The sequence below is a fragment of the Adiantum capillus-veneris genome, chromosome 23, assembly GCF_014529385.1.
Source record: "Adiantum capillus-veneris isolate H3 chromosome 23, ASM1452938v2, whole genome shotgun sequence".
In the NCBI taxonomy this organism is placed as follows: Eukaryota; Viridiplantae; Streptophyta; class Polypodiopsida; order Polypodiales; family Pteridaceae; genus Adiantum; species Adiantum capillus-veneris.
Window position 1 is genome coordinate 89,398,535 of NC_140953.1, and position 72,089 is coordinate 89,470,623.

General features: G+C 41.4%; 3 pseudogenes; 2 read left to right on the forward strand and 1 right to left on the reverse strand.

Moving 5' to 3' along the window:
- The first annotated feature begins 26,496 nt into the window (after positions 1–26,496).
- On the forward strand, positions 26,497–27,392 carry LOC147428137 (ethylene-responsive transcription factor 5-like; annotated as a pseudogene).
- Positions 27,393–28,049: 657 nt separating this feature from the next.
- On the forward strand, positions 28,050–46,805 carry LOC147428138 (uncharacterized; annotated as a pseudogene).
- Positions 42,546–43,254, reverse strand: LOC147428139 (uncharacterized; annotated as a pseudogene).
- Positions 46,806–72,089: the final 25,284 nt, after the last annotated feature.

Below are 72,089 nucleotides of genomic sequence, written 5' to 3' on the forward strand. Positions count from 1 at the left end.
TTCTAGATTCATTGGAACTAGAATGTCAATGCATTCCACCTCTGGATGACTATCAACTACAGAGACAGATGCTTCCACAACTTGTCCAACATCTTCAAACAAGCTGTCATTCTCCTTTTTGGCAATAAATAGATGCACCTTATGAAATTGTGCACCCTCTATACCATGTATGTCCAAATACCATTTCCTAAGATCATTGCAAGTATAGTCAACTGAGACAGCAACCCTTGCAACCTGTTTTTTTGGAGCCATCTTTCCTGAAACAAAAAAAACCAAATGTTATTTTAACATATACTTTTTTGTAATGGATTAAGTTTGTGTGAATACAAGTTCCACCACTTGTTCAAGCTAGATCTAAGCAAGTATACATAGTGATCATTTAAGCTAGTAAACTAAGGGAAGGGAGAAGTAAGGTCCACCACTTGTCCAAGCTCAGCTCTAGACAACATGGAGAGATTGGAGGTCTACTAATTGTCTAATATAGGCTAACTATATTGAAACATAGAGAGAAGCAAAGGTCCACCACTTGTCCAATCTAGGGTCCATTGAAACATGGAGAGAAGGATGCTCCACCATTTGTCCAAAATAGGCTCCATTGAAACATGAAGAGAAGCAAGATGCACCATGTCTTTGAGATGCTAGGCTCCATTGAAATACCTTAAACCCATGATATTTTGTATATGTGGGGTTTAAATTCAAGGTCCACCACTTGTCCAACCTATTATCCCTAGTAGCATGAGTGGTTTGGTCTCAAGATTCACCACTTTTCCACTCTATGTCATTATATTAAGAAGATCTGGGTGTTAAGGTCCACCACTTGTCCAACCTATAAGGCTATATCTTAAATGGTATTATTTACCACCACTTGGAATGCACATGATGGGTTTTACATAGGGGTACGGTTCCAAGGTCCACCACTTGTCCAAGCTAACTCTATTGAAACATAGAGAGAATCAAAGGTCCACCACTTGTCCAAGCTAGGCTCCATTGAAACATGGAGAGAAGGATGCTCCACCATTTGTCCAAGCCAGGTTTGATTGAAACATGAAGAGAAGCAAGCTGCACCATGTCTCCAAAATGCTAGGCTCCATTGAAATATCTTAAACCCATGATATTTCGTACATGGGGGGTTTACATTCAAGGTCCACCACTTGTCCAACCTATTATCACTAGTAGCATGAGTGGTTTGATGTCAAGATTCACCACTTTTCTACTCTATGTCATTATATTAAGAAGATCTGGGTGTTAAGGTCCACCACTTGTCCAACCTATAAGGCTATATCTTAAAGGGTATTCTTTCTCACCACTTGGAATGACCATGATAGGTTTTACATGGGGGTTTGGTTCCAAGTTCCACCACTTGTCCAAGCTAACTCTATTGAAACATAGAGAGAAGCAAAGGTCCACCACTTGTCTAAGCTAGGGTCCATTGAAACATGGAGAGAAGGATGCTCCACCATTTGTCCAAGATAGGCTCCATTGAAACATGAAGAGAAGCAAGCTGCACCATGTCTCCAAGATGCTAAGATCCATTGAAATACCTTAAACCCATGATATTTTGTACATGGGGAGTTTACATTCAAGGTCCACCACTTGTCCAACCTATTATCTCTAGTAGCATGAGTGGTTTGGTCTGAAGATTCACCACTTTTCCACTCTATGTCATTACGTTAAGAAGATCTGGGTGTTAAGGTCGACCACTTGTCCAACCTATAAGGGTATATCTTAAAGGGTATTCTTTCTCACCACTTGAAATGTCCATGATATGTTTTACATGGGGGTTTGGCTCCAAGGTCCACCACCTTCCAAGCTAACTCTATTGAAACATAGAGAGAAACAAAGGTCCACCACTTGTCCAAGCTAGGCTCCATTGAAACATGGAGAGAAGGATCCTCTACCATTTGTCGAAGCTAACTCTATTGAAACATGGGGGGTTTACATTCAAGGTCCACCACTTGTCCAACCTATTAACGCTAGTAGCATGAGTGGTTTGGTCTCAAGATTCACCACTTTTTCACTCTGTCATTATATTAAGAATATTTGGGTGTTAAGGTCCACCACTTGTCCAACCTATAAGGCTATATCTTAAGGGTTATTCTTTCTCACCACTTGGAGTGACCAGCATAGGTTTTACATGGGGGTTTTGTTTCAAGGTCCACCACTTGTCCAAGCTAACTCTATTGAAACATAGAGAGAATCAAAGGTCCACCACTTGTCCAAGCTAGGGTCCATTGAAACATGGAGAGAAGGATGCTCCACCATTTGTCCAAGATACGCTCCATTGAAACATGAAGAGAAGCAAGCTACACCATGTCTCCAAGATGCTAGGCTCCATTGAAATACCTCAAACCCATGATATTTTGTACATGGGGGGTTTACATTCAAGGTCCACCACTTGTCCAACCTATTATCTCTAGTAGCATGAGTGGTTTGGTCTCAAGATTCACCATTTTTCCACTCTATGTCATTCTATTAAGAATATATGGGTGCTAAGGTCCACCACTTGTCCAACCTATAAGGCCATATCTTAAACTTTATTCTTTCTCACCACTTGGAGTTACCAAGATAGGTTTTACATGGGAGTTTGGTTCCAAGGCCCACCACTTGTCCAAGCTAACTCTATTGAAACATAGAGAGAAGCAAAGGTCCACCACTTGTCCAAGCTAGGCTCCATTGAAGCATGGAGAGAAGGATGCTCCACCATTTGTCCAAGATAGGCTCCATTGAAACATGAAGGGAAGCAATCTGCACCATGTCTCCAAGATTCTAGGATCCATTGAAATACCTTAAACCCACGATATTGTTTACATGTGGGGTTTAACGTCAAGGTCAGTCACTTTTCCAAGCTATTATCCCTAGTAGCACTAGTGGTTGGGTCTCAAGATTTACCACTTTTCCACTCTATGTCGTTATATTATGAAGATCTAGGTTCTAAGGTCGACCACTTGTCCAACCTATAAGGCTAGATCTTAAAGGGTATTATTTCTCACCACTTGGAATGACCATGATATGTTTTACATGGGGGTTTGGTTTCAAGGTCCACCACTTGTCCAAGCTAGGCTCCACTGAGACATTTAGAGAAGGATGATCCCCCATTGGTGGAAGATAGGCTTCATTGAAACATGAAAAGAAGCAAGTTGCACCATGTCTCCAAGATTCTAGCATCCATTGAAATACCTTAAACCCACGATATTGTTTACATGTGGGGTTTAACGTCAAGGTCAGTCACTTTTCCAAGCTATTATCCCTAGTAGCATGAGTGGTTTGGTCTCAAGATTCACCACTTTTCCACTCTATGTCATTATATAAAGAAGATCTAGGTGTTAAGGTCGACCACTTGTCCAACCTATAAGCGTATATCTTAAAGGGTATTCTTTCTCACCACTTGAAATGTCCATGATATGTTTTACATAGGGGTTTAGTTCCAAGGTCCACCACTTATCCAAGCTAACTTTATTCTTCTCATAGAGAGAAGCAAAAGGTCCACCACTTGTCCAAGCTAGGCTCCATTGAAACATGGAGAGAAGGATGCTCCACCATTTGTCGAAGCTAACTCTATTGAAACATGGAAGGTTTACATTCAAGGTCCACCAGTTGTCCAACCTATTAACGCTAGTAGCATGAGGGGTTTGGTCTCAAGATTCACCACTTTTTCACTCTGTGTTATTATATTAAGAATATTTGGGTATTAAGGTCCACCACTTGTCCAACCTATAAGACTATATCTTAATGGTTATTCTTTCTGACCACTTGGAGTGACCATGAAAGGTTTTACATGGGGGGTTGGTTCCAAGGTCCACCACTTGTCCAAGCTAACTCTATTCAAACATAGAGAGAAGCAAAGGTCCACCACTTGTCTAAGCTAGGGTCTATTGAAACATGGAGAGAAGGATGCTCCACCATTTGTCCAAGATAGACTCCATTGAAACATGAAGAGAAGCAAGCTGCACCATATCTCCAAGATTCTAAACTCCATCGAAATACCTTAAACCCACGTTATTTTGTACATGGGGAGTTTACATTCAAGATCAACAATTTGTCCAACCTATTATCGCTAGTAGCATGAGTGGTTTGCTCTCAAGATTCACCACTTTTCCACTCTCTATCATTATATTAAGAATATTTGGGTGTTAAGGTCCACCACTTGTCCAACCTATAAGACTATATCTTAATGGTTATTCTTTCTCACCCCTTGAAAGACTATATCTTAATGGTTATCCCCAGCTATTATTGCTAGTAGCGTGAGTGGTTTGGTCTCAAGATTCACCACTTTTATTAAGAATATGTGGGTGTTAAGGTCCACCACTTGTCCAACCTATAAGGCTACATCTTAAAGGTTATTCTTTCTTACTACTTGGAGTGACCATGATAGGTTTTACATGGGGGTTTGGTTCCAAGGTCCACCACTTGTCCAAGCTAACTCTATTGAAACATAGAGAGAAGCAAAGGTCCACCCCTTGTCTAAGCTAGGGTCCATTGAAACATGGAGAGAAGGATGCTCCACCATTTGTCCAAGGTAGGCTCCATTGAAACATGAGGAGAATCAAGGTGCACCATGACTCCAAGATGCTAGGCTCCATCGAAAAACATTAAACCCATGATATGTCGTAGATGAGGGGTTTACATTCAAGGTCCAACACTTGTCCAAGCTATTATTGGTAGTAGCCTGAGTGGTTTGGTCTCAAGATTCACCATTTTTCCACTCTATGTCATTATATTAAGAATATGCGCATGTTAAGGTCCACCACTTGTCCAACCTATAAGGCTACATCTTAAAGGTTATTCTTTATTACCACTTGGAGTGACCATGATAGGTTTTACATGGGGGTTTGGTTCCAAGGTCCACCACTTGTCCAAGCTAACTCTATTGAAACATAGAGAGAAACAAAGGTCCACCACTTGTCCAAGCTAGGGTCCATTGAAACATGGAGAGAAGGATGCTCCACCATTTGTCCAAGATAGGCTCCATTGAAACATGACGAGAAGCAAGCTGCACCATGTCTCCAAGATGCTAGGCTCCATCGAAATACATTAAACCCACGATATTTCGTAGATGAGGGGTTTACATTCAAGGTCCACCACTTGTCCAAGCTATTATTGCTAGTAGCCTGAGTGGTTTGGTCTCAAGATTCACCACTTTTATTAAGAATATGTGGGTGTTAAGGTCCACCACTTGTCCAACCTATAAGGCTACATCTTAAAGGTTATTCTTTCTTACTACTTGGAGTGACCATGATAGGTTTTACATGGGGGTTTGGTTCCAAGGTCCACCACTTGTCCAAGCTAACTCTATTGAAACATAGAGAGAAGCAAAGGTCCACCCCTTGTCTAAGCTAGGGTCCATTGAAACATGGAGAGAAGGATGCTCCACCATTTGTCCAAGTTGGCTCCATTGAAACATGAGGAGAAGCAAGGTGCACCATGTCTCCAAGATGCTAGGCTCCATCGAAAAACATTAAACCCACGATATGTCGTAGATGAGGGGTTTACATTCAAGGTCCACACTTGTCCAAGCTATTATTGCTAGTAGCCTGAGTGGTTTGGTCTCAAGATTCACCACTTTTCCACTCTATGTCATTATATTAAGAATATGCGCGTGTTAAGGTCCACCACTTGTCCAACCTATAAGGCTACATCTTAAAGGTTATTCTTTATTACCACTTGGAGTGACCATGATAGGTTTTACATGGGGGTTTGGTTCCAAGGTCCACCACTTGTCCAAGCTAACTCTATTGAAACATAGAGAGAAACAAAGGTCCACCACTTGTCCAAGCTAGGGTCCATTGAAACATGGAGAGAAGGATGCTCCACCATTTGTCCAAGATAGGATCCATTGAAACATGACGAGAAGCAAGCTGCACCATGTCTCCAAGATGCTAGGCTCCATTGAAATACATTAAACCCACGATATTTCGTAGATGAGGGGTTTACATTCAAGGTCCACCACTTGTCCAAGCTATTATTGCTAGTAGCCTGAGTGGTTTGGTCTCAAGATTCACCACTTTTATTAAGAATATGTGGGTGTTAAGGTCCACCACTTGTCCAACCTATAAGGCTACATCTTAAAGGTTATTCTTTCTTACTACTTGGAGTGACCATGATAGGTTTTACATGGGGGTTTGGTTCCAAGGTCCACCACTTGTCCAAGCTAACTCTATTGAAACATAGAGAGAAGCAAAGGTCCACCCCTTGTCTAAGCTAGGGTCCATTGAAACATGGAGAGAAGGATGCTCCACCATTTGTCCAAGGTAGGCTCCATTCAAACATGAGGAGGAGCAAGGTGCACCATGTCTCCAAGATGCTAAGCTCCATTGAAAAACATTAAACCCACGATATGTCGTAGATGAGGGGTGTACATTCAAGGTCCACCACTTGTCCAAGCTATTATTGCTAGTAGCCTGAGTGGTTTGGTCTCAAGATTCACCACTTTTCCACTCTATGTCATTATATTAAGAATATGCGCGTGTTAAGGTCCACCACTTGTCCAACCTATAAGGCTACATCTTTAAGGTTATTCTTTATTACCACTTGGAGTGACCATGATAGGTTTTACATGGGGGTTTGGTTCCAAGGTCCACCACTTGTCCAAGCTAACTCTATTGAAACATAGAGAGAAACAAAGGTCCACCACTTGTCCAAGCTAGGGTCCATTGAAACATGGAGAGAAGGATGCTCCACCATTTGTCCAAGATAGGCTCCATTGAAACATGACGAGAAGCAAGCTGCACCATGTCTCCAAGATGCTAGGCTCCATCGAAATACATTAAACCCACGATATTTCGTAGATGAGGGGTTTACATTCAAGGTCCACCACTTGTCCAAGCTATTACTGCTAGTAGCCTGAGTGGTTTGGTCTCAAGATTCACCACTTTTATTAAGAATATGTGGGTGTTAAGGTCCACCACTTGTCCAACCTATAAGGCTACATCTTAAAGGTTATTCTTTCTTACTACTTGGAGTGACCATGATAGGTTTTACATGGGGGTTTGGTTCCAAGGTCCACCACTTGTCCAAGCTAACTCTATTGAAACATAGAGAGAAGCAAAGGTCCACCCCTTGTCTAAGCTAGGGTCCATTGAAACATGGAGAGAAGGATGCTCCACCATTTGTCCAAGGTAGGCTCCATTCAAACATGAGGAGAAGCAAGGTGCACCATGTCTCCAAGATGCTAAGCTCCATTGAAAAACATTAAACCCACGATATGTCGTAGATGAGGGGTGTACATTCAAGGTCCACCACTTGTCCAAGCTATTATTGCTAGTAGCCTGAGTGGTTTGGTCTCAAGAGTCACCACTTTTCCACTCTATGTCATTATATTAAGAATATGCGCGTGTTAAGGTCCACCACTTGTCCAACCTATAAGGCTACATCTTAAGGTTATTCTTTATTACCACTTGGAGTGACCATGATAGGTTTTACATGGGGGTTTGGTTCCAAGGTCCACCACTTGTCCAAGCTAACTCTATTGAAACATAGAGAGAAACAAAGGTCCACCACTTGTCCAAGCTAGGGTCCATTGAAACATGGAGAGAAGGATGCTCCACCATTTGTCCAAGATAGGCTCCATTGAAACATGACGAGAAGCAAGCTGCACCATGTCTCCAAGATGCTAGGCTCCATCGAAATACATTAAACCCACGATATTTCGTAGATGAGGGGTTTACATTCAAGGTCCACCACTTGTCCAAGCTATTATTGCTAGTAGCCTGAGTGGTTTGGTCTCAAGATTCACCACTTTTATTAAGAATATGTGGGTGTTAAGGTCCACCACTTGTCCAACCTATAAGGCTACATCTTAAAGGTTATTCTTTCTTACTACTTGGAGTGACCATGATAGGTTTTACATGGGGGTTTGGTTCCAAGGTCCACCACTTGTCCAAGCTAACTCTATTGAAACATAGAGAGAAGCAAAGGTCCACCCCTTGTCTAAGCTAGGGTCCATTGAAACATGGAGAGAAGGACGCTCCACCATTTGTGCAAGGTAGGCTCCATTGAAACATGAGGAGAATCAAGGTGCACCATGTCTCCAAGATGCTAGGCTCCATCGAAAAACATTAAACCCACGATATGTCGTAGATGAGGGGTTTACAGTCAAGGTCCACCACTTGTCCAAGCTATTATTGCTAGTAGCCTGAGTGGTTTGGTCTCAAGATTCACCACTTTTCCACTCTATGTCATTAAATTAAGAATATGCGCGTGTTAAGGTCCACCACTTGTCCAACCTATAAGGCTATATCTTAAAGGTTATTCTTTCTCACCACTTGGAGTGACCATGATAGGTTTTAAATGGGGGTTTGGTTCCAAGGTCCACCACTTGTCCAAGCTAACTCTATTGAAACATAGAGAGAAGCAAAGGTCCACCCCTTGTCTAAGCTAGGGTCCATTGAAACATGGAGAGAAGGACGCTCCACCATTTGTGCAAGGTAGGCTCCATTGAAACATGAGGAGAATCAAGGTGCACCATGTCTCCAAGATGCTAGGCTCCATCGAAAAACATTAAACCCACGATATGTCGTAGATGAGGGGTTTACAGTCAAGGTCCACCACTTGTCCAAGCTATTATTGCTAGTAGCCTGAGTGGTTTGGTCTCAAGATTCACCACTTTTCCACTCTATGTCATTAAATTAAGAATATGCGCGTGTTAAGGTCCACCACTTGTCCAACCTATAAGGCTATATCTTAAAGGTTATTCTTTCTCACCACTTGGAGTGACCATGATAGGTTTTAAATGGGGGTTTGGTTCCAAGGTCCACCACTTGTCCAAGCTAACTCTATTGAAAATAGAGAGAAGTAAAGGTCCACCACTTGTCCAAGCTAGGGTCCATTGAAACATGGAGAGAAGGATGCTCCACCATTTGTCCAAGATAGGCTCCATTGAAACATGACGAGAAGCAAGCTGCACCATGTCTCCAAGATGCTAGGCTCCATCAAAATACATTAAACCCACGATATTTCGTAGATGAGGGGTTTACATTCAAGGTCCACCACTTGTCCAAGCTATTGTTGCTAGTAGCCTGAGTGGTTTGGTCTCAAGATTCACCACTTTTATTAAGAATATGTGGGTGTTAAGGTCCACCACTTGTCCAACCTATAAGGCTACATCTTAAAGGTTATTCTTTCTTACTACTTGGAGTGACCATGATAGGTTTTACATGGGGGTTTGGTTCCAAGGTCCACCACTTGTCCAAGCTAACTCTATTGAAACATAGAGAGAAGCAAAGGTCCACCCCTTGTCTAAGCTAGGGTCCATTGAAACATGGAGAGAAGGACGCTCCACCATTTGTGCAAGGTAGGCTCCATTGAAACATGAGGAGAATCAAGGTGCACCATGTCTCCAAGATGCTAGGCTCCATCGAAAAACATTAAACCCACGATATGTCATAGATGAGGGGTTTACAATCAAGGTCCACCACTTGTCCAAGCTATTATTGCTAGTAGCCTGAGTGGTTTGGTCTCAAGATTCACCACTTTTCCACTCTATGTCATTAAATTAAGAATATGCGCGTGTTAAGGTCCACCACTTGTCCAACCTATAAGGCTATATCTTAAAGGTTATTCTTTCTCACCACTTGGAGTGACCATGATAGGTTTTAAATGGGGGTTTGGTTCCAAGGTCCACCACTTGTCCAAGCTAACTCTATTGAATAATAGAGAGAAGTAAAGGTCCACCACTTGTCCAAGCTAGGGTCCATTGAAACATGGAGAGAAGGATGCTCCACCATTTGTCCAAGATAGGCTCCATTGAAACATGAAGAGAAGCAAGATGCACGATGTCTCCAAGATGCTAGGCTCCATCGAAATACCTTAAACCCACGATATTTCGTAGATGGGGGGTTTACTTTCAAGGTCCACCACTTGTCCAAGCTATTATCGCTAGTAGCATGGTTTGGTCTCAAGATTCACCAGTTTTCCACGCTATGTCATTATATGAAGAATATCTGGGTGTTAAGGTCCACCACTTGTCCAACCTATAAGGCTATATTCTAAATGATATTTTTTTTGACCACTTGGAATGTGCATGATATGTTTTACATGGGGTTTTATTCCAAGGTCCACCACTTGTCCAAGCTAGATCTATTACATATATATTATACATACAATATTCAACTAGATTCCCTACCTATCATGTCCAGTAGCATGGATGCTCTAGCTTGAAGGTCCACCACTTGTCCAACCTATACTCTCTTATGTAAGGGAGATCTCGCTATAAATTCAAAACCTTCCCGCCTAAATTTAAAATATCCCTCCCAAATCTTAAATATCCCGCCTAAATTTTAAACTATCCCGCCCAAATTTTAAAATTCAAACTTTTTTATAAAAATTTAAATTTTACTACTTAAATTTAAAATATTCTACGCAAAATTGATTTTAAATTCAAGTTTACCACAAAAAGATATCATTATACCACCTAAATTCAAATATGCAAACCTCAAATCATTATATTGTACATAAATTCAAACAAATTCAAATTAACAAGCCTAAACTGATATTAGTTTGCATAGATATGAATTTATCACACCTAAATTATGTCACCATGTTAGAGAGAGTGGTTAGAGAATTTGAACAAGGTCCACCACTTGTCCAACCTAGATACCAAGAAGGATTGAGTGTACAAGGTATTGTTTGGAGGTCCTTATAGTCCATTGGTCTTAAGGTCCACCACTTGTGGTAAGGGTCACCAAAAAGTGTATATATTCATCCAAAGAAATACACGTATTTTTGGTCTACATGTCCTAGTTTAAACCATTTATGTCCATTAGGTGTATCACTAAACAACACTACTATTTTTGAGAAACAGAAGTTACAATCATATCTACAAATGGATTAGAGGAAAATCAGCTCAGCATACATCCAGAACTCGCTACAAGAATCGACTTTAACAGATCACGCAAGTAAGTCTTCCATTCAATTTTACTAGTATTACAATGTGTTAGTTATTTGTGATATTTATGTATGTATATATACTATGTGTGCATATCGTAATTAAGTGTAATTGTGTATCTGCATTATGTATGAGTATTACAATGAAATAACACAAATATACATACATACACATAGATAACACAGACGCACACATACATGAGCATGTATTTTCAAGAGAGAGATAGCAAATACAGAGATAGATAGATAGAGAGAGAGAGAGAGATAAATAACTGTTTTTTAGAGAGAGGAGAGAGAAAGATAACAGATTTCACTGTGTTTATGTATGTGGAAGAGAGGAAGACGATGTATGGGAATATGTGCACGTATTTTCAAGAGAGAGACAACAAGATAACAGATTTCATTGTGGTTATGTATGTGGAAGTGAGGAAGACGATGTGTGGGAATATGTGCATGTATTTTCAAGAGAGAGACAGCAAGATAACAGATTTCACTGTGGTTATGTATGTGGAAGAGAGGAAGACGATGTGTGGGAATATGTGTATGTGTGCGGGGATACGTTTAAACTATGTATCTCTGTCTTTTGACGAGAGAGTGTGTGTGCAAGAAGAGTTACAGAGAACCATCTTCTCTATATGGAGAAAGACAGAGAGTGAGAGAGAGAGAAATACCTGTTTTTTCTCTATTCGTGAGGTGTGCAATGTCTCCTGAGAAGACTGCCCGATCCTGCCCTTCTGGAAAGCGTTGTGTACGCTGCTGTTTCTTTGTCTTGTGCGCGAACTTTCAATCCTGTGCACTCCACCTGTGTGTTGTGTACGATGCCGAGCTTGCTCCTCTACGCGCGCGTATACTCCAACTGTGTGCGATCCGTGTGCGCTTTCTGTGTTTTTGCTGCTCGCCTGCTTTCTCTGTGTGCGTTTCTCGTGCGCTCTCTGTGTGCCTAATCTTGATAGGGTTTATTAGAATGCCACGTATGCTACAAGTCCATGTTTTATCATAGGATTAAAAAAAACAAAAGCAATATAAAAAATTAACCAATTCACATGGCCAAAATTAAAGAAATCATGGTTGAAAATATGAAAAACATGCATAACTCTATACTTGACCCCGCCCGGGGCGCTGCCCCAGGACCCCGCTCAGAACAATATCCCAAAATCAACCTCCCAAGCCCCGCCATCGAGAGCGCTATATTCCACATCCCCATCAAGAGCGCTACCCCCAAACCTCACGTGGAAGCGCTGCCTTGTCACCCCATTGTGGCATTGCCCTAAGACCCCGCATCTGGAGTGCTAAATGGGAACATTCTTCATTAGTGAAATTTTGAACATAAATTATATTAGCATATACTTAAATATAATACAAATATTAACATATTAGCTATACTACTAATTTACTATAGCAGTTCTAGATTATGTCCCATACTATATTTAAGGTGCCAAAGGTTTGGCCTTATGGTCCTAGATTTAGCCAAGTGGTCAACACATATAGGACCAAGTGCACACTGTGCCACAAAACTTGGCCACCACTTCACTTGCCAAAGTTTAGGCCACATGGTCAATCCTAACTTTCCAATGTTCTTATTATGTCACCTTTTGCCTCGTGGAAAACCTAGGCTTGTTTTCACATACTCAGGCACTTCAAGCCACAATAAATTGTCATTACTCTTCAACAACCCTTTTGTTCAAGTCTTTGAAAAAACATTGTTTAAGGCCACCCTAAACCATTTTCATTTAGGGGTGTCTAAAACTAGCTTTTTGGCAATTCGAGAAGAAAATGGTCAAAGTTTTATACTTAGTTTTAACCACTTGACCAATTCAAATATTGGAAAGCAAGGTCTTGTAATACTTTTCTTTGGACATCACACATTAAAACTAGGTCCCTCACTTGTCCAAGCTATGCTCTAATACAATAAAGGGCTTTTGGTTTCAAGATGCACCACTTTCCCAACCTTGATTCCATTAAAGCTATGGCAGCTAGGTCCAAGGCAGCTAGGTCCACCACTTATCTAAGCTATGCTCTAATAGAGTAAGGGGATTTTGGTTTCAAGATCCACCACTTGTCCAAACTTGATTTGGGAAGCAAGGTCCTATAATAGTTTGCTTTGGACATTCACCATTACAACTAAGTCCACCACTTCTCCAAGCTATGTTCTAATACACTAAGGAGGTTTTGGTTTCAAGGAGAACCACTTGTACGACTCTGTTTTTGGAAGTAAGGTCTTTACATAGTTCACCTTGGACCTTGGACATTGGATACTACAACTAAGCCCACCACTTGTCCAAGATATCCTCTATATATAGCCAAAGGGTTTGGGTTTCAAGATTCACCACTTTTCCAACCTTTCTTCCATTAAAGAAAGGAGGGGCTTTATAACTAGGTCCACCACTTGTCCAAGCTATGCTCTGATATGGAAAGGGATTTTGGTTTCAAGGTCCACCACGTGTTCAACCTTGCAAGACTCAAGGGATACTTGGACATTGGAAAGCATAGTCCTATAGTAGTTGATAGGTGGCAGTGGGTATTACAACTAGGTCCAACCTATGCTCTCATATCGCAAAGAGGCTTTGCTTTCAAGGTCCACCACTTGTCCAACCTTGCTTCCATTAAAGAAATGAGGGGCTACGTAAACATTGGCAAGCAAGGTAGCAAGGTTCTAAGGTGTTTCACCTTGGATATTGGGCATTATAACTAGGTCCACCACTTGTCCAAGCTATGCTCTGATAAAGAAAGGGGATTTTCATTTAAAGGTCCACCATGTGTTCAACCTTTCTAATATAGAAAGGGGATTTTGGTTTCAAGGTCCACCACGTGTTCAACCTTGCAAGACTCAAGGGATACTTGGACATTGGAAAGCATAGTCCTATAGTAGTTGATAGGTGGCAGTGGGTATTACAACTAGGTCCAACCTATGCTCTCATATCGCAAAGAGGCTTTGCTTTCAAGGTCCACCACTTGTCCAACCTTGCTTCCATTAAAGAAATGAGGGGCTACGTAAACATTGGCAAGCAAGGTAGCAAGGTTCTAAGGTGTTTCACCTTGGATATTGGGCATTATAACTAGGTCCACCACTTGTCCAAGCTATGCTCTGATAAAGAAAGGGGATTTTCGTTTAAAGGTCCACCATGTGTTCAACCTTTCTAATATAGAAAGGGGATTTTTGTTTCAAGGTCCACCACGTGTTCAACCTTGAAAGACTCAAGGGATACTTGGACATTGGAAAGCATAGTCTTATAGTAGTTGATAGGTGGCAGTGGGTATTAAAACTAGGTCCAACCTATGCTCTTATATAGCAAAGAGGCTTTGGTTTCAAGGTCCACCACTTGTCCAACCTTACTTCCATTAAAGAAATGAGGGGCTACGTAAACATTGGCAAGCAAGGTAGCAAAGTCCTAAGGTATTTCACCTTGGATATTGGGCATTATAACTAGGTCCACCACTTGTCCAAGCTATGCTCTGATATAGAAAGGGGATTTTTGTTTCAAGGTCCACCACGTGTTCAACCTTGAAAGACTCAAGGGATACTTGGACATTGGAAAGCATAGTCCTATAGTAGTTGATAGGTGGCAGTGGGTATTACAACTAGGTCCACCACTTGTCCAACCTATGCTCTCATATAGCAAAGAGGCTTTGGTTTCAAGGTCCACCACTTGTCCAACCTTGCTTCCATTAATATAGCAAGGAGGATTTGGTCTCAAGGTTCACCACTTGTCCAACCTATGCAAACCTTTTTCATGTTGTAGCATGATTTTTGGTTTGAAGAGTATTTTTCTATAACTATGGATTTAACAATGTAATCTTTTTACTTACAGGATGGACTTTGAATCTGGGGAGAAAGTACATATGATACTTGACAATGAAATCGTTGGTATTGGTTGTGTGTGTAGAACAGATCCAGATTCCACTTGTGGTGGTACAAAGATAGGGCTGGGAAATGTCTCCATACTAGTGGAGGAATGCTTGAAGGATGTGGTCCTACCTTTTCCTACAATGGATACTTCATCTCTCCAAGGCTCATTATGGAGTGCTGTTCGATGGTCAAAGCTTCTTTTGCAATCTTTTGTATTAAATGGGAACTTAATTGATCCACACGAAAGCTACAATGGTGATGAAGAACATGATCATTCTGATCCTCTAGTTACAGATGCAATACCTATGACAAGCCCAGAATTTGAAGCAATGATTCGAGAGTCTTGGAGAAATCAGAGGGTCCTTTTAAAAGATGACACAATGATGCAAACCATGAATGAAGGGACCATCTTATATGTATTTCCACATGATTATGTCAACTTTCAGGAACTTGGTCCTGATTGTGTGGGTGTGGGTATTGAAAGAGAAAATGCAAGCATTCATGATGTGGTTGAAGTGGGTAGCATCACTTTGCTAAAGTGGCCCATCAAGCAGACAACAATGTTGAATGGGAGCCCATTACAACGCTTTGTTCCTGTTGATGGCATGCATGCTACATATGAGGATGTATCCAACGATGGCAATGTTGGAAAAAAACTTGATGGGAGTAATGTTGTCCAGTTGTCAAGGAAGAGACGATACACTTTCATGAACAGGACTCAAAAATCAAAAGCAGCACCAGCTTCGACTTTTTACCTTTCAAACAAATCAATTCAAAGGGTATCATGCATTGATTGTTGTGCACAAAAATGCTGCCAATTTGCAGATCGTGATATGGTGACAAGGTTACGACAACAATTTTGGGGAGAGTCTCAAAAATCACGCACTAATTATGTTTATGATGTTCTTTCTATATGTTATCAGAAAGATGAGAAGTCACGATACCAATTCAGGCTAAATGGCTCTATTGTTTGTTGTAGAGCATGGTATGAGCTACATGGAATACCAAAGACATCATTTTATCGATACAAGGAGAACTTTGAAAATGGTGTGCGCCAATATGTACATGGGAACACATGTACATTGAGAAGGGGACTTCAACATACTAGTTTAGCAAGAGCACTACTAAACGAGTTTGTGGAAAATAACTCTGAGAAAATGCCACATAGAAGTAGAACACTGCTAGATGGCTCAAGAGAGACTCAATTGGTGATTCCATCAACATACAAACAAGTGGATATTTTATGTGAAATCAACACGACACTTGACCAAATGGGCTATGAGAAGAAGCTATCCCAATCTTCTTTTGGTAGAATTTGGAACAAAGAGTACCCACATGTCACTTTAACAAAGACGAGTGAGTTCTCTAAGTGCAATATTTGTAGCTCAATCAAGGCAAGGTTAGAAGCTAAACCTTCTCTTGAAGAGAGAGCTCTTCTCTTGAGGGAGAGAGAAGTTCACATGGCACAACAAAAGAGTTGCAGAAGCCTATATTATGCATGGCGCACGTATTCAGAAACTCAACCACAAAAATATGTATGCATAATCCATGATAAGATGGATCAAAAGAAGACTGCCATTCCTAGATTACGCATTGTTCCCAAGGGTGTGGATTCAGGATATAATCTGCAGGTGGCATTGATTGGCATGATCACTCATGGACATGGAGAAGGTCATTACGGACACTTTGTCTTGAATGGTTTGTGGCCAGCTGATCCAAATCTTACAATTGGCTCAATTGCTAATTGTTTACATAATCTCGAGAGGATAGATAAGCATCCTCTTGGTGATCTAGTAACAAATGGACTTCCAAGGAGCAATATTTCACTACTACATGCTTTGAACTCAAGGGATGCTTTGGACTACCATAACTTGAGTGATGGAAAAGAGCCCATTGTGCAGTCGTCAGAAATTGCAGAAGAGGAATTGGGGTCAACATTTCGCAGATTGCCAGAGAACTTGTTGCTACAATTGGATAATTGTGCAGGGGAAAACAAAAATCGATACTTATTTGCCTATTTGTCAATGCTTGTTGCAAGGGGTGTTTTCAAAACCATCCAGCTGGGATTTTTAATGGTTGGGCATACACATGAGGACATAGACGCCATGTTTAGTAGGTTTTCAGAGAAGTTGAGAGTTACACAAACCTATACTTTGCCACATTTGATGGATACATTACGAAACAGCTCATCTTCATCTCCAGCTCCATTTTTTCTCACAAAGATCCCTGATTTCAAGCAATATTGTGATGGCTATCTTTGTGATGGACAAGACATACTTGTTGGACATTCCAAACCGCTTCAGTTCAGGTTCTTTATGCAAGATGAGACACCAATGATGCAATATAAGGCACATGTAGGTGTATCAAGTTGGAGTGGAAGTATTCGCCTTTGGAAAACAGACACAGAAGGCAAGCCAATGTTACCACATGGAGATCCACCTCTAGTACAAATGGCGGAGTATGTCAAGGCCCACGAAGAAGTCATTTTGGGGCTAAAGAACTATATAAAATTTTGGAAAAATTTAGGGAATGGTTCAAGTATTCCGCGATATTATAGACCCGTGATAGATTATTGGAGTAAGGTAATTGAAGAGATTGGAAAAGCAATCATATCAGAGGGAGTCTTGTATGAAATGTTTTGGCCAAAAACTCAAGAATATTCTCATCTACAAAGCACTACAATGAATTTGCAACAAGGAGCAGAAAGATTCCTAGGCCTTGAAGAGTTGAATGATCATTTTTGTGGGCCTCAACGAGATAGGCCAAGGGAAGAGTTTGACCCTATGTCTGATGTGCACCAAGGTGACTTTCTTATGCTTGTTCCGAGTGACACAGAAATCTATCCAGTGTGGCTTGCAATGGCTTTATCTGACATTGATAATGAGCCTACATCACCAAACTACAGAAAACTCTTGATTCAATATTGGGCACCTTGCGCGAGAAAAAGTGGGATGACAGATACTCAAGCTTACAGTAATTGTTGGAAGGGTTATTGGGCTGTCAACTATAAGGACCCACAAGTGTGGGAAACTATAGATGCAATTGTTTGGTCGTGGAGACCCAACAAAGAAGGACCATTTTCTAGAATAAAGATTCCAGAAAGACATGCTCTAAAAGCCAAAGAAGGCCTCACTCGTGCACATCAGCCACACTTGGATCAAAGTTCAGATATGGTATCAAATGTGGAGTAGAATTATGTGGAGCTTCTATTGTGACTATACTAGTCAATTTGTAAACAAAATCTTTTTTGTATCTTCCTTTGTTTTATGTAATTTATAGTTATTATTCAAATCCATGTGTTGTACATCCTCTTGACTTTTGGTGTTTATCAACACCACAATCCTATGAGATTTTCACTTTATTTACTAGCCACACACCTCAATTTTTCCCACTTTAAGTGGAAAATTCCCAAATTACATGAATTCGGTCGATTTGGAGATTCCCATAATGTGAGATTTTTACCAAAATACCTAATATGGTCTTATAGAGTGTGTCCACCACCCTCTTCTCATTGGCTGACCTCTAATTAACCTTAATCCCAAAGGGCCCCTAGAGGGTTCATATTTTTCCTAATGGATTTACTTTTCCAAATCTAGCCCAGAGGGTTCATATTTTTCCTAATGGATTTACTTTTCCCTTGATGACACCACGTCTACCATGCCTACACTACTAGCCATAGGGGGGGTTTGCAAGGGACTAATAATTGATGGACATCATTTAATAGATGACGAATCCGTCGCATAGACGAGGTCTATGTCGTATAAGCAAGGATATATTTTTAAAAAAAAATTGGCCATCGCATAAACAACGATTTCCGTTGCATAATCGACGCCTTGAATTTTATGCAGTCGCATAATCGACGCCTAAAATTTTCCTTGCTTAAACGACGCGGAGCAGCGAGGCTCGTAGTGACGGCCTGCACACTGCCCCTATGTCTCTCATGCGAGGCACTTTTATAATAGTGCTGCTCGCGCCTTTGAAACGTGACTCGCAGGAAACATAGCAGCACCAAGATCTCTCCATGGTAGCTAACAGGCCAAACGAGGGGCAGGTATTTATGTTCTCAGTTTTAGGGGGCTGCACCTTATCTTCATCACTTGCCTCTTTGGGTGTATTATCATCTTGAGATTAAGGCGACTGGTTTTCCTCTATTTTGGTAGGGGAGACCTCCTTCTTATCTTTAACAAGCTCCTTTGAAACGTCCGTTTTTGGCTCATGGTAGAGGCTCGTCTTGCTATCAAAGTAAAGAACGTTTGCCTGATTACATCCCTCATAAAGCCTCTACCCCAGTGTGTCAAATAATGTAGTAATATTCTTTGCATACCTTCAATAGGAAAAAATGATCATTCCAGCTCGCAATGTAGAGCTGAAATCCCCCATTGGGATGCAAGCCTACACTCTACTGATCTATTGCTGCCCAAATCTCTTCAAAAGACTTCATGCGTTGCAAGAAATTGTTGTAGGTGTCATCTAGCCCCTCAGGTTGTAAAAAGCCAATGAAGGAACCCTCATGATCCACTACTAGTGGTCGTATTCTTGCATTTATAACAGTCTCAAGGTCAAAGTGGCCATCCACAAACTTGCTTTTGTAGGCCTCAACATCAAATAGCTTCTGCCACTCTGCAAATCCTTCTCGGATGAGGGTCTCATATTCGACCTTGATGGGCATACAATTTGGGTTCTTGTGTAGCCAATCAGCGATCACTGCAACAAGGGTCGTGCATGCACTCTCGCCGGATGCTCTTTTGCTCCTCTAATCAACAGAGGCAAAAAATACAGATGTAGAGAGCTTCATGTTACCATCCCTACTCACCAAATCTTTATGTTCCCAACTTCCTATAGTGAAAAGATCCTCTCCAAAGTCCAAGCATTCAGATATCGCTAAAGAAAGCATTGCTTTCTCCTCATTCTGACAAACACAAAAAAACTTATTTCCATTTACAAGAGCTTTTGGACAAATTCCTAAGAATTCTCACATTGTGACCTACCATAACATCATGGGCTTCTATTAGCAAGGGTGACGCATACCTAGTTAGGTGCGGTTGGGGGCAAGGGATCGCCGGCCTAGTGGGTAGGCTAGTGGTCCCCAAGCGCACTAGCTAGGTATGTGGTCCCTCCCGAGTGGAAGCTCGTGATGTTAAACGGTACATGCAAAAAATGACAAAGAGCCCATTTTCCTACATAAGAAAATGTCAAAACCTTCTTTTGATAAATTAGGTTAAGTTAACAAAAATTTTGTGCATTTTTTACTTCCTTAGCATAAAATCCAAAATCGCATCCCTGGCCTCTCAATAACCCACGTGGCACACTTTCTATCGGGCTTCATCATTTTATCGATGCAACTGGGACAGCGATACGCACAGCGAGCAGGCCGGAGCATGGACTCTTGGAATGCATTGATTGTAGAGCAGGGTAGAAAGATGTACTCCAACTGCAATCACCTATGCAACATGATGAAGGCATGTGGCTCTACACATGCATCTTTAAGGCATGTGGTTCTACGCAAGGTGCTGATATGGGCACATAAATTCACAATTATATTGTTATTCAGAGACTCTTGCAAAAAGAAGCTATGCTTGGCTTTGTCTTGGTCGATATGTGTGCCACTCAGCACTTGCAAAGTGAGGGTCTTTCTCTAGATGCAATCAATAGCATGATGAAGGCATGTTTTCCTAACAGGAGTAAAACATATGTTCTTAGAAGTCAGTAGTTGGATAGATGTCTCTCTCTCTCTCTCTATGGCCTTACACAAGACCTTCACTTGGACAAGAGTATTAACAATGAGATTGCTCATCAATGGATCTTGGAGAAAGATAATTTTATGCCAACATGGATGAGAATTCATGAATGCCTTAAAGGGCCTATGGATTTACGGAAGATGTGGACTTGGGTAAGAGAATTCGCAATGAGATTGCTAGTCAGAGGCTGATGCAGGATATGCCAAACATGATAGTGGAAAGAAATCTCTGGGTTGTTTTAACCAGACACGAAGGAAGGCCTTTCTCCAAATGCAAGACCTATGGCCTTACGTTTCACATGGATGAGAGAATTCACGTCAGGATTGCTAGTCAGGGACTGTCGGTGAAACATATTGTCGTTGGCAATGCTTTATCGAAATATGTGCCAAAAGTCGTGGGGAAAAGGAAATATTCAATATTGAGCAGCACTAGTGGCAGGTCTGCCCGCGTGTTTTTAGCTAATACCAAGTCAGACAGATGGTGCGGTCCGCCACTCTCTAAGGACTCAGCATAGATAACTGATGCCTGAGAATTTTATCACTGTCTTGGAACGTGTTGAGTGCACGATATGCCCAACATGGCTGTGGCAATGAAGCACTGTGCAATTTTCACAAATGAAGGGAGGGTCTCTTTCCAGATGAAATCACCGATGCTTGCACCTTGAAGGCGTGTGGCCTTATGCAAGAAGTTGACATGGGTGAGACAATTCATGATAATATTGCTAGTTTGGGGCTGTTTGAGAAAGATGTTGTGCTTAGGGGTGCTTTGGTCAATATGTATGATGAAAGAACTAGAAGTTCTTGATGGGCGGAATGCCATCACTTTGAATGTGTTGATTGCAGGATATGCCGTGGTCGATATGTATGCCAAATGTGATGCGCTTGAGAAAGCACAAAAAACGCTTGAGGAGCTTTTTTTCCGGAATCTCGTCTCTTGGAATGCATTGATTGCGGGATGTGTCAAACATCAGAGGAACAAGCAAGCTCTAGGATATTTTGAGGTAATACAAAGCGCGCGCAACTCTCTACATGAAATGAGCGCATCTCTCTAGATGCAATCACCTAGGCTTTCATCTTGAAGGCATGTCGCAGTTCAGAGGATGAAAAGATGGATAAAAGTCATGGGCTGTTTTCAACAGATGCAAAGCAAGGCCATCCCTCCACTCGGTGAGCACTGCCTTGGTCAATATATATGCCAGATGCAGTACACTTGAGAAAGCACAAGAAGTGCTTACAGAGCTTCCTGTCCAGAATGTTGTCCCTTGGAATGCTCCGATTGTGGGATGTGCACAATAAGAGCAAGGCCACAAAGCTGTAGGCTTTTTTAGCAAATGCAAATCAAGCTCTCTCCAGATCCTCATGTAAGGATCACTTGAAACGACATCTCTTGGAATGCACTGCGCGTAGGATACACACAACGGGATTAGGGCCAGAAAGCTCTAGAACTTTTTCAATTTCCTATCTCAGAGTGTGGTCTCTTGAAATGCATTGATTGTAGGGTTTGTCCCACAGCAGATGCAAATCAAGGTCCTCTCTCCAGATGCGATCACCTACTCATGCATCTTAAAGGCATGTGTCTCTAAGAAAGATGTTGATATGGGCACAAAAATTCACAATTATATTGTCAGTCAAAGTTTATTGAAAAAAGATGTGTTTGGCACATGGGTATCAAAATTCATGATGTGATTGCAATGTAGGGGATGGTGATTGCAAGATATGCACAAGATGGATATGGCAAAAAAATAATGGTCTTCTTTTACGAGAGGCGAAGTGAGGTATGCTCGCCAGAAAAAGTCTCTGAAAATGCTCTTATGGTCCTAGGTTTCTTTAAACAAATGCAAAGAGGGGGTTTCTCACATTGAGATTGTTGATAGTGGACTAGTGGTGAAAAAATATTGTACTTGGTTGTGCTTTGGTCTACTTGTATGTCAAATGTGGTTCTCTCATGAAAGAAAAAAAATCTCTTGATGGGCTTTCCCTGCAGAATGTCATCTTCACCTCAAACACATTGATTTTTGGATATACCCAACTTCATTGTGCTAGGGTAGCTCAGGAAGCAGATGCAAACGGAAGGCTTTTGTCCAAATGCATTATCTATGCTTGCATCTTGAAGGCCAATGTCCTTATGCAAGCCATTGACATGGGTGACAAAATCAATGATAAGATACCTAGTACGGCGCCGTTGGTGAAGGATGTCATGCTTGGCCATGCTTGGTTGATATGTGTGGAACTGTCATGAAAGCATAAAAAGATGAAAAGTTCTTGATTGGAATTCTCTCTGGAATGTCATCACCTGCAACATATTGGGTGCTAATATGCCTATCGCAAGAAATCTCTTGATTGTTTTTACGGAACCTCTTTCTCCAAATACATTCACCTATGCTTGCACCTTGAAGGCTTGTGGCCTTATGGAATACTTTCACATGGGTATTAGAATTCACTATGTGATTGCTAGTTAGGGGTTTTTGGGAGTACTATGTCATGCCTGGAAGTGGTTTGATCAATATGTATACCAAATGTGGTGTCCTCACAATAGCACAAAAACTTTTTAAATGGCATCCTCCCTGGGATGTCATCTCTTGTAGTGGGCTAAGTGCAAAATATGACCAACATTTTTGATGTAAGAAAGTGCATCAATGATAGACATTAAATCGTGCGGTGAGTAAGAAGTATCAGTTTTTTATTCTTGACACTGAGAACGTAATGAGTGCACTGAAAATTGCACGCTGCCGTGGGAATGGCACGTTTCCTCATATTATAAAAATTGGGGAGGACTGTGCGAACTCCACCATGCAAGGAGATTTGCCTGTTTTCTTTTCTTTGAAACCTAAAAATGGAACAACAAACACTTAATAACATTGACATATTGTATGATCACAAACATTGAGCTTGACAAGACTCTAACCCTCCTTGTGGTTTTGTGCGAGGTATCCCTCTAAAGCATTGCGATCGGTATCCCATTTTTACGAGGTGCACCTCTGAACCACGACGATCGGTATCCCAAACATGCTTTCAAGTTAAAAAAATCTAACATGCTTTGACGAAATCTCTCTCTCTCTCTCTCTCTCTCTCTCTATTTTCTTTAAAAAATTGTAACACCCTTTGATGAAACTTTTATCTCTTTAATTGCACTCATCTACCACTTCCACCTCGAAGGCCTATGGCCTTATATGAGATCTTCAAACATAATTCATTTTCTCAGTTTTTGACTAACAAAATCTAAGCAACAAGCAATATTTGGAACACAAGTGAATCATAGACAAGTAGACCATGATGAGGAGTTAAAAGGAATGGGTTTTTCTTTTCTAATCGGATTGATTCCAAGATATATCCAACCTGGTTGTGGCAAGAAAGCTTTGGGTTGGTTTTACTAGATCCAAAGGAAAGGATTGTTTCTAATTTCAATCACGTACGCTTCCAAGTTGAAAGCTTGTGGCCCTTATACGAGATCTTCAAAAACAATTTGTTTTCTTGATTTTTAGTTAGTAAAATCTAGAGAACAAGCAATATTCAAAACACAAGTCAGTTATAAACAAGCGGAGTGTGATGAGGGCATAAAAGTGTCCTCTCAGGGTAACCTAACAGGACATAAAAGTGTCCTCTCAGGGTAACCTAACAGGACATAAAAGTGTCCTTTCAGGGTTTTGAAAAAAACCTCCAAAACCATAGTAGATCCACTCATTTTGTAAAATCCTTTCATGAGGTTATAGTTCAAGGCCTACTACACATGGAAAAAATAAGAGACTTGTAAAATTTCTCATCTTTTGGTCACACCAAGCCTCCAAAGTTGATGGACCAGTACATTTTCATCAAAACAGTCATTTCTTATGTTTTGTTGCATAAAAATAAGATTAGGGAATTTTGTAGGACTTGAGATAAATTCCCTAGTTAACTTCAATGGGTTGGTGATCAGAACATATGATTGCTTCTCACTCACTATTTTTTGTTTTGCCAAAAGAAATAGGTACAAAAAAGTTGAATTTTTACCATTCTGCAAACCTATCATCAAAGTTTCTATAGCCACGCTCAATACAAATAATATATGCATGTTCTCTTAGTTCCCTATTGTCCTTTAGGTTCATAAGGAGCCTCGGAGCCTGTCAAAAGAATAATACATCTCTTACCAAGGGGAATCGTGGGACAAAGATGAAGTGCTAAATACAGCAAACATGAAAAAACCGGGTTCAACATTATGAGTTGTAGAATCCCATAGAAACTATTCAATATCTAGCCAAATTTGATCCTTATGACTAGATATGGTTACTACCTAAAAAATGCATGTAGTTGTCACAAGAAACTAACAATATTGAAAAATCTATACTTGATATACTAGAATGTTTCATTTTCTTCTATAATTGAAAAAATCAACCATCATTGTCTACCATGCAAAACAGGGTATTAGGTGCCCCAAAACTCAAGGAATATTAGCTTTATGTTACAATATGCGACATAGAAAATCAAAACTGCATTTGGATATCATGAAAGCCACCAAAAAAATCATAGAAGAGCTAAAATTGGCTAAAAAACAGGATTTGTCAATTTTTGTAATTTGGTCATAACTTACAGCTTTAACATTTATTTCTCCCTAGAAGCATCAGGACATGTTGAGGACTACTAAAGATAGTTCTCTAGCATTATAGACCTCACAAACATGAATTCTAGAGTGGTATAGTTGCAAAAAGTTGAAAAAAAGCCAAAAATAGGACCCGTTTTTACACACAGTTTAGGTTGTGAAATGTTGTGCAAGGACAAGGTTAAAGATGGAATTGATATTCCAAAAAAATGTTGAGTTTTTTTCAGCTCATGAGACAACTTTCTAGACAGATAGCACCTCAAAATCCATTTTGAAACTCATGACATAATTCAAGGAAAATGGTCACTTAACAAGACATAAAAGTGTCCCGGGCCATAAAAGTGTCCCATTACCAACCTAGTGTTAAAGGCAATGGGTTATGCTTTCTAGACCAGACTGATTACAATATATACTCAGCATGGCTATGGCAAGCCTAGCTCTGAACTGATTTTACTAGATGTGAAGGGAACGCCTCTCTCTAATTGCAATCACCTATGATTCCACCTCGAAGGCTTGTGGCCTTACGCAAGACCTTTACATGTATGATTTTTTTAATTCACGATAAGATTGCTAGCCAGGGGCTATCTGAGCAAGATACCATGCTTGATGGTGCTTTGATCTATATGTCTGTCAAATATGGTGCTATCACGATAGCATGAGAAGTTTTGATGGGGATTCTCTCTAGGCTGTCATCTCTTCGAGTGATTGTAGGACTCTCATGCTAGGACTCTCATGGAATTGGAGGAGTTAACTTTGAAGGCGAGATAGTTGAGGAATGGCAAGAACACACTGCCCTCGAGAATGTGTGTGTACATCCCAAGCTTCACCTGGCCGTTGCTAAGGTTGAATCCAACAGGGAGGTGCATGAAGGAGCTGCTCGACAAGCTTTCATTATGCTGTGAGTGTCGGTGCGTTGCTGTTGCTGCTGCTTCAGTGCTTATGAGCTCGCCCAGTAGTATAGCACGAGTCAGCAGTAATAATAATATTCTTAAAGCACAAGCTCAGCAGATCAGCCATTCCCTCAATATGTCAAGCTTCCCAAGAACTAAGCGGCAGGCTTGGAAGGCGATTAGTAACACTACAATTTACCCTAGCGTTTAATAATTATTGATGGGGAACCTTGCTAGAGCCGATTTTTACACATGAAAATGACCTATACAACATTACTCATTACAAGCGCAGTTCAATTCGGAGGATGCTCACGCTCTTCCGTTTTGGTAAAGTTAATTTACATCAGCAACAATACGAGGGAGGGACCACATAGAACTAAGTGAAACGAGTCCGCACGTGGGGTGGAGTAAGGTGATCAATGGTGGAGAGGGGCTAGCCTGAATCTCGAGGTAAACATGATACCCCAAAAATTTAGGGCTCTCTTAACTAGCCATAAGGGGGGGGGAGGTTTGCGAGGGAGTAATAATTGATGAATGTCATTTAACTGATGAAGAATGCGTCGCATAGATGAGGTTTATGTCATACATTGTGCAAGATTATGATTCAAATGAAGGGCAATAGTGCGTAAGAAACATCCTTCAAACGGGTGTCGCCGAGTCCGGCCCCTCGACCCACTCTCGTTTTCTCGTACAGATTGTTCAAGTCACCCCTACTTGTTTGAGATCATGCTTGGGCACAAGCTCTAGTTTTCCATTGAATGAAAATGACTCAGATGACATGATGGTGTATGGCATTCTTAAAGAAGCTGTGAACAAGACAGAGTGGGTTCTGCGGACCCCAAAACGCGAAGATGCATCGACGGAGAGTCACCTTGCACCCAGATTATCAACACCGCAAAATACAACTCCTCCAAAGAAGGGCATAAAAAATGGTGCTACCTCTACATTGTGCTCTGCCCCTTCAAGCTCATCATTAACACCCGCAGAGCTTGCCAAGAGTTCCAACAAGAAGAATTACCGAGGAGTACGGCGTCGGTCGTGGGGCAAATATGCAGTCGAGATCCGAGACTCTGCAAGGCAAGGGGCCCGTGTTTGGCTAGGGACCTTTGACACGGATGAGGAGTCCGCTTTGGCATATGATCGAGTGGCATTGAAGATGTGCGGGGCACACGCATTGCTGAACTTTTCCGTTAATGTCGTGGCTCCAATGCTAGAGAAAGAGGTGGAGACAAAGAAGAAGAAGAGAGTGAAATGAGAAGCACTAGTCGAATATGGAGTTGCAGGCATCGAGCAACAACGTCAACAACTCAAGCGCATGCAAGATCCATCATCATCTTCACCACCATCAAGTCTGGTAGTGAGCTTTGAAGGAGAGGGGTGAAGATAGAAGAGCTAGATGATGTGTTTTGTTTGCATGAGTTGCGCGAGTGTTTCTTGCCTTTCATCGGCCTCCTCATTTGCTAGCGCCATGGCTACCCTGGCCAACTGCAATGCAGCCTCTCATGTGATAGAAGAGTGCTTGTGCCTCTATGTGTGTGTGTGTGTGTGTGTGTGTGTGTGTGTGTGTGTGTGAGAGAGAGAGAGAGAGAGAGAGAGAGAGAGAGAGAGAGAGAGAGAGAGAGAGAGAGAGAGAGATCTCAGTACGTGTTGTTGAGCGATCATCAAGGACATGGTGGGAGTCCATGAGAATTAGGCATTGGTTCCTGGTGGGGGAGTTAGTGAGAGCCTGCAGCCTCCCATTTGGCTGACAAAGAGTCGAAACTCATCGGTGAGCTCATCTACAGAGTCGACCTTGAAGACATATGGTATTGCACAAGATGCTAATATGGACAAAAGAATTCACTTGATATTGTTATTCAATGGTTGTGCTTGGAACTACCTTGATCGATATGTATGCCTGATGTGGTGCAGTTCATCGATCACAAAAAGTAATTTACGAGCTCTCGTCATTTTTTAGTGGATGAAGTGAGGGTGTCAATCTAGACACAATCACATACGCTCTAGCCTATTTTCAGCTAATGCAAAGTGAGGTTCTCTCTCTAGATGTAATGTTATTTCAAGCAGTGCATTGATTGCTACAAGGTTAGGTCAAGAAGAGAGAGAGAGAGCTTTTTTAAGCAGATGCAGAGAGACTGCATCTCTCCAAATGCAATCATGTACAGTGGCACCTTGAGGGCATGTGGTAGTACACAAGATGCTGGTATGGGCAAAAGAAGTTATGATGATATTGTTAGTGAGTGTTTGTTAAAAGAAAACGTTGTGCTTGGCACTGCCTTGGTCGACATGTATGCCAAATGTGGTGCACTTCATAAAGCGGAAAAAGTGCTTGATGAGCTTCTTGTCGAGGATGTCATCTTTTGAAATGCACGGCTGACACGCACAAACCCTCTCGATCTGAGCCTCCAGAAGAACCTCTTGGATGCTAAGGAGGCAATCCCATCTTCAAACCACAACATGGATTTGAGAGTGCCACACAAATGGGGCTCCCCTGACACACTAGAGCCACACCCCCTCTCAAACCCAATAGAATGCCAGGAACCGAGGCTTACATGTCAATCTCCGAAGGAAAAAGGGCAGTCGAAGAGGATTCTACAGCCAGGTGCCCCCACCCAGGGCGGTCCTATGCATTGGCCTCAGCCCACAATCCACCTTGCCTCCACTGCAAGCCCATGTGCCGTCCGTCAACCCACCCTAGCGAGCCTTCCCTGCTCTTAGTGGGCGAAACGAGTAGAAGGAGCCTGTAGGCGAAGGCTCTTGAACCCTTGTCTCGACCTCAGCCCACAATCCACCTTGCCTCCATTGCAAGCCCACGTGTCGTCCGTCAACACACCCCAGCAAGCCTTCCCTACTCTTAGTGGGCAAAACGAGTAGAACGAGCCTGTTTGAACCCTTATCTTGACCTTTTACTTTAAGTAGTGCAGGAGCGTAGGCTATCATAAGCTGGCAGTTGTAGGTGAGACATTGAGGGAGATGGCCTAGCCACTTGTCCTAAAAGCTCAAGTCGATCTGCTCGATTGCCTCTGATTGATGTTGCTCATATGTGACTGCATCTAGAGAGACATCCTCGCTTTGTCCACTGAAAAACGACCAGAGCTCCTTGGCCCTACCCACGTTGGGCATATTCTGCAGTCACTGCATTTCAAGAGACATCTCAAACATAAAGCTCCTCAAGCACTTCTTATGCTTCATGAAGTGCACTATAGGTGGCATACATGTCGACCAAGTCAATGTCAAGCACGATGTCACATTGCGGTGTAAACAGCGTGGAGCTCCTTGGCCGTGCCAAGTTAGGCATATCCCGCATTCAGACGACATCCGCGATAGGAAGCTCCTAAAGGACTTTTTGTGATCTATGAAGTGCACCACATTAGGCATACATGTCGACCAAGGTAGTACCAAGCACAACCACTGACTAACAATATCAAAATGAATTCTTTTCGCCCATATCAGTATCTTGTGCAATGCCATATGCCTTCAAGGTGCAAGCGTACTTGATTGTATTTGGAGATCTCTCTGCATCTGTTGAAAATAGATCTCTCTTCTCCTGACCTGATACTGGTAGACATACTCTAGAGCATCTGTGATTTCATCTTGAAGAGAGCAGGAGCATAGGCTACCATAAGCTGGCACTCGTATCTGAGACATTGAGGGAGACGGCCTAGCCACCTACATGTCCTAAAATCTCGAGTCGCACTGCTCGATGGCCTCTCACTACTGCTGTTTGATGGCCTCTGAGCTCTCGACGACAAATTCCAAGTTTGCCTTTATTTTCTTTGGTTATGGAAAGTGTATTTTTCTAGCCCTGCTGGACAGCTACCTCTCTCTCTCTCTCTCTCATCTCTCTAACAGTGTGTCAGCACGTCTCTTTGTCTATCTGCGCTGTCCCCCATGGGGCTGCAAAGAACACCATCGGAATAAGAAAAATGTGACACGTGGCCGGGGAGGGAGCCAGAATCCCCCCCCCCCCCCCCCCCCCCCCCCCCTTTTTGTGATCTATAAAGTGCACCACATTAGGCATACATGTCGACCAAGGTAGTGCCCACTGCCAAGAACAATTACCACTGACTAACAAGATCAAAATGATTTCTTTTGCCTATATCAGCATCTTGTGCAATGCCATATGCCTTCAAGATGCAAGTGTACTTGATTGCATTTGGAGAGATGCCCTCTCTCTGCATCTGTTGAAAACAGATCTCATCATGCAATCAACACACTCCTTGAGATAACATTGCATTTGGAGAGATTCCCTCTCTCTGCATTAGCTGAAAACATTCTAGAGCATATGTGATTGCATTTGGAAGAGAGCAGGAGAGTAGGAGCTGAAAACATTCTAGAGCATATGTGATTGCATCTCAAAGAGAGGAGGAGCATAGGCTACCATAAGATGGCAGTCGTAGTCGAGACATTGAGGGAGACGGCATAGCTACCTGTCCGAAAAGCTTCAAAACAAGCATCCTTTCATGAATCGGTGCCCGTAAGCGATTAACGCAAGGGCTGGGAGTTAACGCAAAGGTGCAAATTAGGCAAGGCTTGTGTGTTGGCCGCCAAGAACAAGATCTTAGGGCTGATCTGGGGTAATCCCTTCAGGGATGAGAGAGAAGGGAGTAGCGATGGCTGAGCTGGCTCCATAGCACAGAAAACGCAGCCTGAGAGGTGAAAACACTGCTGTTTGTAGAAAACACAGCCACCAAGGGGGATCGATCTCAGTTTTGAGGGAGTTTTTCATGACGGAAGCAATCAGCAGGGGATCCTCGGCTTAGGAGAAGAACCTCAGCGTCTGATACCATGTGAGAGTAGTCAGCAAAAGTGAAAGCGGAAGCACTACCAACAACATCATATAGCTCAGGTTGAGTCCTTTCCAGGAATACATCCATGTCTGCTTCATTTTGTCCACATTTTCCATATGGTTATAAGCTCGTGCTGCATTCGACCACAAACCATCAAATTTCTCATGTAGCTTACTCTTGCATTAAATTTGTTATTGAGCGTATTTCTCTTTTAGTTTTTCTACCTGATCTTGCATTTGATTCATAACCTTTTGAAGCATCTGTAGCATTTTTGTTTGATTTATTTTGTTGTAGTCCACTCCATTCATGGCTACTTCGACCTCATTTGTAGATTCTTGATCTATTAATATTTTTACTTGCATTGATGTTACATGCAGATACGATGTTTGTGTTAGTCTGACATATGGTTTGTTTTAAATATACAGATACGGTGAGTGACCAGGGTCATAGATTGAAGTTGACGTTCATCAAGACTTTGCTACGTACCACTAGACTATCAGGAGAGGCTTTGACAAAGGCTTTGTCAGATTATATGGAGATGGATGATGCCAGTTTAGACAGCTCCATCGAGTTTCAGGATCACAATTCCATTAAGAAAAATATGAACCCTCTAGGGGCCCTTTGAGATTAAGGTTAATTAGAGGCAAACCAATAGGAAGAGGGTGGTGGACACAGTCTATACCCTCAAAAAAGTAGGGGGACAAGGTAGCCTTACACCTCTTAATGGACTCTTACCTAGTGAGAAGGTAAGGGAGGTGGCTAGGGGAAAGGGAGGGAAAGGGGGGGGGGGGGGGGGGGGGGGGGGGGGGGACCACTTTGACCTTTTTCCTCCCACTTTTGGCCCGGATTTAAAAATACACTAAAAATTTCAAATTTACAAAAAAAATCAAATTTCAAGTTTTCCCTCCTTAAAAGGTCCCCTAACCTATTTCATGGTCAGAAAAGTATTTTTGACCTCCAAAAGTCAAAAACGTGCACTAAAAATTTTCAAAAAAATAAAATTTTTCAAAAAAATTCAAAACATCATTTTCCACCCTCCAAAGTTCTTCCAAACCTATTCTATAGCTAAAAAGTGATTTTCTCTCTCTACAAACCCTTTTCCAAGCTCTCCATGGCTGCAACAACTACATGCACCCCTATAGTCGAGCATTATATCTCTACTATCTTTCTCCCATCTCCATTGTAGCACCAAGCAATCTTCTCCCCCATCTCTTCCCCTTGCCCACCACATAGTTCCACACCAAGCTAGCTCCTATCCCTTCTCTCATCTCCATTACAGCATGAAAACAAGATTCTCCTCCTTCTGCTTTCATTCACTCGCACTACATGGAAACCTCTACTCCCGAAGGTGGAAAAAACATCAACTCACATGACTTGCATACCACAAGAACAGGAGGTGTGAATAGTGCATGGGCATTGCAAGGATTCATCTCCAACATAAAGATAGAATGGTGAGAAAACTACCCTTATAGCTTACATTCAGAGCTTAAGATCATCTCCATATTTAAGTTTATCATGCTGAAGGGAATTAACCTCTTTATGGTTTCAATGTTTAGGCTTTACACCTCATAACATTGGGTGGTGCTATTTTGTTGATGGCTTTGGTGCGCCGCCATCTATAGTTTTGTAGCATTTGATTGAGTCTCACAATGTAAGTTGTGTTATCTATGGAGAGTCATCAAAGATTTTTCTTATAATTTATTCTTTGTATAGTTGTCATTAGATTATTAGAATGATATCATTTTGTACTTTATAACTTTGTGCTCACATAATCTGTTGTTTACTTACAAAGTCAACTTGTTTTGAGAGGACATGAGCAAGCAACCATGTGCAGAGATGGAAATCACCCTATTTTTGTTCCGTGAGGAACCTTTCACTACCGTGTTAAAAGATTTTGATAAGAATAGTAGGATTTTTGTAGAATCTTGAACCATTAGGTACTCTCTAGGAGCTCTTAGAAAAGCCATCCCTATAGTACTACTATCTTCCCTAGTGTCATGGACACACAAATACTCGTGTATATGAATCTCTAGATGAGAAAGACAAATACTTGTAAGAGAAGCCTAACAGCAACAACATTGTCTCCATTTGTAATTATTTTTATGAGGCTGGATTCCTCTATAAATGCAATATAAATATTTCTTTTTGTTAAATGGTGTCGCACTGAGTGAGAGTATCATACAGATTTGAGAAATATTGTTGATTTTTATGGATATTCTGATTTGCCTGTAAGATGTTTAAAGTTTCAAGTTTTACTCATTCCACCATGAAGAAATTCATGCAATATTTTGATTTCAGTTTAATCACTAATGGTTATTCTTATTAAGCGGATCATAACCTTTGTCAAGATGTCCTCATTTGGGGATGTTGAATATATATCAATGGCAACATTTCAAAAGTTGATAAAGCTAAATTTTGCTTTCCAAAATGTTATTGTTTCCATACTATGCCTATGCCAAGCTTTACTTAGAGAAATGACAACTTGAGATGGAGGTGTAGATATACAGGGGTGACTTATTATTGACTCTTGTTTCATCATATATATTAATATATATATATATATATATATATATATATATTATAAAGCCTTTGAGTTTCCACCTTTTTGAGTAGTGTTGACAAGTTTTTGGTATCAAACCTTCTTAAATATCCCTATTCATTCGCTATTGGTAGCTATTTATTTGGTATTGCTAAAGATCATACCAATAGCTATCACCTTGTGAACTGAATTGTTGAATTGCGAATTTGATTTTTACTATGTAGCTCATTTGGATAGAGAAAGTGTAAACATAAATTATAGATACATGCATTGTTAACATAGAAGATATGTATCACTCGAACTTATATAACTGCTAATCAAGAAACCTTTGGTTGGATACTTTAACAATAGGGGTCACATGTGGTTTCAAATACCAAAGAAATGGCTTGACCAAAACATTCCCAAGAACACGAGGTGAACACAAGGAAGTAAAAATTGGCTCCTTGGTTGGTTGATTTCTAGTGCTAAATGTTCTGAGTGCACAAAATTTGTGAGGCCTTTGACTTTGGGAGTTCACTAAAGTATATGTAACATAGCACATGTGCTCAACAGAAGGGAGTTTATATTCTTGTAAAGTTACAGAAACATGTGTAGGTAAGGCCTATAAGGGCTACTTTGAATCCATTGTGGTGAACGCACATGATATAGGAAAATTTTACATAGTGAATACTCCGGACATCAAACACTACACCTCTATCTCATGGCCATACATTAAAACAAAGCCCCTATTTGTCATTTGAAGCCCTAGGGACCCTCAACAAGAGGGACCACAACGGCGCACAGAATGGCCATCCAAGGACAAATAGGGGCCAAGATATTTCCAAGAACAGGGGATGGACACAAGGAAGTAAAAAATGGTTGATAAGCATGATACAAGGTTTAGGTATCTGCCATTTTGGGGGGGGGGCTTGCTATGAACACATTAAACTGCCCAGTTCTATCTCATGGCCATGCATTAAAATTTTTGGATGGCCAGTTTGCGCGCCCTTGTGGCCCCTCTTGTTGAGGGTCCCTGGGGCCCTAAAATGACAAGTACAAGCTTTTTGTTAATGCATGGCATGATACAATGTTTAGCTATTTGCCATTGGGGGGGGAGGGGGAGTTTGCTATGAATACATTAAATTGCCCAATTCTATCTCATGGCTATGCATTCAAAAAAGCCTGTGATTTCCATTTTAGGGCCCCAGGGACCCTCAACATGAGGGTCCCTGGGGCCCTAAAATGACAATCATAAGATTTTTTCTTATGCATGGCCATTTTTTTTTTATATATAAGTGTTGTACTCTTAGGCTGTTTTCAAGAGCTTCTAGTGTTCAATTGGCTCGGAATCTGTCTGGGCTTGTCTCACATAAATTTGTTCATCTCGTCGCGCTCTTCGACCATCCTCTAATGCAAAAAAATCATATCCTACTCGGATTCTCCAAAAATCAACGTGCAAGTTGGCAATTTCTTAAAAAATGATGTAAAACAAACATTTCTTACTTTTTCCTTAATCTACGGGCTCGAACAAGCATTAAAACCATGGAATCTGAAAATACTCAGAAAACCAATATTTTTTATTGTGTTAAGGACTGCATTTCCTACATACAAAACTTTCTCAAAATCTCACCCTAACACCTTCAAAAGTGGCTTCCAAGGAGTGCCGTCGATAAAAAATTGAAATTGAAGGAAAACAATCAGAATGAACTCCTAGACTGTGTACAAACTTTAAAATAACCAAAATTTATTTTTAAAAAAATTTATTGCTAAAAATTTGAAAATAGACCACCCTTGGACTTCCCACAATGATAGAAATCAAAGGGTTCAAGGAGAGGTCTGGTGTCACAAGTGCAAGGTAGGAATCTAATCGAGGTTTATTCCGTCAAGATCTTACCAAACAAAAACAAACTTACACTTTAAATGACTACAAATTTTATTTAACTTATCAAAAAATCTAAAATATGGTAGACCTAGAGTGCTCTTACACATCAACAAACAAAAAAGTCCAAATTTCTTCTTATTAACTTTGATAAACCTACATCTGTGAACAACTTCCAAGGAGTAGTGCGGTCATAGTTCTTACATCCATTCCATGACATGGTATACTCCTGGGGTGGCCTATCACATAAAAATATCTTTGGTAGGAGTGCCCTCATGTTAGGAAAGGGTGTGTTGCTACTGATGAAAAGTTTTTGCATTGTCCTACTAGGGATCTCTCCATATTAGCATAATGATTTTTGGTGTAGTGGGAGCCACATTGCCGCTGAGGAGAGCTTTGTGCCACTGTAGAAAAGAGAGAGGGGGGAGGGAGAGAGAGGAACATAGGAGTAGACAAGGGGGTAGTGTGGGAGAGAGAGAGAGTGTGGAGAAGGAAGAGAGAAGGGGGCAGGGAGGGAGAGGGAGGAACATGGGAGAGAAGGGGACAGTGGGGGAGAGGGAGAGAGAGGGGAGGAGGAGGAGAGAAGGGGGCAAGGAGGGAGAGGAGAGGGAGAAAGGAGAGAGGAGGAAGAGAGAAGAAAGTTTTTTTTTTGGGGAAGTTTCTTTTTTTTAAAAATGGACTTTTAGTGCTTGTAAGTTTAAAAAAAGGTCAAAAAATACTTTTTTGATATGGATATATGTTGGGGGGGAGTTTTAAGTCAAAAATACGTAAAAATAACTTTTTCTTAAAAAAGTCAAATTTTGGCTCTTAGTGATCCACGTTTTTGATGATGTGGCCACACCTCTTTACTCCCTTCAGTTTCAAAAAGCTAGAGAGAGAAGGTGACCTCCTAGGTCCACATCCTACATGTGTCTAAAAAAAAGGCTAGAAAAGCCTACTCAAAACTAGCTTCTTGAATGCCCTTGTCCCCTTAACCCTACACACCATTAGCCTTAATCCCTAAAAATTAGGATTCCTTACAAGGCCCATGCAAGGTTCATATTTCTCCTAATGCAGTTTGCCCGTACGTCCTGGAGAGGGTACATCCTCCCAGCCACACACAGGAGTGGAGACTTCCTCTCATGCAGATCAAACCATAGCACATCGGTAATCTTCTCGATTGATAAAGTAGTAATGTCATTTTGTTTTTGATATAGAAATATTAACATATGTATTCCCTTGATGTCTTTGTTTGCTTAGGACTCCTATTCCAGTTACATCACATCACGAGAGTCAGCAGCTTACTCCTAATGCACTTCCTAGTACTCAGTTGACACCTGATTCACAAGCTAGTGGCCATCAGCCTCGGAGGTATATTTATTATGGTGATTATGGATTAAATATCAAGTAGTTTTTAAAAACTCTCATCTAATCTGCTGTATGTTTATATTGCATGTAGGCATCATCGGCAGAGTAGCGCGCCACCAGGCCGATCGACTCGTGAGACACCGCCTCAGCCGCCAGCTCCCCCACCAGTGCCTCCACCTCCACCAATGCGCACGTGCATTGGCAGCTTGGGTGTCACATGCGACATCTTGCCTGATGGGGCTATCCTCCAGCTCGGAGCCGATCCTCCGGCATCGCCCTCAAACGTCAGATGGGAGACCTCTGCTCGTCTTATCTAAAGCAAGTTCATATACCATGGGAGTAGGTATAATTAACATAAAAAATATAAATTTTAGTTTGTTAGTTGGATTATTAATCGACTTTATTTTGCAATGTAGTGATTAGCATGAGGATGACAAGAAATATGTTATCAACACACTAGAGACAGAGTATGGGACAGGATGGAGTCACAAGTAGATGGTCAAGCAAATGTGCAAACTCATGGATCATTGACGAGACGCAGCACGGTAATTAAAAAGAAAGAAATATTTTTAACATCTATGTCTCTCTCTCTCTCTCTCTCTCTCTCTCTCTCTCTCTCTCTCTCTCTCTCTCTCTCTCTCTCTCTCTCTCTCTCTCTCTCTCTCTCTCTCTCTCTCTCTCTCTCTTCTCTTGACTCTCGATCTGTCAAGGTGGAAATCGATCGGAGCTGCTCTCTGAGTAGGTGTAGCGTATAATAGAGGTAGGCTGTCATGCAACTCTCCCAAGGGTGCGTCCTGAAATGTTGGGGTGCATGATTTTTTCTCTCTTCTATCATGCTCGCCGCTTGGGACCATATGAGACAAATCCAATGTACATGGTGTCCAGCCAAATGAGCATCCTCAACACTTCCAGGTGTCCCAAAATTTTTGTGTGTTGATGGCACAAGGTCTAGAAAAGGTGCATTCGTTGCAGCAGCCACTCCTCTTAGATCAAAATCTTTATCTTCCCAATGCTCAGGTCCTAACGAGGAGTTAGCTTCTGGTAACAACAGGTTGTAGATCTACACTTGTACTCAATCTAGTGGAATGTAGCTTAGTAGCTTGATGCCCACTTTCAGCTCCCAAAGCTCTCTCGATCGATGTACTTAGGGTGCCACTTCCATTGTTACTTCCAACCCCCATATTAAGGTCACTGACAGTCTTGTCACTATCTTCATTGGTTCCACATTTATTCAAATCAAGACCATCATTGAGTTTGGGTAAATTTTGACCTTGAAGTATGGCACCTCCTCCAAATATGCTGCCACAAGTTCTTCAGTTCATTTTTCCTCACTAGTTTCACAAGAAAGTCCACAGCTCCCTTTGACAAGCATTTGAATACCACATTCATCGAGTCATGAGAGGACATCATGATAACTGGAATGTGCTTGAGGGCCCCATGGTTCATAATTCGCTCCAATATACCTATGCCGGATAAACAGGGCATCACGACCTCCGTCAGAACAAGATTGACTTGGTTTTTCTGGTCCATCAAAAGCTCCCATGCTAGTAACCCATTGGAGGCAGGTGTAACTTCATAGCTGCAATTGCGTAGGAGAGCACCAACTAGATCAAGCTGAATGCATGGAACTGATGCAAGTCTAGGCTATGTCAGCAATGACGGCGGGGATGATGACACCGTCGTAAGGGCTGAAATCTGTAATCTCGTATCTGCTGTCCAAAAACGCTATGGGCTGAAATCTGCGACTATGTCCAAAAACGCTGATTATGGGACTGTTCTGTAGGCCTTTGACACTGAAAATCTGCAGGTTTAGGGCTGAAAACTGAGTTTTCTTGGGGCTGAATGTGCTACTCTTTAGGGGCTCAATATGTTGGTCTTTCATTGCTGAAAAACGCCATGCTAAAAATTGTCAAAAATGCTAGGTGATGGGTCTCCAAAAATGCTAGGTTGCTGAGCTTCTGCTATCGATGGTTGCTGAGCTTTTGCTGTCGATGGATATACATCTACACTAAGTGACTTCATAGCTGCAATTGCGTAGGAGAGCACCCACAATGTGTTGGCTGGCATCATCATCCTCCACGAGTAGTACGTGGAGTTGTTGATGAGGAAGAAACCTTTCCCAACGAACGACTGCAACATATTGGGGCTGGGCTTTATGTTTTTGTTCTTGTTGGGAACGGCAGTGGGCTTGCCAAAATCCTTTATAAAGTGCCTGGTGAAGAGCCCTGCTTGTAGCTGTAGTCGCATACCCTTTCAAGACCTCTTTCATGAGAAATCTAAAGCCTTTCTGGTCAGTGAAATCAAAGTTTCCAAATTGGGAGGAGAGCCTAGTAGGCTGTGCTTAATGAGAGGCCTACATGGTCATCAAGCCGCAGATCCTTCTTAAACCACAGAATGGCAACATCCTTGTTGTTTGATGTTTACATTGATGCATTAGCTGACACAGCCAAGATTCTCCATGTAAACTGTCAATAGGTACTACTCCACGGTGAGACCCAAAATGGTAGAGTTTAGTCCCGTTATAATCTTGCTAAAAATGCTCTTTGTTGATATACTTATGTGATCGAGATGCATGATTCCAACAGCTTCCTAGAACGTGGTGAGTGCTATCCACCTGTGCGATTCTAACAACTATGGAGGTATCCTTTCTGCAGCTGCAATTGTGTTTTGAATGAGCGAGAACTACATTGTTGTGAAGAGGTTGATGCTGAATGTGGTGATTGCCACTAGCATGGCCATGCAGCCGTGACTGTTGGTGCGTATGTGATGAGGAAAAGAGGCATGAGGCTATAGTAGACGTCCGTTCTTAGTGAGAGATTGAAATGATCACAAACAAGGTGAATGGACACTATCCGTGCAAGTGAATGAGACTGAGATATAGAGAGAGAAGAGAGATACGACATCAGAGACGTTGTAAAACCCTCCTCCGAAGGCCCCACTCTCGTCGGCAAGAGCGGTCTACTTATGATTGCACAAATTGGATCAAGCTGAATGCATGGAACTAATGCAAGTCTAGGTTATGTCGGCGATTACGATGGGGATGATGACACCGTCCTAAGGGTTGAAATATGCAATCTCGTATCTGCTGTCCAAAAACGCTATGGGCTGAAATCTGTGCCTATGTCCAAAAATGTTGATTCTAGGATTGTTCTATAGGTCTTTGGCGTTGAAAATCTGCAGGTTTAGGGCTGAAACTGAGGTTTCTTGGGACTGAATGTGCTACTCTTTAGGGGCTCAATCTACTAGTCTTTCATTACTGAAAAACGCCATGCTGAAAGCTGTCAAAAACGCTAGGTGATGGGTCTCCAAAAACGCTGGTTGTTGAGCTTCTATTGTCGATGGATATGCATCTACACTAAGTAACTGGGTATGCACGGTCTACGAATAGACTCACAAAAGTGCCAAATCGCTTATAATCTAGACTAACTGGATTAACTGAACCCTGATCATGTTGTAGCTTATCCATGGACACATAGGGTTGGATGTGTCACGTGAGAGAGGGTGGTGAATTCATTGTTTGTTTTGTATCTTGTCCATTGCCTTATGCCTCAGAATGGACTTCACAATGATCCACTAGCGTGCTTGGTTAATAGTCCTTTTGGTGCAAATTAGACATTAAGCATTATGATTTCTCATAATGTCCCCCAGTATCTTTGATGATCAACACATAATGGAGACTAAATCATATGCTATGGACTTGCTGACAACGTCGACGATGATGAGGACGACAACGAGTTGGGCCGGAATCTTAAAAAAGCTATGGCTGAAATCTGCAAATCTTTATCCACTGAAATTTGACTCTATGTTGATGATGATGATGCAACGACGACGCATTGAAAACGTAGATGCTGAAATTTGCGTTTTTTCGGTTGAAACTGCAAACACTCGTGGATCTGACCATGCGGTGAGGAATTGCTGCAGGAAGGTGAGGTCTGCGAGGTTCGATGATTCTACGGCAGAGTCTGATTGCTTAAAACTGAAAACGTTGGTCTAGATCTGGGTTTCATCGCTGTAGATCTGCAAAATGCTGGATGGTTATGCTGATGCAAAAACGCTAGGGCTGATCTGCTATCTTGCTGTGGAATCTGCTAACACTAGGGCTGATCTATCTTCTGTTGTGCTATCGGGGCTAATCTGCAGTGCAAAAACGCCACGGCTGATCTATCATGCAAAAATTCTAGGCTTTTCAAATGGGCTTCACTGTCGGAGGTAGTATCCTCATATCTTGGGCAGCGGCGTGTTTTGATTACCTTGTACATAGCTACAAAAAGAAAAATGAGTCTGAAGGGAATCGAACCCTGACACTAGCCATATGAGGCTATCACCACGAGACTCCCCACCACCCACCCTTATTAGTAAGCTTTCAAAAGAATAAAAATCATGACTTAACAAAATGAATTACTATGAGATTAAATCTTACCCATTATAGGTTGATTTGTGAGTTGATACGCACAGATAATAGTCCTCATCATCATCTCTAAGATAAAGCATCAATAAAATCTCATCTTCTTTATCTTTGTTTACTTCTTCAAACTCCTCTGCCGTTAAATCTGTGTTGACATTCATTTCCTCCATGTGCTCGACATCCACTATTTCTTCCTCTTCGGTGTTTGTAGTGTCAGAGTACGGATGGTTGTCGTTCTCATCATCTACAATGTCATCATGATCGGTGAGGAAAATTCTACGCGTCTCTAACATGGATGTGTATAGATTTGAGGATGTTACCAGTTCATCCCGATTTTCTTCCTCAGGGTCAACGCTATCAAACAACTGACGACCTCTAGGTTGGACATGCACAACTTTCCACCAAGGATAAGAATCTGGGTTATTGTAAAAGAACGCTTGCTCAACATGAGTTGGTACAATGTAAGGCTCTCTTATTGCACGCATTAACTTCGAGGAGTCGATGGACCAAAATTTGGAGGGTTCTCTTCTCATTGTGGCACCATTGCCTTTATACTCGGCACAAAACCAATCCACCTTCAGAATCACCTGTCAAAATGTATAACTTCAAGAAATCTACGTGTCATTCTTGTATGAGGAGGGATTTCATTCACCTGTTTGAAGATCCGATACGATATTTCATAAATGCCGACTATGGTTCCCACATAACCCAGTTCACTATCAACAAGATTTGTGTCTCTTGAACTTGCACGTGATAATTTCTTGAAAGAGGCAACAACGGAAGAATCTTGAGTTAGACGTAAGTCTTCAATAGCTTTTATTCAAATATGTTGACCATAAGCCCACATGTTTGTATACATTCGAGCCTAGATCAATATATAAATGATATAAGAAAAAAAGGAATATTGCTTATTTAGTTTAAAGTTTTCAAAACCCAAATGTTACCTTTCTTTCACATCTGATCATAAACTCTCTCTGTTCCCTTGAGATTGTCTCATGATCTCTATCTGCCCGTTGCATACGGGTGTATAACCAATCCATGAAAGAAGGTACGTCTTTGATGTTATTACGTTGGTTTGACGTCTGGATCTCTTGTTTTTACATCTGCCAACTCGTTGGTTCGCAAGTTCCTCCTCGTACTCCTCAACAAATTGTCGCATGCATTCGCTATTATAGACAATGAAAGTAGAAATATCCAAATTACCTTGGATCTTAAGTCGAAAAGGGCCCTTACCAGACAATACCTCGTCTGACATGGTAGAAGAAGACTCGTTTGTCCATACGCGTGGAGCTTCAAAATCTATTTACTCAAGATATTCACAAACGTAATACATGCATTCTTCAAGCATCCATTCTTCCACCATAGAACCCTCTAGTCTTGCTTTTTGACGTACATAACCTTTCAGTACTCCCATAAATCTCTTGGCCCAAAACATCCATTGAGTAGAAACAACACCAGCAAGCTCTATCTCGTCCACTAGATGGATTAGTAGATGAGCCTGGATATCAAAAAAGGAGGTTGGAAGATCCTTATCCATTAAACAAAGAAGCTCTATACATTCGAACTTCTTTTGTGGAATTAACCCTTTGTCAATTTCTTTAGATGTAATCCATCTATCAATAAAAGAAAGAAGATGTTAAAGTTATATTTTAATTAAGAACTTATCAACTAAAATTTTATACTAAAATTTAATGAGCGATAAATACCTTGCAAGCAATCCAAAGGGATATATTACATCTTGGACTCCTTGGGTAGTACATCCATCAATAACAAGGGGTAGAACATGCTGTATACATGATTAATCCAATCAACAAAACATGCAAGAAAATAAATACTTACAAAGATTGATAAAACATTACCTTCACAAAATTGTGCCAATCATGTGTTTTTAAACCAGACAAGCTCTTGTCATCTAAAGTGAACATGTTTCGACAAGATGCTCCATATCCTGTAGGCGTACGAATCAATTGAATCCTCTTGTTGATAGTCTGCACCTCTTCCGCATTGAGGTACCCATGGGGCAAGCTCATAGGTTGTGTCACATCCAGTTTCATTAGAAAGTGGCATGGCCATAAATTAGGATTTGAGTTTCGATCCTTTAAGTCATTTCTTACTGCCACTGTGTCTTTCAAGCCAACAAGGTGTTGCCATAACGAATGACCAACGTTCTTAAATATATGCATAGGATCAAGAAGATGACTATCTTCAAATCCTTCCAATATTCCAAAGTGTACCATATCGAAAGACTTTGAGCCAGAGAACGTTTTCCTATGGCTCGCACCTTCATAGCGTCATCATCATCATCGCTTATGATCTCCGACTCCGGATCGATAGCAGGTCCAACAGTCCACTTTAGATACCAATCCTTTAGTGTGTTTGGTATTGGACATTTCCCTTCTTCTACCTTCCCGTTGAAATATATGGCTTGCCTTATATTTTGTAGATGATGCTCTTCAGGTAAAAATCATATGTGTCAAAGATATATATTTTTGTTGAGGTTTTTGCTATAAGTTGATCTCAACCAATCACCACACACAGGACAAGCTTTATAACCCTTGGTACATATTCCTACATGAAAAACATAAAATAGATTATTAGCGTAATAAATATACAAAAAAGTATGAGAAAATGTATATATCTAAACCATTTACCTGAGCAAAAACCATATCCTGGAAAGTTGTGGATAGTCTATGCTAAGATCCCACGAACAATGAGCCGTCTTTCACCAATGCTTCTTGACATATCCAACACATCAATCCCTCTCCACAAATCTTGAAGATCGTCAATCAGAGGAGCCAAATATACATTCAGGTCTTTAACTTGTCGTTTTCCTGGGATAAAGAGTGAGAGCATTAAATGCTCTTTCTTAATACTAAGATATGGGGGTAGATTATAGTTAATAACCACCACCAGCCATGTAGACCATTTACTTGATTTTATGGAAAATGGATTCACACCATCTAATGCTACACCCATCTTTAAATTGAGTGATTCTTTTGCAAAATCTGGCCATAGCGAATCAATATGCTCAAATGCAAGACTACCCTGCGGAATTTGCATTACTCCATCTTTACTCTTGTGCTCCGCTCCCCATGTCATAAGCTTAGCTAATTCATGACTTTAAAACATATGTTTTATACGCAGAGCCAAGGGAAAATGTCTCAATGCCTTTCTAGGGACCTTAACTTTATCATCTTTATTACGAGGCGTTTGACATTTTGGGCACGTCACATTATCTTGGTACCGATGTCTATATAAAATACAACCATTAGGACATGCATGTATGGAAGAATAGTCAAGTCCAAGACTACTTATCATCTTCTTCACCTCATCGTGTGATGTAGGAAGGGAACTACTTGTCAGCAAGACCTTTTGAGAGACTAGCCTGCAAGTTGATTAAAAATATGATCAATAACAAGCACAAATATCGCTCTAAAGTATCTTTGAGCTTCTTCTCAAAGATACTTTAGAGCACAAATATGATCAATATGATTAGGAATATCGCTCACACTATCATTTTGATGCCAATCCTCAATAAAATTAGCCATGCCATCGTCATTATCAAAGATATCATCACGTCCATTAAAGTCCTTAGAATATTGTTTCTTTAGTCTTGCACACGTATTAGGATCACTCCTGCGTAGGATCCTCATGCACTCTATTGACATTTGAGATACGTCATGTGAATGTTGATTTGTGACGTTATCAATGTCATAATCTAGAATCTGCATATTTGAAGGTAAAGAAGATTGTATCGATACCATTCTTATATATAAAAGAAGAGAGAGATGTGCATGGAATTCAATAACATTTGGAGACAACAAAAAATAATATCAAAATAAATTAGCGACAGTACGGAATGTAATGCAAATTAAAGTGTAGAATTAGGGTACAAGAGTTCAAAATAACATTAGGAATTGTATACAATGAGCTCTTAACCCTCATCTTTTAAGGGTTCTCGTGGAGGTCTACGCCATCCATAATTGACTAGCAATTTATCACTAGCACGTAATGATATAATAGCATGGACAACTATATATCTTGGTACATCCCTACTCATGTGTCTTGGTTCATGACTATTCTCACACTCCACAAATGTGCAATTGGTTCTTGCACTTCTCCCTCGACTACTATTGATTAAACCTGCTATGTTTCCTTGAGAGTAAGGTCTTCCATCAACATAAAGTCTTTGGCTTCTGCATGTGTAATCCCTCTAGTAGAAAGAGAGACTGCATTGAGACATAATCCATAAGTAGTCATGCTCTGGATGTAGCAAGTGAGCTGATGCCATGGACCCCATCTATATATAGGTCCACAAAATGTCATAAGGGTGATCTCTGAATGAGGGGGCACATGCAAATCCTGTGCAATAAAGATGCCTCGTCCCGCTCCACTGATGGTGGACGGAGAAATCTTGTAGCGATTGCCCCAAAATCCAAAAACCACTCCATCTGAAGGAAGTGGTCCTCCTTGCTAGCCTCCGTATCGTCTACGATCATAGCTCTATACTAGATCGTGTAAATGAGTAGGCAACGGATGATCTCCACCCATCTCAACCTCCAATGGAGGAGGTAGATGATGTCAATAAACCTCGAGCTGCAAAACTGACAAATGACCTGTCCATGCCGTGTGCGAGAGACACGTGCACCACTGGTAGTAAATTCATCCTCGTCATCAAGTGAAGATACCTACATATATAATCTAATTACATTATATATATTAATCTTTGATTTTTACAACTCCAATATCAAACAAAGGGAGATCAAAAATATACCATAGGTCTATGTCGCTCCTCAGGTGGTGGTGCTTGCTTAAAAGTACCATAAGTCATCTGATGTGAAAAGCACTCCCCTCGTGGCCTACGATACGTGCCACAACAATGAGCACACTAGCATATAATAGGCTCATCATAGTAGAAATCATCGTAAACGGGTTCATGTGTAGTATCAGAACTCTGTGCACCTCGGCTACCACTAGTAGGAGGTGGTGGTGTACCCTGTGATTGATCCGAATCTGGATTTCAATTACCATAAAAACATGAGACATTTATCAAATGATCAAATAAAAAATTCAATGAAAATAACAAAACATTGAAGTCTAATAGTTATATGGTATATTCTGATGCTTATTGTAATTTAAAAAATAAACAGGCGCTATTGTATGGTGCCGTCAAACAAGAGAAAGACAACCATTTGCATGGAGACATGGCAATTCTTCCGCCAGGAGATGCGCCTATGCATTAATTTTCCTCAACAAAAGGTGTGTGCCTTTGGTAATATATATTAGAATTAATATGAACTTTCCTAGATTAATTCTAACTTTTCTCTAATCTATGTTATTTTGTTTATTCAAATTTGCTTAGAAGGCAACACGAAAGAGAGTAGCTTTACATCTTAGACCAGGGCGGATGGGATGGGATGGATTTGTGGCCACATTTGTGAGTATAGACCATTCACATTTTAACTCTTAAAGGTAGTATTATTGAACGCAAAAATTAATATGGCTTTGGTTGTGTCTTAATGTAGATGAAAGACTATGGTTGTGCATCGACAGCACAGGAGATAGATTACGCCACATACTGTGGCTATCGCGCTTTGTGTCAGACACTTACTGACACTCCAAATCCACTTGTACGTATCTTTGTCTTGCTTTGTAGTTTTTTTCATGGTAACTGTAATATATTCTTTTTCTATTTCACTAACTAATACATGAGCAGCATGGGGAGGCTGATATGACAGAGGTGGCTCGATAGGAGGCCGAGGGGCGACGTCGAGAGGCTGAGAGGAGCAGCGGCCCAATCACTGGCCATGATAGTGAAGATCGCGGAGATGGGGACAGTCATAGTCCCACTGTTCGGACCAGCGGTGGTGGCACTAGCGATCATGAGACCGATGATAGTGATTCTTCTAGTAGTGATGGATCACATAGTGATCCTGCATAGAGATTTCTTTTGCATATTTGGGATTGTTATATATGTAATTTCCAGTGTGCTTTACTACATCGTATGTGATGATGAGATTTATTTTGTATATGTGAGGATTGATCACCACACATTTTGGACACATGTACATAAACTTACTAATGATATATACTGACATGTGTTTGTTGCATCACTGAATTTGTCTATTGTCAAACAATTAATTATTTGTCAATAAGATAATTAGCCTAAGTAACCATCTCAATGTTATTTATTTGTCTTTATATATATATTTTTAAAAAAAGATGGATTGAAATCGTGGTCATTGTGCTACCAAATGATGATGTGGCATGTGAAACCTAGTCCTAAGTTTTCTGTTAGTTTCTCTACTTTTCAAAACTAAGGCATTTTGATCTTATAGCACTCTTGTGCAAGTATTTAAGAATATAAAAGAAATATCGCTAGGGAAGCTAGTCTTTCTATTCAGTTGTTGTTGTCCTGGTTTTGGGTCACCGCCTGTGGCTTTTTGCCCGCTCGGTTTACACATTGGTAAAAAGGCTTCTAATGTTTTTTTGAAGATGAAGATTTGAACTATGACGTTTCAAAGTATCAAGCATCGTACACTTCAAGTTTCAAGTTACGTACCATGTACCATGCACCAACTATAAGCATCATACGCTCCAAGTTTCAAGTTACATACCATGTACCATGTACCAGGCACCAACTACAAGTATCAAGTTTCATTATGGAACCTGATACCATACCCTAAATCAACTGCCAAATCTAACACTAACAAGTTTTCTTGGTTTCTATGTCAGGTTCTAGTATTAACAAGCTTTTGATTTTCATATTTTTTGTGAAGGTATTAAATTTTACGCTAAGTGTCAGATTCTACATACCTTGTATCAAATCAAGTATCGAGTTTCAAGTTGCAAGTGCTAGGTACCAAATCAAGTACCAAGTACCAAGTACCTTATACCAAATCTAACACTAAAGAGGTTTTATTGTTTTCATGTTAATTTATTACAGTACCACAAAGTTACACCGACCAATTAGTACTATGGACTTCAGAAATGGTCGATCAGCAAGCTTTAGCGCATGGAGCCCATGTGCCAATGAGGCATGTGAACAAGTTATACAGCTTGTTTGAACTTTGAAAGTGGCCCATTTGCGAGCCGTTGGAGCTTTTGTGAGCCCACATAGCTTGTCCACGTGCCAACGAGGCATGTTGGCAAGCTATATGGCTCACGAGATCTGAAGCGGTTGGCAATGGATCATTTTAGAAGTTCGCAAGAATTATTTCTGTTATACATCAAGAAATTTTTTCTTAACTGAACAAAGGGAGCCCATTTAGGACTTATAGCAACGTCTGCTACATGACAGAAATCATGGGTTTGAGATTTAATATTGGATTGAGGGCTTGCTATTTAAGACTCTATGTATTTATTTTAATATATATTTTTAATAAAAAAACATAATAGTCTATTTTTTATTTAATTTAAAATTCTAACTTAAAAAATTAGAAGAGAGAGAGAGAGAGAGAGAGAGAGAGAGAGAGAGAGAGAGAGAGTTGTTTACCATAATTCATCTTGAAGCCAAAATTGTAAATTTATATCGCTTACGTACGCACCGGTCCGACCAACGTCCGCACTACTATGCGAAATGCCAACAAATATATGAGCAACGAGAGCAATCACAAATGCAAGAACACCGGCGTGAGAGAGAGAGAGTTAGAGTTTGTTGGTGTGCGTGTTCCACTCGAGAGCTAGAGTTTGTATGTGTGTGTAGAAGAGCTAGAGAGAGAGAGAGAGCACTAGAGCTAGATTTTTGTATGTATTGTGTGTGTGTGAGAGAGAGAGGGAGCGGAGAGAGATCACTTATGAAACCTGCACGTCATATAGTTGTTACGCGTTCAAAGCGTCGCTGATGCGATCTTTAAAAAAAAAAAAACATTCGTCGCTTAAGCATCTTGCCGCTTATGCTACGCGTCCCTTATTCCATGCATCTCTTATGCCATGCGCCGCTTATGCCATGCAAAGTAAACATCTTATTTCTGTTGCTTATGCGACGGTTACTCGTCTCTATAGCCCTCGTTAAATGCCTCGTTTCTGCACGTACAGTAGCAACGGCTACATCGACGCCTTTTTTCCTCGTTAATGCAACGATAATTCGTTGTTGTAGCCGTCGCTATAGGGGGGTAAATGTAGTAGTTCTACCCCGATGATGAGAATGCCAAGAAACACGCCATGGTCCTCATTTGTTAGTAAAGCACCGGTACATGGTAGGTCAATGCGAACAAGGCCCCTACAAGTGTGTACCAATTGTATGCACCTATGGGTCATCGCACTCATGTAGCCCCTACCCCTTCCATTATTTCAACGACCTATGCTCCACAACCACAACACCCAAGCTCTTATTTCCATGGGACCATACTGGCTAGCATTAGCATGTCACATCCGTTGTCTGCTACGCCTAGGGCCACCACACATATGAACTTTGGACCGCCACATGGCACAACATTGTACCAAACGTGGAGCCCAAGGGCTTCCTACTTGCCAATTCCAATGCCAATACCTACTCCACATGTAGTCTCTGGAGCACCTTCACCCATGGTGCCTACTCACTTAGGTGACTTGGCAACATTTGCTCAAGCTATCGGTCGATCTATTGCTGAGAATATGCGTTACACGCCTGATAGAGAACCTAGAAGTAAGGCAGTACAAATAGCCAAGCTCACATAAAAATTTAGTGGAAACGGGGATGTGAGAAATCATATTGAAGTGTTTGAACAAATATGCGATTCTCTAGGAGAACACAATGACATGCATAAGAGTAATGCTTTAAGCCTAACCTTGAGTGGAAAGGCTGGGGATTGGTATAAAACCCTAAGGGTGGAAGAAAAAACAAATTACCCTACTCTTAGGAGACTGTTCTTAAAAGAATATATACGAGAGGGAGTGCTTTGGGGTGTAGTCTCTCAGCTCTAGAAGGCCCAACGAGAGGAAGGAGAGTCGGTGAGAGACTTTATTAGTCGCTTGAAGTATTTGAATTCTCATTGTAATCCAAATGAGTGCTTCAATAATAATCATAGATTCATTAGGGGATTACAACATGAGGATATCTACAATGACCTAGTCATAAGAGGTATCACCACTTGGGAAGCACTCACCACCAATGCGATCCAATTAGAGGATATAACTTAATGATTCAAGGAGAAAGAGTGTCTGTTGAGCCTAAATCTATTAGCTTGCAAGCATCGGGGCATCAACCAATGACCCTAAAGCCTATTGCTAAGGAGCCAAAGATATCTGAGATGACTTTAGCAGACCTCACCAAGGCCATTCAAGAGAGTCTAAGAGACAATCGAGCTCCGCAAAACAATCATATGTATCCAAGTAGGGAGTGGGAGCAACAATGGTGCTCGGTATGCTATGGACCGCATAGTACCAATGAATGCCCTACTTTTACAGTAAAAATTCAATGGAAACTGCAATACATGTGGGAGGTATGGTCATAAAGCTAAGGATTGCATAGTATTTAAGTGCGCAATGGACAATAGACCAACCTTAGCATGGACATACACACCTCGAGTGCCTGCATTGATGCCGGCCTCACCTCTTGAACAAACATCACAACACATGGTCCCTAGTGCCCCGAATGTTGTTCAAACAAAACCCTTACCACCTCCAATGTTAGGACCGCAACCACCACATCCGAGAATCACTTCTCTGAATCAAGTGGGTTGTGAGTCATCTATTGCTTGTTTGGAAGGCTGTGAGGAAGATATAGACCCTAATGTCTCTTGTGGGATGGATGCGCTTGAATAAAGTCTACAATACTACATGGAGGACTATTGGGGACAAGTCAAACCTATCTATCAAGTAGTTGCTCTTGATGCAAGAGGCCAAAATATCAATTACACTACTAAGAGACCACTTCTTTAATGCTATGAGTGTGAAGGTCCACATCATGTGGCCGAGTATCCTATTAGGCTACAAAAGAACTCCACACTAATGCAAACCAATCAAGTGAGCACATCTATAATGCTGATACTCATGTGTAATCGATATGGCATAGATCATTTGATGCCCAATGTCCAAATAATCCAAATGCACCAAAGATCACGCCATTAAACTTGATTGAGGTTACTGAGGAGCCATCACAAAGTACTCCTGTGGTACCGGTAAACGTAGTCACACAATCGATGCTCCAAAAATAAAATTATATTCTTGAGGAAAGAGACACGGCATCAATTGCGCAATCTCAAAAAAAGAAGAAAACACGAAGGAAGAGATCGCAAAAAGCAGCGAAGTCAAACCCCAGTTCAAAGACCAACATAGGGACTGGTAACGACCCTGTATATATGAACGACACTGAAAGAGGATTCTAATTCAGGAGAAACCATGGAGATAAAAACGACCACTAAGATAGAAACCAACAAGGAAGATCTTCATGAGCCACAATGGCCAGGATACAATAAGAAGATAGGAACTTATCCAAAACCTATAGAGGAGATCAACCGAGTCAAGCAATTAAGGATTTTGGTAGAAGATACCGAAAGGGATCTAGAACTAGCACCTAGGTAGTTCTAGATTACCAACACCATGTTCCTTACGCAACAACAACCTCACCAAGTCCATAGACCCTTAGCCATACCTAGTGTCATCCAAGAAGAAAGTGACTTAAAGTCATGGGAAAGTGGGCGTACTCGCTTCTTGATGGAAAGAATGTCTACAGAGAGACTACCTGATCCTATCAAAGAAATGGAGATCCCATCTTCCCCACGTCAAGGGACTGAAGCCCAAATGGTGCCGTTAAACATTGCCAAATTGATGGATTTCATGTCTTCAGAAGTTAGAACCACCATCATGTCTGAACTATATAAAGACCCTGAGCTATTCTCAGCTCTTCGAGCCTTCCTTAATGGAGAACTGAAGTTTGGACTACTACAATTTTCACAGATGGATGGAGCTGGGGAGATGCCAATACAGGAGGAACACAACCCAACCTAGATAAGAACCTTGTGGTAGAAATACCTATTAACAATTTGGGACAATACTTTGAGGGTGATGAATCCAGTGCGACCATACCAATCACTACTAAGGGACTAACTGTGAAGTGAATCCTTGATGGTGGCACTGGGGTTAGCATTGTGACTAAAAATTTCTAGGAAACTATGGGAAGAACTCACCTTGCGACCACAACCATAGTAGTGAAGATGGCCAATGGGTCTATTGTTAAACCTATTGGGATGCTAGAAGATCACAAGATTAAGGTCTTTGGACATAAAATAAGAATTACCTTCATTGTTATGAATTTCCCCAAGCACACTATGGCATCGGAGATGATCTTAGGACATCCTTTCATGAGGGAAGCGAAAATGGTGCATGAATGGTCTAAAAACCATGTCTATCTGCAGTTCCAAGATTCTATCATTCAAGTGGATCTTGTAACTGGTCGAGGACATCTCCTAGGAAACATGTTTATAATTGATCATAGATCTGACACCACAGTTCACACGGCCCCATTACAGTATTGTTACACGTGTAAAGCAGACACTGATGCTAGGGAAGATTCTCCTTATATGGATGTACTACCTGGGATGACTGAGTCGGAAAATATGGATAGGGTCCACCTAGCAACAACCATAGACACTTGGGGAAACAGGAGGACGACCTGGGTAACACCTAAGGAGGTGAAATTCCACCACTCATACCCTTCAATATGCTAGAAGCAATGCATATAGCTGTTGACAAGACTCATCCTAATATAACAAAGAAAAAATACAAGTGGGTCCCTAAAGCTTCTTTAGCGACCATAGGTAGTGCTAAACACCAGAATCCTTGTAAGAAATGTCCCACTACTCCAAGAAATGTAAGGACATGTGGCGGTGGATTCCTAAACGACTATTGGAAGCCCAAGGCTACTATCAAGAAAATGATCAAATCTAAGTGCCAAAACATACATTTTGTTCTTACCTGTCACCTAACCCATGTGAGCCCAATCTTGTAGCTCCAAATGAATTGACGATCGTGGAAAGAAAAAAATCACAGAATGCTACACACCCGCTCCAGAGCTAGTTTGGGTACCGAAGAAGGAAGGATTTGTTCCACCTAGCTTAGGAAGGGGGAGTCCCATGAAGATTCTAGCTTCTCATGTAAAATCTTTTCCACAACTTCCACCTACAATAGTGGACCTCCACAAAGCTACAAAGGAATCCACACCTCCCAGTGTTCAAGAATCACCTGATGAACGACTTCAAGTTTGATCCTACAAGAGTACCTTACCACCCTTGCAACTCGATGAGGCACCTAAGGTAACAGAAACTACTGGCAAAAATCCTCACCTATTACCAACTGGAACAATTGGTTTCAAAAGGTGACAAGCACATTTCAAAAAGTATGACCTACCCAAGGAAGGGGGGAAGTCTTCATTCACGTCAGTCTATTGAATTATTTCCCTCTTACCATTCTTTCCTAGACCTTTCAATCACCAATATTAGGGAATGTATATATAAAGCCTTATAATCACAAAAAAGAAAAAAAGTAAAGAGCAAGAGCAATTAGCAAACGAGTATGCACAATAAAAGTCAAAACATTGACCCAGACCTACACATTCACATCCAATACACTAAAACAGATCATAGGCCTCTAGTCTTTGCTGCTCTCCTCAATGAAAATGCTGGTCCATTGAAAACCACTCCAAGATAAGTGTAAGCATCTGTATACACCACCGTCTCCTAGCCGTATGTGAATGTGGGCACTGACCTCCTGATCCACTGTGGGGTGGTATGCAAGGCTATGATCTATTATGTTTTCCCTTTGGATGAGAGTATGACTCGAATGGTACTTCATATTGGCAATCATGAGCATAGTGTTCAACCAAGCACGTCTAGAGCCAATATATCAAAAGTGCAGAACTTGGTTAGCATAGTTCTTAAAATATAGAGAAAGTTGGACCATGAAAAATACAAATAGTGGTAGCTCAACAAATGTTGTTTGAATCTTTAATGAGAGAGAATGAAGAAGTCACAAATAATTGAGATTTACTTGGTTTTCTGGATGAGATGATGCCACTAGTGCAAAATAGCGGGTATGCATGGATTCATGTGTCTTATGTTTCTTTTTTTGGTATGTTATGTCATTCACATTAATATGGATATTGCATGTAGATCAAAAGGTCTAATAACCAAAGAAAAGGCAAAGCAATCTATTCAAATGGGTGAAGGATATGACAATATTTTTCAACTACAACAACATTGTATGTTTCCCAATTTCCATCGCAGTAGATTCCCTGGACAAGGCAATGGAAGAGAAAAATGTCACCTTTCCAAGATGTCTACAAAAGGTCATGCATCAAGTGTGGACCTAGTAAACCAAATGAGACAAATTGGGCAAGGAGACTTGAGGAATGCTTGGGTTCACTTTGATCATACACATAGGATAGATGGATGGGCAACAATGTCGTGTTCCGTGTATGATCCGGGGTAAGTTTGTTTCTAATTGGAAATATGAAATATTTATCCTTCAAAAGTTTTGTCCTAACATTTGCATCATATTTGTCCAGAATGCGAGCGTTGCAGGTTATTGCAATTTGTGAAGCAAAAGAGGAGGACGATGAGTCTCAAGTATTGTTTTGGGAAAGTTTGAATGCTACCATGGCTCAATGTGGGCAAGAACCGCCTGATTTTGCAGGATTCATGTCAAATGAGGCAGGGGCAAAGTGGTTGGCAATAAGGACAGTGTACAATGGAGGCCCACGTAATATTTTGGAAGGTAGAGAGTTCTCTTGTCTTTTCCATTGGGAGCACTGAAGCTTGCAAAAGTATACAAGAAATTTTGTGCCTACACCAAAGCAAAATGAACACATTGGAATGCGTGAAGCATGGAGACTCTCAAAAACTATAGAAGAGGCTACAATTAACGCAAGGCATACCAAAGATTGGTGGTTGATTCATGTTCCAAAAGAGAACTTAAAGGCGCTTCAACGATGGTTTAAATTGTGGGAACAATGAATTGAGCATTGGGGAAACATCAACAAGAATGTGAGTTTATATTTTATTTCTTTGTTATCCAAGAAAAACCATGTTCAATTACTCAACTACAATTTCGTGGATAGGCTAATAAAAGTCAATGGGAGCAGGCACAAATTCCAAGTATAAACTTCTCTAAGAGCATTCATGCTAGCTGGTTGGCTGCTGAAGGTGGAAGAAGAAAGATTTCATTATATGATGTGTGTGTTAGCGATGTCTTAAACTCGTATATACAATGTGCAAAGTGTTTCGGGTTCTTGACAGGTTGTTATATAGGCACAGGTCCCACACTTGGATCTATTCTCTCAAGAGCCGAGAGACAACAAACTCTAAGTCCAACTGTCATTGCAAGGGTGATGCAAGGAGTTGTCATAGGCACCCCAATGTATGAAGATCCCACACTGCATGGTGACAAGAAAATCGTGCAAGGAAATAAGGGAGAGACAAGAAAAGCTATTAGTTCTCATCGTCCAGAATATGTAATGGAGTCAAAACAACGCAAAGTTCGTGGTCGTCCACATCATATCAGATTTGAAACCATGGAGTCAAGAAATAGTGAAGAAGAAGAGATTGAAAAAGACTACATGCTTGAAAATAAACATTTGACATTCAACATAGAGAAGTCAATCTATGTAGAGGAACATGATGTTCCATGTGAACAGTGGGCCTTCCGCAGAATGCCCATTCATTGTAATAGGAAGTCTTTTTGTGTTGTGGGTAGGAAACATTGTGGTAACACTTAATAGTCATGGTACAGGTTTGGTTGCGCCATGCTTTTGGTTAGAAAGATGCTACAAAGACAAAACCATAGAGAAATGGCTATGATTTTGCAATCATGATGTGGAGCACACAAAGTCAGTTAAAAATCAGGTGAAGGAGGTACCAATAGCCCCTATGATCTGGCCCATTGCAAGGGGGACAAAAGTCTCAAGAGAAGAGCTCGCTAGTCTTACAATGGCAGGTTTTCAAGTGGCTGGTATTAGCACACTAAAGTACAAGGAAAATAGGGCTTTTTCATTCTGTGGAGAAGGAGGTTCAAGTAGTAGGCGACGAAAGTGGAGGCATGGTATTTCAAAAGAAGCACAAAAAAGGGTTGAAGCAGCTGTAGTGATGCTGGAACCTTCTTAGAGGAAGTCTTTATAATTCATAAGAGACATGTTGTGTTTCGTATACTTACTGAAAGATGTTATGATGTTCATATCAAAGGCGAGTACATGTCCAGATTTCTAAAAAGGGTGATACCTCAAAAGTCATTCATTGCTTGTAAGCACATGTATTATGTGTATGTGCATGTCTTGGGTCTATAACCTAAGGAGCACATGGTAATACATCAACCCACACTGACTGTGATGGATGTTTCCTTCATGCTTAGTCAACCCTGTATTTCAATCCCCGTGCTATGAATCCTTTACTTTCTACATCAAAAATAGGTAACCCCATTTTGCCCCTCCCTCTATTTAGCAAAGTAGTACGCTCTCAGGTTTTTGATCACACATTGTTTGCATGGTAATGTTTATTTTTTTTATGATGCAACAACTTATGTGTGACACTTACTGTGTTGATAATCCGTTGTTCATTTGTGTATAAACTTAACGGGTGGTTTTGGACATTGTTTAGAACATGTATATTTGCTCTAGAAAACGACTCTAAAAAGCACGAAAAATTGTACATTGTTTAAAAAGCACAAAAATAAAAGCTCGTGAAAAAAATCCACTCTACTAATGATATTGTGTTGATCTCCAACTCTCCAGAGGGGACGCAACGTCACTTGGATGATTTGCATAGGTTTTCCCATGAAAGTGGTTTGTATGTCAACCTTGGTAAAACCAAGGTCATGGTATTTAATACCACCCCAAAGTGGATTAGGAGGTCAGGGCTCGCATTCACATACGGCGAGGAGAGAGTGGAGTATACAGATGCTTACACCTACCTTGGAGTGGTTTTTAGTGGACCAGCATTTTCATTGAGAAGAGCAGTAGAGACTAGATTGACCAGAGCCCATGCAGCATTGGGTAGATTGGAGAGGATGTGTTCATATGTTCAGTTTCAGGAGCCTCGAATGAAGCTCTTCCTCTTTGACACCCTAGTGGCTTCTGCATTGCTCTATGGAGCTGAGATATCGGACCTTCATTGGACCATCATGGGCGGACAGGTCGCACTGATGGATGGGTGGACATGGAGAATCCACTAGTTTCTAGGATCTCACGGCTCATTAGAGTCAAGGCTTGAGTACCACGTCCCATTATCCAAGCAGAGCTAGCTGCCCCCCCAACTAGTGATTGAGGTGCTCACCAGATCTGTCTCCTTCATACACCACATATGGAAACTTCCCAAAACAGATATGCCCGCCTTGCATTTGAGTCCGAGTCTTGACAGTTAGCCATGTAGGGAGATACAGCATGCTGGTATGGGGAGATGACATCATGGTTTCAGGCGCATGGGTTAAACATAGATTGACTGCCCCCCTCTAGTACTCATTGGATGCACCCTCTCTGACTCTCACACAGTCCGAGATCACCAGGCTCATCCACTAGGACCTCTGTCAGCTAAACACCAAGAGGACATGGATATAGCCAGCACATGAGCTGGGCATGAGCATGGATTTCTACAGAGAGCATCTTCTCTAGATTACAGAGGAAGGTTTTGTGACGAGACCCAAATACATGGATACCCACTCGTCTCATGGGATACGACGTCCTATTGGCTAGATATGCACATCTTCACACCAGTTGACTGCGGATTAAGACTGGGAGATACAACAGAGTACCAACATAGGCCAAGACATGCCTCTTGTGTGACCTAAACCCTGAGACAGATTTGCACTACACATGCCACTGCCCCGTCTATTATGAGATATGTGGCCTCGTCCACTGCTTGTTTAGAGAGGGCTTCGGACCACTCTCCAGAGTCATGCAGTACGAGGATCAGACATGCTTGGGTCTATTTTTGCTCGACTACGCAGACACAGAGAGAGTCTGCTGAGGGGAGAGGCTAGCCAGTCTCAGAGACGTATCACAAACTTCTTTAGAGAAGATACTAGGCATCCGGAGGAGCTACTACCATAGGAGAGCTCGTCGCCTCACACCAGAGGCACACTGATCGACCAAGCGACCGAGCTAGGGAGATCCAGATGCCTAAAATTGCAAAGGACTACACATCATCGACGGAGGCTGCATCAGAGGATTCGAATCACTTTGGCCCGACATGCACAACGTCCGGTCAGGCTATTGACCATGAAGGAGATTGATGAGATCTGCTAGCAATCGATGCTAGATCTTGTGTGATTTGTGATTTAGCTATCACATCTAGTTGTTTCAAATCCCATAGAATTTTATTCTGTCATTTTTGTTTCTTTGACTTTGTATCAGATCCGCCACATTGTAACTTTCTGGTCTCATAGGTCATTCTGGCCTTCTGAAGATGTTAATATAACAGTGCATTTCATTTTCATTTCATCTCTCTCTCTCTCTCTCTCTCTCTCTCTCTCTCTCTCTCTCTCTCTCTCTCTCTCTCTCTCTCTCTCTCTCTCTCTCTCTCTCTCTCTCTCTCTCTCTCTCTCTCTCTCTCTCTCTCTCTCTCTCTCTCTCTCTCTCTCTCTCTCTCTCTCTCTCTCTCTTCTTCTTCTTCTTCTTCTTCTTCTTCTTCTCCTCTGTGAGGCCGTGTCTTGGCTGCAAGCACACGGTTATGAAGCATAGTTAACGGTGTTTGCAAGGTTGTGTCTTGGTTGCAAAAGGTCAATATAAGGCATCGTTAAAAATAAAAGCAGTTTCTCTCGAGTCCTTGTAGCACTTGCATGGGCGCACACAGATGCAAACTTGGTAGGCACAAAATGAAGCTTGTCTCGGTCTTTGCATGGCGAGGGATTCCAAGGAATTACTATGGAAGAGGTTTCACAGATATGTCTTGTAGCGTCTGGTTAAGATCTAGAGGAGTCAGTTTGATGGCCAAAGTAAGGAATGGAAAGGAATGCCTGTGGATGGACAATTGTTAAAACCTGTCTCGCAATTCCCAATGGTGGATAGGGTGCAAGAAATGCAATCAGACATTTTGAGTTGTATGGTGCAAGTTGTGTCGGAGAAGCAATCGCTAGGTTGGTGGGAATCTTTTGAGTAAGGAGTACCTTTTAATTTGTTGAAGCCATTAGGTGTACTATTGTCTCATTTTAATATGTGAGAGGTTATATTAAAATGAGAAAACCCATTACATCAGCACCATGATCAATTTGAGCCCTGGCCACATATATTCCATTGAATAGTAACAATCAACCCTCAAAATGTCGTGGACCTGATGCTAAGAGTTATCGATTTCCATGGCTCTATTTGTTCCAATCCCCTTATTAATAACCTTGCTAGCTTGGATAATCATTGCATAGCTGGCTCTTGAGAGATCTTGGGCAAACACACGGCCATTCCTGGCCTTCCAAACATGATGACAATAGTAGAATCTAACCACTTGAGTACATAAGAGAACCAACATGCTTTCAATTATGTTCCCTCCAAAGAACATATCTTTCTTGGAGAACCAAATATTCCAAGTCCTTTGGATCATTGTGCATACTTTCCCTACCAATCCTATAACTCTTGAACATTCCAAGAACAAGTGGGACAGATCCTCCTTAGTCGTTCTGTAGTAGCCGGAACACCAATCAGGGTTGATAGCTCAAGCTAATACCTTGAAACCTATTGCAGGGATTTCAAATTCACGTAATCACGTGTTTTTTGATGTGATCACATTGTTAATTTAAAAAATTCTCAATTCACAAGTATTCACATTCACAGGCAATGGCATGGTGACTTGAAGGGGATCGGGAGGCTCGGTGAGATTTGCCCGTCGGCATAGGTCGGTAGCCTGTTGGGCTAGGTAGTATACAAGGGAAGCCCAGAGGGTTGTGGCCTCCGCGGTCCCGCTTCGTAACCCAGCGGGCCTCCACGGTACCTATAAATAGGGCCCCTAGGGGGGCCATTTTCTTCACAATTCTCACCTCTGACTTGCACATGTATCCAACCAAAGAGCCCCCACAAGGAAGACAAAAAATTACGGTATAAATTTTAGCTTAATTTCATACGCTCTTTTACTACTTTGTTTTTAAGTTGGTATACGTTTTTTTAAATAATTATTTTTTGTAGTTTGAAAAGGATGTTGATCTTGCTTTTCACGTCGGCATAAGTCCTAATATTGGACCAAAAGTGTCATTGTGAAACACTAGACCAGCATGCACTGCTTTACAACGTGTTGATTGTATTCACTTCGGCATCAATTCTATTTTGAACCGAAAGTGTCGTTGCTAAAGATGGTTGGTTACGTTCAGTTTATAGGTAGTTCTATTAGCCTTGTTATTGGCATCAATTCTATTATTGGACTGGAAGTATCGTTGTACAAGCTAATAGACTGCTTTCTATGTTTTATGAGTGATATACGTGCTGATAGGCTAGTTTAGTGTTTCTTTCGACATCACTCCTACTACTGGACTTCAGGTGTCCTTACATTCATCGAATGATGCCCTTGCTTTTAGGAGAGTTTGGTGTTTCTTTTGGCATCAGCTGTACCATTAGGCTGGAGGTGTCGTTAGATTCATTGAATGATGCCTTGCGTTTTAGGCTTAGTTTGGTGTTTCTATCGGCATCAACACTACTATTGGGTTGGAGGATTTTGGTTTCCCTTTCACATCACCTCGACTATTGGGCTGGAGGTGTCGTTAGTTTCATCAAATGATTCCCTGATTTTTAGGCTTAGTTCGGTGTTGCTATCCACATCACCCCTACTATTGGGTTGGAGGTGTCATTAGTTGCATTGAATGATGCCCTATCTTGTTGGGTTAGTTTAGTGGTGGTCCCGGAATCAATACTACTATTGGGTTGGAGGTGTTGTTAGTTGCATTGAATGATGCCCTATCTTGTTGGGTTAGTTTAGTGGTGGTCTCAGCATCAACCCTACTACTAGGTTGGAGGTTTCATCACTCTCATTGAATGATTGCCTACTCTTTAAGCTAGTGTTGTCGTCAGTTTCAATGCATGAAGTATATATAAAATTTAAAGCTATGTAGTCTTTAAAAATCATAAAATATGTGATGATTGTAGCATACACGGATCCTATGCAAATGAAGGAGTTAAAGACCAAGATCAAAACATTGTTGGTCATGTGTATATGTGCCCTAACCACGAAGGAAATCACCTCTATACTGGAGAGTGAGACGCGTAAAGGTCATTTCTTTGGTACCATAATTAAAGGAGTTCAGGCACACTTCTCAATTGTAGATGCAAAGGCTATCTGTAGGCTAATATATAGTGTTGTGGGCAATACGACACAATGCTTATGAGACTTGGGTGTTGATGCACCAGCAGATGTGGATCCAGCCAAGATACAACGTTGGACTAATATATGGTGTGTAGAGAGGTCAAAGTTGAAAAGAGCGTGCAATATTGATGCTCAAGATGTCCATAGAAACAAAGATAGATCCATATTTTATTCAACAACGTCATCTCAAGATGCAGTAGTAGGAAGATCAGATATTGAAGTTGGGATGGAGCATTTATTATGCACCGGTTTTATTCTCAGTGTGCCATTGGTGTTTACCTCCCACCTAAAGCTATCAAACATGGTCAAAAATCTTGGGAACGGATGCTACGGAATTATGTCAGAGTGCACACTCAATCGAGTTGCTTGGTTGCCACCCGAAGTGCAGTATGTGGTCAAAAACTTCAAAAGAGATGCAACAGAGAGCCACCAATTTTTTGCTCTAGAGACGAGCATGCTTTTGTTCCATTGGGGCATCGTTAGGTGCATACAGAAACACACCAAGATCCATGGTCCCAAAGGAAAATTTTCTAACATACTGGCGGCTCAAAAAGAAGATCCGAGATGCCCTCCCATAGAGCAAGAGTTAGAGATGTGAAAGCATATTCTCAATTGGGCGCCTTCTTTTATGGATGCTCTGGTGAAGACCATGGAACGTGCACACAACAAAGGAATTATACATTGTGACTTGCACCCATGTAACATCATGAATGACTTCACTAAGGAGGATGTGCCGCATGTGGGTGTCATTGATTGGGGGTTGGTGTAGAAGGCGAGGACAGTCCCACCAGGCAGGAACTGTCCCTTAGAAGGCCGAACAGTGGGATCAGTCACACTAGCAGTAATTACCGTAGGTAGTTACTATAGTAGCTCTTGGGAGCTGTAAATATGACCCGCTACATTGTAATCGAGCTTCTTGGCTTCTCAGTTTTCTTAGTTTCTTATCTTCTTTGCTTAGTTGCTTGTCTTTTGTCTTTAGCCTTCTGAGCACTTTCGGGTCTATGAGCTCTTTGCCTCTAGCTTCACTTTGTAATCATTTCTTCTATAATCATCTGAGCCTAAACCCATTATACATTGTACAGGTTGTTCTTGAGGAGTTAATCTGAATCTCCAAATACTATTTCTAGTCTTTCAGCATGTCTCTCATTTCAGTATAACATTCCAATTCATTTATCTATTTCAATCCAGTAGTTCTCTCTTCCACCCTCACTAACTGAACTGACAACATAATCAGTAGCTTTAAATTCTAACACTAGAATCTATTGTCTGAAGAGACCAACTCCAATTCCATTTTGGTGATCAATGTGGCTAGAGTTGTTTGCTCTTTGACCAAAAAACTCTTATCTCCTAGTTAGAAGTTTCAGTTGAGTACATGGAACACAAAACTAGCTGTGGTCGCAAACCGTTAACCCGGAGAGGCACCAATTTCAACTGTGTCGACCCTATTTTTGAGGTATCAGAATGAGAGTCTGATCCCAAGAAGGATCCTGAGACTGAGACTAAGGCTCAAGGGGAGCACAATCATGCTGAAGAGGCTAGGGACTCTCAGCACTCCAGTCATTCCAGGAGGAGAAAGGCTAAGCGGGAAGAACACAAAACCAGGGGTTCTTGGTCCACACAAGGCAGATGGGTCCAAGGGTAGTCATCACAGTTCCAACAAAAGAGCTAGCAAAGAGATAAAAACTAAGACTGAAGAAGAAACTGATTGGGATGCTGACACAGATCACTTCAAAAAGTCTTCTGGACGAAGTCAGGCTCCCAAGGGTAGAAGGAGTAGAGACAATGCCGATCGGCATGATTATACTTTGTTGTGGCGGTTACGCCGCTAGCGGTGGCTATGATAGCAAGAACTCAATCGACAAACAAGAATGTCAGACGAGGACAGAGCTTGACCCGCAAGCGCATGGAAACAAATAGGTGGGTGTCAAATCACGTACTCGACCTTCTAATGATAGTCACTACCAAGGAAATCAAATCTAAGTTCTCAAATGCACAAGTGACTGAAATCCGTACTACGAAAAAATGCTATCCGAAACATGATCTAGAGTCATCGAATCAGCCTCAAACTCAAAGGGGGGTCTCTACACTAGGTAAGGACAATACCCTATGAATCTACAATACAATCTCAATCTGTAACCACTCCGTGCGGTAAATGCGTATGAAGACAAGCCGAAAAATACAGCTGACCGAATCTCAACTCCGATGGTACTAATGTGTAGCTCTACTTGCTGTGGTTCTATAGATATATGGCACGCTCAATTCTGACACACAGGTAGGGAGAAAACTCACATACAAGCTCGTGGGAGCTCACCTCGTGTAAAAGCCGAATGCGCGCATGCTTGGTATCGGTGTGTAGCTCTCTCCATTGCTAATACAATGGCGGTGTCGCTTCTCCAATGGCAGATCCATAGCTTGCGTAGCAAGAGGATAGACTCTCTCTCTCTCACTCACTCTCTCTCAGACACAGTCACAGCGCTAAAAAACTCACCTTGATTAATGATTCAAAATTGTGTCCTTAGGTTTACAAAAATTCGCTCTTATACCTCAGCCTTGGAGGTGTGAAAACATCTCTAATCTAATTACATAAGCAGGTGAAACTACTTGGGGAATACAAACTGGAAACTGGATTGAGTCCCGCTAATTACAATGAATCGGCTCCATGAAAAAAATGAAATGTCGGAAAGACATTTATTACAATAAGTGTTTACAAAAACATGAGTGTGAGCAAAAATGTATAGGTGTGGTCCTCCGCTCAACACTCCCCCCCTCTGACTTCATGTCGTCCCTGACATGACATCCTTGCTTTGTCTTTAGTGGAGTCCCGTCGATTTCAGCATCTGAAGATGTGACTCATATCTAAGGTTTCCAATGGTCAGTGTAGGGCCGAATATCTTAATTTCATGAGTAAAGAAACCAATGTAGAATGCCTCCTCAAAGACCTACATGTGGAAGCTCGGCATAAACATGATTCTCTGATAAAAGAGGTGTAATACTTTTGGAGATGGCTGCAAGGCTAGATCATACATCATATCTGTCACCGTGTCAGCCGTTGACAACAATGTTGAGCTGGTAGCTTTATCCGGCGCGAACACTTCAATGCAAGCCAATAATGTTTTGCAAATCTTTTTGAGAATTTGACACGAAAGGTCAGGAGAGCCAATAAAGAGCTTAATGGTGCCCATTAGGGTTTTCACCATGTAGGCCTTACTTATTCTCTCTCCCACCTTCGGTCCTGGCATCATGGGGTAATTAAGCCAATTTGGCTTCTTTGTTGTGATTCTCCATGCTCTTGCCGACTCCTGACTCGTGGCACTGGACATAATGTTGCATCTTCTCTAACTTCCTTGGGTGCCTCCACCAAATAGATTAGGTAGGTTGGGTACTTTGTCAACCACCCTTTCCTCCATCTCGGCTAGGAGTCTACTATCTTCTTTGATTCCTCCTCTTTTGTGATGTCGCCTTCGTATAGCGTGACATACTGCTCCTCTTCTAGCCTTTTCTTTGTTTTCAGCACTTCAAACTTTAGTAGAGGAAGGGGCAATATATGTAGGTTGCATCCACTGTTCTTGCAGCACCTTAGTATCCAACCCATGAAGTCCGATGGAGAACAAGAGTCTTCTTTCCCACTCCATGGATGCCTTTGCACTCTCCTCTGTTGCCTGCCTCTTGCAATTTCTTTTCCTCCTCCTCGGTAAGTCTTGATGTTGTGGCCTCTTCTTGTGCTGGGGCTGGATCTTCAATAGTTGTGGCTTCCCGAGTCTCTGGTAGCTCCACGGCTGCCCTGCCTATTTCTTCTTCCTGAACCTTTGTATCTTTTATCATTTTGTCTTGCAGATCTTGGAGCTGCTTTCGAAGGGATCATTCTCCGCTCTGATTGCTTGGTTCTCTGATGTAAGTAATTTTTCAACAGCCAATGAGCCCTCCGCAATGTGCAATATCTGCACTTGCTCTAGCCGCAATTCTCTTTGCAAGCTTCGGACTTGATCTTCCAGAACGGGGACTATTGCTCCCTCTGGCTCTACTCCTGCTCTGCTAGCTCTTCGTGTGGATCTAAGCCTTAGGATTGTTCTCTTCTGCAGCTCCATCCTTTCTCGTAGCTCAATGAGCTCGTCCTTTGTAGCTTCCAATTCATCTTCAATTCTTTCTTTGGCTTCTTGTGCACTGGCCACCTCTCTTGAAGCATCATCAAGTTGGAGTATTAGTCCATCTCTTTCATTTTTTGCTTCTTCTTTGCTGTCCCTCATTGTCTTTGATCGTCCTTTGATCTGCTGCAATAGTTGATGCACTTTCTGGATATCTCTTTCATCCTCATCTTCAAGCTCAAGTTCTCTTTCTACTACAGTATCCTTTAGCTTCAACTCATCCTTTGCCTTCTCAAGTACTAACCTCTACTCTCTGTCTAATCTATTCTTGGTCCTCCTCTCCGTTCCTCTCTATTCTTCTTGTGCTATGGCAATGCCATACACAACCTCGAGGGCCTCTTCTTGAGTATATCATGTGTTTAATAGAGCATCATATTGCTCTCTCTTCTCTCGAACTGGATCCGTTGTCTTCTCCTCTTGCTGTATTTTGGGCTTTTCTAGCACATCCACCTCAACGTCAATAGTCGTCTCCTCCACTATCTTTTCCTTTCCTTTAGGACTTGGATTCTCTACCTTGCCCTTGCCCTTGTCACCTCTTTTTAATTAAGCTTTAAGGTGTTGAGCTTTTGCTTCAGTGTATGGCTCTACTGGTTGTTGTTGCTCCAAGATAGCTTCTAATTCTTCATAATCCTTGATATATTGATCGTACTGATCAATATTTGGTCTTATTGAGCTAGCTCCGACTTTTGTTGGGTGACGGGTCTGGTACCCACTTTTCCTCAAAATCTCCTCTTAAAGCTCGCTCGGCTCTAAACTGTTCAATCAGCCTCTCCATTCTGGTGGCTTTCTGGCTCTTAGTTTGCTTTGGAGTGGGTTTCTTCTTGGTCTTCTTCTTGAGGGGATCATCTTCTTCTTCTTCTGGCTCGGAAACAATTTCTAGTTTCCGCCTTGCCCATGTTGACACTCTCTTTGTGACCTCTGGCTCGTCTTCATCTTCATCTATCTCTTTTTGCCATTGGTTTTGCGAGGGAGCCTTTTGCCACTGGTCCCTTGCTTCGATAGCTTCATAAGCTATCTTAGTCGACACTTCGGCTCCTCCAATGTACTTTGGCTTGTAGTTCTGCAAAGCAATTACTTACTCATGGATGTGCTGAGCATAATTGACTTCCTTCGGGATGTTTCTCTTTATTGCCCAAGTGATTGTTGTGGCAATAGCATGAGGTGGTGTGGTACACTTCTGTGGCCTTTTGCTGCATATGTGGAGCAAATTCCCGTGCTCCCATCATTGGCCGTAGTGGCATCTCATCTCTCTTTATCGGCACCTTAGTGCGCTGACATGCGTCACAACGCTTTACAGCATCCATGTGCAATGTAGGCCACCATATTCCTGTGGTTAAGACAATTTTTTCCACCTGAAAAATGGCCTCCACTTATTCCTCCATGTGCGTGTTCTAGAATTAGCAGGTATTCACTTTCACTTGCACAGGTTTTAAGTTGATTGTCCTTTCCTCTCTTGTAGATTTGATTTCGAATTAAATTTAATCTTTAGCCGCCAACTCTATAGCCCTTTTTTGCACGTTTGTTATGTTTTCAGGAAATGTCCTTGTTGTTACAATGGTTACCTGAAACAATGTCGCGTGATCCACCGGTCGTTTGGCACTACATATAGTACAATTGTTAACATAAGCATGTGTCTCAGCACGCATAGTTGGCCAATAAACTCCTAAGTGTTTCAATCTTTGGTGTGTTTTCATTGTTGAACAATGAAATGCACAATCTTGGATGTGTGCTTCTTCAAGATAACACTCGAATTCCTCTGGATTTATACATAATCATAGAATTTGGTCCAAGCTAGATGGTACAGTCGTCCTGCAATCAAGTGAAATTATTTTGTTTGTCAAAATGTTTGTTGTTTGGATCTGTCTTCCTTGTTATTAAATCTATCTCCAAAGGAAAGAACGCTAGCAATTTCCTAAGACCATTTGGGTATCATTTCAATATTGAAAAGATAAGCATCAGGTATGTTATCATCTACTCCTTCAGGAGCTTCCCTGTTTTGTAGCCTTGAAAGATGATCCACCCGTAGATGAGTTTTACCCTTTTTTACTACCACTGTGAAGTCAAACTTTAGCAATATAATAAACCACCATATAATTCTCCCAGTATTGCATGGTTTATTTACTAGATACAAAAGAGCTTGATGATCTTTGAAGAGCACAAATTTGTTTGCAACCAAGTAATGCCGCAATTTTTTTACAGCATAAATCATTCCTAATCCCTCTCTTTCAATGGTGGTGTAGTTCTTTTCTGCAATATTTAGCCGTCGACTCGCATAACAAACCGGGAAATCCATTTTTCCGTCTCCAGGTTGAGCCAGAATACTCCCAATTGCGTATGCAGATGCATCAATGTGAACATGGAATATCTTTTCCCAGTTTGGTGCTTTAAGTACAGGTGCTCATACAAGGTTTTCCTTAAGCTTTTGGAATGAAGTTTCACACTCCTCAGTCGAGTCGAAACTGACTAATAAGCGATATAGATGTTGTGCAATGACTGCATATATATATATGAATCTTCGATAGTATCCAGAGTGTCCCACGAAAGATTGTACTTCTTTGGCATTAGTAGGCTTAGGCAAGTCTGCTATGACTCTAATTTTGTCTAGGTCAGTGGTTATGCCATTTCTTGAGACAATATGTCCTAAGATGCGGCCTTGCCTTACCATAAAAATGCACTTTTCCGGGTTGAGACAGATTCGGGTGAAAGCATGTTAACGTGTCGCGTTTTTTGTGCTAGTTAGAAGTTTGAAGTTAGCACGTTTTAAAAAAGTTGGGCATTCTATATCAATGGTGTAGAAGGATTCTTCAAAGGCCTGAAGATGATACAATGGAAAAAACATTATTCGCTGGTAGAGGGCATGTATCACCTCATGGGAAGGCTCAGCAGACAGTTCCTATGCACATTTACATGTGTCTTGGAAGAAGAAGATGCTGTCTGTTGCCTGTCCAGGTTTAAAGGTTTCAAAAACTGCCATAAGGGTTTTACAGATTTTTCTGAGCATGGTGCAAGAGAGGTCAGGCGAGCCAGTGAGCAATTTAATGGTGCCCATTAGGGTTTTCACCATGTATTGCTCACTCATTCTCTCACTTGTCTTCAAGCCTGCCAGCTTTGGGTAGTTGAGCCATGTGGGGTGGCTTTCTTCAGCAGCTCTTGTTCTTTCCAGGTCCGCATCCTTGGTAGAGGGAAAAAGCTAAGGTTGTCTCTGATTCTTTCAGGCACCTCTACCAGATGAACTAAATACTGGGAGTATTTAGTTAGCCATGCCTTTCTCCATTTTGGCTGAGAGTCCACAATAAGCTTAACTCCTTCTGGTTTGGCTCCTCTTTAATACGCTTGTTTATTGTAGCAGCTTCATACTTGAGAAGAGGATATGGGAGAGAGGGTTGTAGCCATTCATGTCAAACAACATTAGCATCTAGCTTATGAATGGTCATAGACTTTAATACCCTCTGCTCCCACTCCATTGATTCTTTGGCCGTGTCTTTTACTACCGCTTCTATTGCCTTTTGTAGATTTTCTTCTTCTTCTTGTGTCAGATCCCTAGGCTCTTGGGATGTTCCCACAAGGATGTCCTCTTGCGTTATTGTGTCCACTGGATCTGACACATTATCTATGTCAATTCCTTCCATTGCTGCTGGCCCTGTGCTCAAATGGGACTCTTTAGTCTGTTGTTGGCCTTTCAACTCATCAATCTCCTTCTGATATGCTTTCTTTTCTTGTTCAGCTTGATCCCCCATGTTCACTAAGAGGTCGTTCAATTCCGCATTGGCTTTTTCGGCCTCTTCTAGCTTCCTCTTGGTGTCTTCATTTTCTGTTTGCATCCTTTTTAGATCCTCGTCCATTTTCTTTTTCAAGGCTTCTAGCTCATCTTTCATGGCCTTGTTCTCATCTTCCAGATGGCTTTGCATTACTAGGGAGCCCTCGGCTAGCATCAACCTTTGTCTCTTCTCTAGTGTCAACTCCTTTTGTAGTTCCTTCATCTGTTCTTCATATATATCTTTCTCTGAAGTAGTGCTGGTTGAGGTAGCAGCTTTGACTTTTCCCGGAGATGCCCTTAGCCTCTTGATGGTCTGATCTTTCACTTTCATTTGATCTTTTATTTGTATCACTTCATCCTGGCTTGCCTCATGTTTTAGCTCAGATTGTTCCTTAGCATTCCTCAAAGTTTCACTTCTTTGGACTCATCAGCAAGCTGGAGTGTCAAATTGTCCCTTTCTTTCTTTGCATTCGTCGGTGATTTGTTGATTTTCTTGTACTCCTCCTCTGCTCTTTGAAGATTTTGGCTTGCTGCCTGACTCTGTCTTTCCATCTCTTGGCATCTTTTTAGTGCCGCTTCCAGATCGGCTTGCAGCATGACTTGCTTCTGTGTGTTCTTTTGGTCTTGCTTTTGGAGCGATTCCACTTCGGCTTTGATTTGAACTTCATTTGCTTTGAGATTATCAATTTCAATCTCAGTGGCCATAGGTCTTGCTCTAAGCCCAGTGAGTTTTTGCATCACTTCATCCCAATCATTGGTTTGTGACTGTAAATCCACTGTATCTATGGCCATTTCCTTCAATTCCACCAATCGAGGGCTCAACATCTACTCTTTGGGTCTAGTGCTCGACAACGCAAAAGCTGCATTAGCTGCCTCTTCTCGAGAGTATCCAGTAGCTAATAGATCAAGAAATATTCTATAGTTTTTCTCTTTTGGATCTGGATTCTCATCTTTTGGCTCAACTTCTGCCTTTTGCTCTTCCTCTTTGTTCTTCTCTTCCTTGGAGTCTTGTTGCCCATCAGGTTTGTTCAACTCCTCTTTTTGTCGGGTTTGGGGAGGACTAAGAGGAGGTGGTGATGGTGGTGGGTTGGATTCTCGGCTTGATGGTGGAGTTGGTTGCTTCTTCTTGAAATCCCAATCCACCTTTGTTTTCCTCTCTCTTTCTTGGCCTTCCTGCTCTTCTAGCAGCTGTCGTCTCACATCATCAACCTATTCTTCTGTAAAAGGTATATTTGGGATATTCTCCGTTGTAGCATCTAAGATCTCAAAATTCTTGATATAATCTTCAAACCGATCCCTCTGAATCCTTCGAGATGATCCAGACATAGCCTCAAGTGATGGCTTCCATAACTCGCTCAGATCCCCTTTTAGCGCTCTCTCAGCTCTGAAACTTTCCATTAGTCTTTCTAGCCTTGCTGCTTTTTGTGACTTTGTTTCCTTTATTGGCACCTGTAGAGTTTATTTCTTTCCCTTCTTTGGCTCTGGCGGCTCTTCTAGTACTATCTCTAAACGACACTTCAACCTTGTGTCTACCCTTGGTGCCTTAGGAGGTTCCTCTTCTTTGTCTTCCTTCAGCTTGAGCCAATCATTTTGGGAGGGAGGTAGAGGCCAATTTCCCTTGGCATGCAATGCTCCATAGATAACTTTGGTTATCAACTCAACAGGCACAATATAGGTGGGATTTTTGGTCCCCATCTTCACAAGGTTGTCGTGAATGTAAGTGGCATAGTTTATCTCCTTTGGTTTGCTCTTCTGCATTGCCCAAATGAAAGTGGTGGCAATAGCTCCAGGTGGCATCCTATATTTTTGTGGCCGCTTGGTACACATGTGGAAGTACTGATTGTATAGTTGGCTCATGATAGCCACCTTCGGGTTGGAAATATCTTCAAATGTATAGTTATTCTTCTTTTCCGAGTAGACCTTAATGTCATCTTGCCTCTTAGTCACACTGTCTCCTTTGCTATAGATGTCAAGTGCTGCTACCACGACCTTCTCTGTGATGAAAATCATTGTATTAGGCTTGCCTTGTAGATCTGTAACTCTGGCTATGCCGTCCTCTTTGATTGTGGTGACAAATTCCCACACTCTTTTAACATCAATCCCTGCTGGCAAGGCTTCAAAGTAATTGTGGAGATCCAGTTTCTCCAAGTAGTCCCCCATCTTGGTCTTGACAAATTCATTGAGCTCTTGAGGTATCATGGGTAGCTCCACTGCATTTCCCTCTGGGTCTTTAAATACTCCTTGGTAGATTCTCAGATCTTGGGTTCTAGCAGGTCATCTTGAATCCAAGTGCTTGTGGGCTTCAGGGTTCCCTCTGGGATAACAAAAGATTCCACTTCTTCAAAGTAGTCCTTGATAGTCATCCTCTTCTTCTTTGTAGGCGACTTTGTGGCTGCCATTGATCCTGTTGTACTCAGTAGTCCAAAGTTAGCGTTTTTTACATATTAGCTGATAAACTGAGTTCTGACTACCCAAATGACTTGAAAATTGAAATAAGAACTCAGAAGGGACTAGGGAAACCATGCATGTGCTAACAGTAGATTTTTGGCTGAAAAATAAGCATGTAGACATCCTACGCGTATGATGTCTACCTTCTCTGATTTTGATGAAACTTGACAGGCTTGTGGCCCTTGACTTGTGCAACATGGATATGTACTTGGAATTTACTTTGGACATCAAAAAGTGCAATTTTGAGCTGATTTAGGCTTTTGGCTCACAAATTGGGTAGGATGTTCTATATAGATGGCAGATAATATTCAATTGGGTTGCAATTTGATATATGGGCTTCTTATACCATGTAAAAGACTCCCATGAAGTCAAGTCCTGCACAGAAGGTCAATATGACACTGGAGACATCCTACACGTAGGATGTCTACTTTCTCAGAATGACTTGATTTTGGTTCTGTGGGTAGCCCTTAGCATGTAGAACGTGGCCCTGCTCTTAGATTTTGATTTGCATAAGCATTGGTGTTGTTAGGAGCATGTGTAGTGTTTTTTGGCTCAGAAAAGTACATCTTTGAGGTTTTGGGGGCCAAATGTGATTTGTCTGGCTTGAAATTTGATATATGAGCTTGTGAAGATGT